Source organism: Salminus brasiliensis, chromosome 17 (genome assembly GCF_030463535.1).
Source record: "Salminus brasiliensis chromosome 17, fSalBra1.hap2, whole genome shotgun sequence".
Classification (NCBI taxonomy): domain Eukaryota; kingdom Metazoa; phylum Chordata; class Actinopteri; order Characiformes; family Bryconidae; genus Salminus; species Salminus brasiliensis.
Genome location: NC_132894.1, coordinates 30899819 through 30970980, shown reverse-complemented (window position 1 = coordinate 30970980; position 71162 = coordinate 30899819). Strand labels below are relative to the sequence as shown.

The 71162-nt window shown below is 43.2% G+C and overlaps 4 protein-coding genes across 6 annotated transcripts in view; 2 read left to right on the top strand and 2 right to left on the bottom strand.

The window, feature by feature from the left end:
* The window catches only part of plaat1 (phospholipase A and acyltransferase 1), a 9752-nt gene extending 3155 nt beyond the window's left edge, over positions 1-6597 (top strand). For both annotated transcript variants that reach the window (XM_072660065.1, XM_072660064.1), the window contains exons 2-5: positions 153-208; positions 2541-2670; positions 5040-5308; positions 5480-6597. In XM_072660065.1, the coding sequence (XP_072516166.1) occupies positions 176-208; positions 2541-2670; positions 5040-5308; positions 5480-5581 (534 nt within the window). In that variant the 5' untranslated portion in view covers positions 153-175 and the 3' untranslated portion in view covers positions 5582-6597. The remainder of the gene's footprint in view (positions 1-152; positions 209-2540; positions 2671-5039; positions 5309-5479) is intronic.
* Positions 6598-9015: 2418 nt separating this feature from the next.
* On the bottom strand, positions 9016-14413 carry rfc4 (replication factor C (activator 1) 4). The gene is made up of 11 exons (XM_072660604.1): positions 14334-14413; positions 13686-13828; positions 12760-12838; positions 12124-12203; positions 11720-11839; positions 11479-11622; positions 11226-11346; positions 10083-10208; positions 9918-9998; positions 9479-9592; positions 9016-9144 (listed from the first exon to the last, which is right to left on the bottom strand). Exons 2-11 carry the CDS (start codon positions 13796-13798, stop codon positions 9049-9051), a joined length of 1074 nt encoding a protein of 357 aa, XP_072516705.1. The 5' UTR covers positions 13799-13828; positions 14334-14413; the 3' UTR covers positions 9016-9048.
* Positions 14414-16029: 1616 nt separating this feature from the next.
* Positions 16030-68917, top strand: sos1 (son of sevenless homolog 1 (Drosophila)). Of its 2 annotated transcripts, XM_072659982.1 has the most exons (24): positions 16030-17224; positions 33113-33238; positions 35044-35175; positions 36643-36807; positions 37736-37945; positions 38512-38655; positions 39339-39449; positions 39674-39772; positions 42237-42364; positions 45882-46173; positions 47295-47661; positions 57224-57305; positions 57854-57976; positions 58235-58338; positions 58814-59036; positions 61500-61619; positions 61752-61914; positions 62089-62206; positions 62835-63007; positions 63363-63479; positions 63841-64114; positions 64932-64976; positions 65562-65683; positions 67316-68917. In XM_072659982.1, exons 1-24 carry the CDS (start codon positions 17138-17140, stop codon positions 67796-67798), a joined length of 4008 nt encoding a protein of 1335 aa, XP_072516083.1. In that variant the 5' UTR covers positions 16030-17137; the 3' UTR covers positions 67799-68917. The 2 variants fall into 2 exon arrangements, with proteins under 2 accessions (XP_072516083.1, XP_072516084.1); XM_072659983.1 differs by lacking the exon at positions 64932-64976.
* A 1877-nt stretch (positions 68918-70794) lies between these two features.
* The window catches only part of gemin6 (gem (nuclear organelle) associated protein 6), a 2563-nt gene continuing 2195 nt past the window's right edge, over positions 70795-71162 (bottom strand). Inside the window, exon 2 of the mRNA XM_072660583.1 lies at positions 70795-71162. This exon is cut by the window's right edge and continues 569 nt beyond it. The gene's annotated coding sequence lies outside the window, so the exon portion shown is untranslated.

Below are 71162 nucleotides of genomic sequence, written 5' to 3'. Positions count from 1 at the left end.
TAATCTAAGCTTTAAGCTATAATCTAATGATTATCTATTAAAAGGTTTATTAAACCCCTGCTCGTGACCAGGTTAGCCAGAAGTAAATGTTTATATGCGTTTTAAACTCATATATGTGATATAAAAAATGTCAATTGTCTATTTTTTTATAGAAAGAGCTCAATCATGCTGTGGGATGACGGATAAACAACCAAGGACAAGCTATACCGTGAGTACTAAGGCTTCATTGAAATGGCATTCTTTCAATATCTTTGAATATTGGCCAGAATTACTCAATAATATAATATTACCTATAATAACTGACTTGTTTTGAATGTATACTTTAATAACTGCACAGATAATCGTTAAACTCCTCATTGGTCAAGAGGTGTTATATGACCAGTTGGCTGTAACTGCTGTTGTTCTTCACCCTATTGCAATATAAGGTGGGAGGGGGTATGTCTGTCACTCTCACATGACCTAAATATCATGCACATAGATTTCCACCTAATTGGACAGGTGTCAACACAAGGTCACAATACACTAAACGGTCAAACCTGTAATACTCCCACATTTCGAATACATGTAGATTCAGACAGTACCAAAAAGGAAAGGCCAGGGCCTCTTATCTTCCTGTTAAAATGTTTCCATTCAAAATGTACTTGTAATGTAATCTGAAGGATTACTATAGTAAAATAATATAGTAAATAATAAAACATCTGATTCCTTTTAGGTCCTTTATGGCATTTAGCTGACACTCTTCTCCAGAGCGACTTACATGTATACTCGTATTACAAAATTGGACCAGTGTAGTGTTAAGAGTTTTGCCCAAGGAATTTTATTGGTGTAGCGCAGCACAGTCACCCAGGCCGGGAATGGAACCCCAGTCTCCCACATGGTGTGGTAGCTCACTGGCCGGTAGTGGTGTTGTCTGTTAATCAAAGACACAAGAAAAACGTACGTATAAAACTGTCCTGTGTGTTTACACCAAATACCAACGTCTTCATCTCCACTTCAAACAATCTCGAGTCCTCATGAAGGAAATCCCCCGTCGACTACATTATACATACCTATAAAGAAAACTCCAGCAAAACTCCAGTATCTCCAAAAATGAAACTTCAGAGAGAAAAGCTAAGATCTTGGTAAAAATGGTAAAAACATAATTTTTTTTTTGGTCCATACGTCATAAAATGTGTAAACATCTGGCTGAAACAAACAGCTTAGACCTAAAATGGTCTAAAATTGTCTGAACCAGCTGGTCTGGTTTGCTGATGTATGCAGGGTTGTTTAGTGAGGCAATGTGAGTTTGAAATGGTTTCATGATGTCATTTAGCTTACACACATTTTTGTGATTAATATTATTAGTACTAAATGACTTATTATTTATTACTCAGAATTGCACCAGCACATCCAGCAGTCAGCTTATCATACAGCAATGCTAACTCGTCTACATGGATTCAGTGGCTAATTTCTTACCTTCAAATGTTTAAATCTTTAAATTGGAGTCTTTTGAAGCTGAGAGACCATTTACTGCTGAAAGGCCTAATTAACATTCTATAGAGATATTCTTTTTTTCTTATTGCATTAAAAATTAAGTTCTTTTAAAATGTCCATTTGTGAACTGTGGCCTTTGGCTGGCTCACTGGGGATCTGAGGTTTTTATATCTATCCAAATAAATTGGATTTGATTTGAATGGACGGGGGAGGCAAGCTGAAGATTCACTTGAGCTCTTATTTAGCTCTGTGTGAGTCTAAAGATTAACAAAGAAAGAAAAAGGCAGGACGAACATCAACAACAGCAGTATCTCACACTCAACACACACTCGCTCACTCCATTAGAATCGAACATGGTAACAGTAGTGATCCTGTTTAGGCTGGAATCCAGCCTGCTTACAAGCACTGTTTTTTTTTAATCTACCTGTAATTTAATGACTTACTTTTTTACTGTAAATTTAACGGATCACAGTTAGCACTAGTGTTTTTTTTTTGTTGTTGTTGTTGTAAAGGTGTTAAACATGGTGGTGGAAGTATCACGCTCTTGGGAAATGTTGCTGCTTTTGCTGGACTAAATAGTCTGTACCAGTAACAAAACAATGCATTGTAACAATCCCATAATGCACTGTAATATATAGCGTACACACAATGTACCCTAAACAGACATGGAATACCCATAATCCACATCTTTTCTTATGAAGTCTGACATTAAGTACTGTTTATGATCTGAATTTTCACATGTAGGGGACAGGGAATAAGGCACAGTGTATGACACAGCTTAAGTCTTTGGATTTGCATAGTATTGTGGGAAGTGTAGTTGTTTAGGAGTATTGCTATGGTTGGTTTTCATCGCTCGATATTCTTTATCTCTCACTTTTCTCATCTTTGGATTTGAAATGACCAAAAATAAACAGGTAATTTACCGAAATTAATTTTTTTTCAGCTCATGATGATCAGTTGAAATGAATTAACGCAAGCTGATGTACCGCACTCATACCGAACTGTGAGATCCACACATGACCATGTTCTAGACTTGTTACTAAAAGTTATATATTTTTTTGTTGCAGATGGCTACTAGCGAACCTGAGCCTTATAATGAACCCCAACCTGGTGACCTCATCGAGATCTTCAGACCAGCTTATCAGCACTGGGCACTGTATCTGGGAGATGGCTACATCATCAACCTTACACCAGTTGGTCAGTGCTTCAGGCCTGTTCACATACAGTATGCAGACCTGCCAGTTTCTTATCAATTAAGCACACCTATCTCATACCTACACTTAATGGCCATTTTATTAGAAACACTTACCATATCAGTACACTTTGTAGGTTTACAGTTATTGACTGTAGGCCATAAGCTGCTGCCTTCTACCCCGCGCACTGATGGAAAAGACCACCTTATGGCCGCCAAAGACCAAATATTGTATGACACGTAGGTGTGTAAAACTGCAGCAACAAGGTCATGCTTTATACAATGGTTCACCAGCCAAATCAGTGGAAGGATCAGTGGTAGTCCTTATGATGAATGGTGTAGAGGGGAGCAGATCAACTGTGCAGTATTAGATGGGCTACAATACCTATTGTATATGGGAGGTGTTTCTGATAAAATGGCAAAAGAGAGACTGAGGATAGCTATGCTCATGGATTCCCGGCCACAGATTGCTCTCCTGACAATAGGGCCAACACTTAGACAGGCAACTTGCACGGGCAGTTGCACCATTTTGATCATTTGGAGTTGACCTTTTACCAAATCTGGTATATATCCAGTCATGGATATGAATAGCTTATGGTATGTATGTTGGTGGTAAATCATTTTAAGGGCCAATCCTAGCTCCTGAATTACTCTAGGCCCTTATCTCAAGCCTAGTGAGGTCCTAGCATTAACTCAGCAAAGTGTAGCTACCCCTACCTTGTACCCCACAGTTAAAGGCTTGAGGCCAGGGGCCCTAGCATTAACCTAGCAAAGCTATGGAGTGTAGATACCCTTACCTTGTACCCCACTGTTAATGCTAGGGCCTCACTAGGCTTGAGACCAGGGGCCCTAGCATTAACCTAGCAAAGCTACAGAGTGTAGATACCCCTACCTTGTACCCCACAGTTAATGCTAGGGCCTCACTAGGCTTGAGACCAGGGGCCCTAGCATTAACCTAGCAAAGCTACAGAGTGTAGATACCCCTACCTTGTACCCCACAGTTAATGCTAGGGCCTCACTAGGCTTGAGACCAGGGGCCCTAGCATTAACCTAGCAAAGCTACGGAGTGTAGATACCCCTACCTTGTACCCCACAGTTAATGCTAGGGCCTCACTAGGCTTGAGACCAGGGGCCCTAGCATTAACCTAGCAAAGCTACGGAGTGTAGATACCCTTACCTTGTACCCCACTGTTAATGCTAGGGCCTCACTAGGCTTGAGACCAGGGGCCCTAGCATTAACTTAGCAAAGCTACGGAGTGTAGATACCCTTACCTTGTACCCCACAGTTAATGCTAGGGCCTCACTAGGCTTGAGACCAGGGGCCCTAGCATTAACCTAGCAAAGCTACATAGTTTAGATAACCTTACCTTGTACTCCCACAGTTAATGCTAGGGCCTCACTAGGCTTGAGACCAGGGGCCCTAGCATTAACCTAGCAAAGCTGCAGAGTGTAGATACCCCTACCTTGTACCCCACAGTTAATGCTAGGGCCTCACTAGGCTTGAGACCAGGGGCCCTAGCATTAACCTAGCAAAGCTACGGAGTGTAGATACCCTTACCTTGTACCCCACAGTTAATGCTAGGGCCTCACTAGGCTTGAGACCAGGGGCCCTAGCATTAACCTAGCAAAGCTACAGAGTGTAGATACCCCTACCTTGTACCCCACAGTTAATGCTAGGGCCTCACTAGGCTTGAGACCAGGGGCCCTAGCATTAACCTAGCAAAGCTACAGAGTGTAGATACCCCTACCTTGTACCCCACAGTTAATGCTAGGGCCTCACTAGGCTTGAGACCAGGGGCCCTAGCATTAACCTAGCAAAGCTACAGAGTGGTACCCCTACCTTGTACCCCACAGTTAATGCTAGGGCCTCACTAGGCTTGAGGCCAGGGGCCCTAGCATTAACCTAGCAAAGCTACAGAGTAGTACCCCTACCTTGTACCCCACAGTTAATGCTAGGGCCTCACTAGGCTTGAGACCAGGGGCCCTAGCATTAACCTAGCAAAGCTACAGAGTGTAGATACCCTTACCTTGTACCCCACAGTTAATGCTAGGGCCTCACTAGGCTTGAGACCAGGGGCCCTAGCATTAACCTAGCAAAGCTACGGAGTGTAGATACCCCTACCTTGTACCCCACAGTTAATGCTAGGGCCTCACTAGGCTTGAGACCAGGGGCCCTAGCATTAACCTAGCAAAGCTACGGAGTGTAGATACCCTTACCTTGTACCCCACAGTTAATGCTAGGGCCTCACTAGGCTTGAGACCACGGGCCCTAGCATTAAAGCTATGGAGTGTGGGTACAAAGTAGGTGTACCTAATCAACTGGCAACTCAGTGTGTGCAACCTTTAGACTCATGTCTACTCTTCCCCCCCTTAGACGAGAGCCAAGCAGCTGCCATGTCCAGTGTGAAGTCGGTGTTCAGTCGAAAGGCAGTGGTCCGGATGCAGCTCCTGAAGGATGTGGTGGGGGGTGATACATTCCGTGTCAACAATAAATATGACGACAATCACACCCCTTTGCCTGTCTCTGAGATCATTCAGCGAGCTCAACTACTGATTGGTCAGGAGGTGTCATATGACCTGCTGGGCAGTAACTGCGAACACTTTGTCACCCTATTGCGATACGGGGAGGGCGTATCTGAGCAGGTCTGTCCGTCTGCCTCTCGTCATTTTGCTAGCTGGATGTCTTGGATATTGTGCAGACTAGCTATAATGTGCACCCTGCTACACAGGCGAACATGTAGTAGTAACATGTGTTTCCAAAAGCAGTTCCACTTTTCATGGTCTTCTGTTGTGTCTGGTCTCTTGTCTCCTCAGGCGACCCGTGCTATTGGGGCCATAAGTTTGGTGACCGCGGCAGCAAGTGCCTTCTCGGTGCTCGGACTAATCAACACTCGCTCCAGGAACAGGCCTTTCTGACCTCACTAAACCTCTACAACTGAACCATATTACAGCCGAAAATATATGCACGGTCAACTCCCCAGTGTGCAGACCCTGCTTGTGTTTTATTTACTGCTGAATACACTCACATTTAGTGTTTCCCCTAATGACTAGAGCCTTAAACTTTAGAGGGCGGTCGATAAGGTAAGTTAAAGGTGTCGTAGAAAGCATTTATTAAGTATTATAAGCTCTTGGTATATAAACAGTAAGTATGTGACTTTGATTGGGGCGGAAAATGCTCAGATGCGGTTTTACGGGCCTTATTACAACCCTGTTATTTTGCCTTAGGGCTTGTGGAAAAAAACTAATGCGCCCCTTTTTGGCTTTTGTTGGCTGGTATTCAGCAGTGTGATGACCCACAGCAGCTAGCATAGTCTAGCCTAGCCTATCATAGCTTTAAGCTGTTACAGGCTTGGAGTTTTGGAATTGGCTCATTTTACAGGGCTGTAAAAACTCTCCTTATTCCACTACGCCAAGGTAAATGCAGTTTTCTGTTTTGGGGCACCTTTAAGCCATGTGTACCATGTGGCTTAGAAATCTGAAATTGTGTTGACTTTGTGACAGTGTATTATTGCTGCATTATTTAATTATAATAATAAACACACTGACCTTCTAAGTAATTAAGTACCTATATAGGTTATAGAGTGATGCTAAACTTAGCTATTCTGGTGTTATGGAAATAACTCAAGACTAATAAATGAACCAAAAACTGAGTGTTTTGCAATGCACAGTAAGATAGTAAAGATATACTTAAGTATATTTCGCTCTACTGATTCATATTTACTGCTATTACTCTGGATAACAACACGCCATCGCTTGCTACGCTTTCAGACTACAATTCCCAGCAAGCTTTGCGGCTAGGTTTCCTGACTTCCGTTCATCGTCGGGGAAACCCCGTATTCACTGGGACCGTTAGTGTAGTTTACTGCAATATCCCTCCGCCTCGTAAAATAGTCCACAGCTTCATATGTTGTTATTTCACATTCCACCAGGACATGTTTCACCATGTCGTGTTCAAACGATGTACAATATTTACAATAAAGTGCTATTAAACTAAAGTTGTGCTTTGTGGAGTTTATTTTCTTGCATTTTGACGAGGGGTAGAGTTCTGGCGGAGGGGACCGCGGCGGCCGCAGCGCTCCTCTTCTGGGAACGAGCGCTGAAGCTCAGGGCGGGTCGAGTCCAGCGGTTCTGCGGACTCCAGCTCGCTGCTACCTAACCAGTATAAACATCTTAATAAAACCAGTCAAAGTGGCTTCAGCATGGACTTGTTTAGTCCTAAAAAGAGATAGACGTGTCCTTCGCAGCAAATGCCACTCAGTTATCCAAACAAACAAATGTCTAAGGAACATAGCTAGTTATAATTATACCAGATTATCTCAAACTTTGGTAGCCAGCTGTCCCCGGCCATTTGTTGAGGTCCATTAAACACTGTTATCATGTCTAGATCCTGGTGTACACCTAACCTGAGTACCTGAGGAAGCATTGCTGTACCTTTTGTGCTTGTTTATCAACCTAGTCCAACATTTTCAGCACCACCAGGATGATGGGAGGCTCCCATAGGGGGCCTCTCCAGTTTGGACACACTAGAGGACCAGTATGGAGCTGCTCATGATGGTAGACCATCCAGTCAAACTCCCAACAAAAACCATGTGGCCCTCATTCAGCTCTCTGCCTCGCCCCATTTCAGATAATATATATATAAAATACCCTGTTATGACTTTTCGTCAATACTGACTATAGCTCTAGTGATGGAGACCATGGAGGTCATGGAGCCTGATGGTGATGTAGCATTGTGTGGACTTTGGCCCGGTGCCTCCAGTTCCTCTCCAGAGCAACTGGAACGAGATTATGGACAATTGTGATGGCATGGACTAAAGGAGACTCTTTGTGGATGGGGGAAAAAACCCCATCATCCATTCAGCAGAGGTTAAAGGTAAAGCCCTGCTCCAGGTCAGTGAAGGCCGGTTGAAGCTGAACTCTTCCACGGTAGTAGATCACCAAGACCAGGACCAGGGCACCACTAGTCTAACTCGTCAGAGAACCTGCTGTATATTGTTCCTTAAAGAAAGTGCTTGGATGACTTGTGAAGATGTGATGCTGTGAACTTCTCAAAGCCTTTGCGGTCTCTGAAACGCTCCGTCATGAGACGTGGAGCTGGCAGCTGCTCGTTTCCCATAGGGCTGATAAAACTTGGCTCACAGAAATGCGTACACAACGCTCAGTGGACACAATCCTGATATCCTGACAGCTTAGCATTCAGTAGATCAGTGGTTGTAGAGTCTAAAAGGGGGACAAACTGGGATAAGTAAGGACTTTTTCTGCCTTCCAGCCATGTTGGTTGATTCCTTCGGACTTAACAACAGTACAGTAAAAGGTAAATACATGTAAATCCAATTATGTACTACACACTATTACTATAAGGTAAATACTATATACTAATCTTGATCTTGAATCTAGTGTGAGTTTGGGGGTGGGGGTTAGTACACAAAACATACTAACAGGAATTGTGACCAGCATACGTCACTGAAAGTTTTCCTGCCACCGTTGTTGCTCCACTTGCATCGTTATCTGGAATTTTTTCCAGAATAATTGTTTAAGGTAATTGTTTTTTCCAAATAATTGTATATAGCTCCTCCCTTTTCAATTGAGGAATAACACTTTCCATTTAACCACACTCGAACACTGTCCGATTCAGAGTATGCATCTTGGATATTTGAGTATTTTCAATAATCAGAAGTATATTTAAAGTTTACTTCATGCTCAAAAACTAGTATTAGTAGTTAGTAGGCAGTTGGGACGCATCAAAGGTCTTCAGGTTGTTTCCGATCCAATGCTGTTGAACACAAATCACATCGTACTCAGAACCTCCAAAGGCATGAGTAGGACCTTCTAAGGAAGGCATCATTAGACTTACATTCATCTGACTGACAATCTTCTTCCCCTTCTTCTGTAAGGTGATGATTTTATTGCTCAGGCCCAGTCAGGCACTTTCCATCCTAGAGCAGAAAGTAACCCAGGCTTTGGTGTTGACTCCTACTAGAGAGCTGGCCCAACAGGTGCGCTCTCCCCAGGACCGTTCAGTAAGCTACTGATGTTGAGCATTTTACTACATTAGAACATCACATGCTGTTTGTAGTGATGTCCGATTTTACACAGATTGGTAACTACATGGCAAGGCTTGCACTGGAGGCACAAATGTTTAAAACGGAGACGCAGAAACTCAAAGCTGACACACATAGAAGTTGGAATACCAGAGCAGGTGTTTGATTTTCCCAAATCAGGGGTGGTCTTCATATTCTGATATGGCCGCGTATATCTAACATTATATTCTCTGAGAAACTGCAAACACCAAGAGTGTGTGAAAGATAAGAAAGTTTAATTACATCATACACATTTTTTTTTACGTACAAAGTCAAAACGATGAGTTGCCGTCCACAGAGTGCTCAGCTGCTCTGGGTGGCCTGCTGCATGATGACTGAGGAGAGGCCCAACAGCTGCAGGTACTCATCAGCTCCATCCGCCAAGCACTTATCGACCACCTAATGACACACATATGACACAAGTTTAATGTCTGCTAGTCCCTGCAAAGCTGAGCTTAGAGCATAGCGCTGAGAAGTCTCCAACGCTTTGCTGACTCAATAACTGCAGAGATCCACACCTACTGCTGTTAGAGCTGCAAAGGGGGACCAACTCTATATTAATGCCTATGGATTTTGAATGGGATGTCTAAAAGGCCCTGCGTCTGTAATGTGTAGGTGTCCCAAAACCTTTGTCCCTTTCGTACATCATAAAAGGAAACTTTCACCATCCCATTTCCACTGAAAAAGCAAGGCAAAATCTATTCAACCATAAATGCAAAAGCAAAACACTTACCGCCATCTTCTCTGTGATGACAGACTTCTGTTTGTCATTCAGGCTCGCCTCTATGATGATGTCATGGAGCTGGTTGAGAATCTGTGTGCCAGCGTAACCTTCATCGATCATATTCTGAAGAAGCGGTCAACACAGAATGATTAAGGACCTTTCAGACAGAGTTTAGCTTGGAAATAGCCTCAACTTAAATTTAACCTGTGAAAAATTAGCAAGCCATTTCAGAAAAGAAGTGGGTACTAATGTTGATCATACAGCTTAATCATAAAAACTGGAGTGGTCTAGTGCCTTAGACAACACGTGCCTTTAAAATTACACGACTGTCTCAATCTTACCCATTCCAGTCATCATAAGAATTTTAACTGTCAGAAACAGATAGCATTCAACACACCTAATCCAAATAATCTGATCAGTTAACAGTAAAAAATACTCCAGTTCGTACCTTCACAGCAGCCTCAAGTTTTTCAAAGGTGCCTCTGTAACAGACTTGCATCAGATTTTCAATCACTGTTGGTGGAACCACCTAAAAACAGAAGACATTTAGGTTTTCAAAACACGACTGAATAACCAGCATAACAAGCAGTTATACAATTACATAAAGACTCACCCCTGCGATCTCTATGACGATACTTTCAGTGATGTCTTTCTCTGTACTGAGTCTAGCTGTGCTCTGGAGAAGTGTTATGGCTTTCCGCAGATCACCCTCTGAAACTTTCACCAGTGCTTCAATCCCCTGTAACAGAACGTACAGCAAAGCTATGTAACTATTACCCACTGGTGTTGTATATTTGACAGATGTGTAATCAGTAAATTAACCTGTTTTAAACAACAGCTTTGTCTAATGAAGTCATTTTGACATTAGAAGCGAGTTTTGTGCGTTTAGTTGTTGAATACAACATTAGGAGCAGTGTGTGTTTCTTAAAAATGGTGATGCTTGATAACCCCAACCAATTTAATATTTAGATTTTAATTTCTTACACCAATAGTTGTAGTATTTCAGAGATTCGGTGCTGACTGATATGATTATCAGTTCTCCATTATTATGTTTAGTAGAGATGGACTGATCAGTGTTTTGGGAGCGGATAACAATCACCGATCATCCTTCTGCTTGATCAATCAATTGTTCCGACATTGTCGCTCAAGATTAAATGCATTTGCTTTTTGGAATCAACCACATTCAAAATGCTGCTGAACTCCAAACACCACCTGGGAGAGCCTGGGATTCCTGTGCAGAACTGAGAACTGAAGCTCAGAGTGCCATTAGTGGTCTCTGCAAGCTCTGCTGTGCTCTGATACTCCCTGTACTTGCCTGAGTGATGTACTTTCAGCAAGTTAAGTTAGGGGTGTTTACACAAGTCTTTTCACTGCTTTCCCCCCCAAATTTCAGCACACCCCCGGCCACCCACCGGACACCACACTCACACTGGGTTAAATGAATTTCTCAAGCCGTGAGTGAGGTCAGTGTATAGTGGTCAAAAGAGTGGCATCTAGTGGTTGAACGAGGAACTGCAGTGTCTTGTGATCTCACGCAACACTCCAGCAACAGGCAAAATATGGATCATATGATCTGACCAGCTTGTGTGTTTACTAGTTTGCGATCATATGGTTATGCAAGTGATAACTCCAAATGGGCTCCCCAAACGGTGCAACCTTCTAAATTTTATTTCTGAGGATTTTGAGTTCAAACTCTAAAACAGTTGGTAATGTCGGTATTTTTTTTTTTACCAATCATTAGGTTGTCAATGTTTACCTCTTTGCTGTACTTTAGATTCTCCTTCTCACAAATTTCTACAAGACGTTCCTGTTGAATGCCATTGGCGAGAGGTTTGAAGCGGAACTTGGAGCACCGGGACGTCAAAGGCTCAATGATCCTATACACGAAAAACCCACATTAATCAACTATCATTTAACACATTCAGCACTGACTGCACTGTGATTTCTCCTGTCTGAATAAACTAAAGCTAGGAATGAAGCTCGAATTAAATGTTAACAGCTCTCCTGACCTGCTGACGTAGTTGCAGATGAGACAGAAGCGTGTGGTGCGTGACTCTTTCTCCATGGTGCGCCTGAGAGCAGCCTGGGCAGCATTGGTCATGGAGTCTGCCTCGTCCAGTATTATAATTTTAAACGGAGGGCAAGTCTTCCCACTGGAATAACAACAGCAGAGCATTACACCAAAAGACGCAGTGCAAATACATTAATATTATTATTATTATTATTATTATCAGTTCGGTTCAAACTTACTCTGGTCGTCTACCAGCCACAGTCAGCTGAGCAAAGTTCTTGACCTTTTCCCGGACTACCTGAATCCCTCTCTCATCAGAGGCGTTCAGCTCTAGCACTCTCTGCCGATACAACTCCGGGCTGCAGACAAAGTGGTGCATGGTCAGTGCTAATGTTATCAGGCCAATATAAACCAAAATGAACACCATGGGCTGGTTTCCCAGACAGAGATAAAGCCTATTCCTTTTTACTTTTTACTTGGAAATTCACCATTCAGAATGCTCTATAGTCCAAGACTAAGCTGATTACCTGTCTGGGAAATCGGCCTCATATGGAGCTTAATCACTATAGGCTGTAAAAGTATAAAGCAGGTTTTGTAGCTTGTAGCATAAATCATAAATCATTTTTGTGGGAGTTTTTTTTACCCATAAAGTTCTCTTGCTGCAGCAAGAATAGTGGAGGTCTTTCCTGTTCCAGGTGGTCCATAAAACAGCAGATTAGGAAGCTATATGCAAACAAAAAAGGCAACATATTTAAAAACAATGGCAACAAAGTGAAGCTGCATAACACGTATCTAACGGGCCATGATAAACACTTGCAAATATGAGCAACTCATGGAATAATTGGAATTCTGCACTGAATAAGTGAAATTTGCCTGAAGAAATACAACAGATGCTTTTTGTCTGCATAGACCCAGACATGGCAGAGCAAGGGAAAGTGCTTATGCCCTCAGCTTCACTCGTATTCAATTACACAAGTGGCACAGAACACAAGGCTCAGAAACTACAGCAGAGAACAAGCCTTTACTATTTATAGCCCAATAGAAATCCAATAGGGATCGTAAAGAGAGGTGAACTCAACCCACAAAAGGTGCTGATGTGGATGTTATACATCTGTTCTCCTCCCCAAATATCGACCCACAACATACAAGCAATGTCACTTTCAAATGAAGGTTCCTTTAGCAGGACAACTTATTTAGCTTGGAACTTAATTAAAAAAATATTATAAGTAAATCAACTTGTTACAATGTTAAAAAACACAAAACAAAACCCAGCACTCACATCAGCACCCTCTAGTGATTTCTTCAATACTGCAACGACCTCCTCTTGAAAAGCAACTTCATCCACACACTTGGGCCTGCTGTTTACAGAAGAAAGAGGGAAAAAAAATAAGGAATGAATGAATTTATGAATGAATAAATAAATAAAATAAACAGGTATGTTCAATTATATAAGGCTCAAATTACTGGTAATACTGCTCACGAAACGCCATATTGCAAGAGTACTTAAAAAGAGTTACTGTTTACAGTCACTAAAGGGTTTATGTTCGATTTTGGAGCATTGCTGTGAAGATATGATTGCAATCAGTGACAAATATGCACATGCAGATCTACATACTTCAACATAAATATAACATTATGTAAATTGGGGGAAATGTTTAGCAAAAAAAACAAATCTTAAAAAATAGCTATAGCTGGGGCGCCCAGGGAGCAGAGAGGGTGAAGGGCCTCGCTCAAGGGTCAAACACTGGCAGCTTGCAGAGCCCGGGTATCGAACCCACAACCTTACCACCAACTGCCCAGAATTTTAACCTCTGACATAACTTTCACTTTTTGCCAAAATTAAAAAATAAATAGAAGTTCAAGATGAATGGACCAACAGAATTTGGAGTATAATCTCTTGCACTGACTTCCATGAAAAGTTATACTGTTTTTTTTTTTTTGTCCTTCTCCTGTAAAGTTGTCACATTGACGATATGACTGACAATGCACAGATTTGATTTTGGCACCGTTCTGATATCTAGAACAGTTTTAAATGGATACACAGCGTTTTGAAAGGAGCCACCTCACACATCACTATCCATCAAGCAGCTCACCAACTCAATCACAAGTGGGTTCTTCAATCCAGGGCTCTGGATCTGAGTAACTTGAAGGACTGTTGGCAATAACACATGTCTATCCACACATCACATACACATGCACACTTACTATTTCTCCACCCATGGCACTGGTTTCTGTCGCTTCTCTCCACTGCTCCCAGCTGTGGCTTTATCCCTCTGTGGTTTGACACCCTGTGCGGATCCTTTCAGGAAAGCCTGCATGTTTCCTTCCCAAAAGAACTAGCTAGCAACCTACACACACACACACACACACACACACACACACACACACACACACACACAGTTATATGCTTATTGTCTAATCACAAATATGTGCTGTAAGGCTACAGTAGCTGTAATGGAGATATTCAGGTATATAGAGCAGCAGCAGGAGCAGCAGGAGCAGCAGGAGCAGCAGGAGCAGCAGGAGCAGCAGGAGGAGCAGGAGCAGCAGGAGCAGCAGGAGGAGCAGGAGCAGGAGGAGCAGCAGGAGCAGCAGCAGCAGGAGGAGCAGGAGGAGCAGCAGGAGCAGCAGGAGCAGCAGGAGGAGCAGGAGCAGCAGCAGCAGCAGCAGCAGCAGCAGCAGCAGCAGCAGCTCCAGCTCCAACACAGCCCTGGCCTGGCTGAGTCTCTCACTCCTCAACTTCTAACTGAGTTTACCAGCTAAAAAGGACTCCGCAGAAGCTCTATGGTAATCTAAAAGCCAGTTAGAGTGCACACATTCAGAAGCTAATACACACGAATCCGTATTTATTACCTGTTTAGGAAAGTTTACAGTGTTTACGCTCCCCAAAGGAGACAAGCAGCGCCAGTTTCCCGCCAGGCGCGCAGATGATGACAACAGCGCAACGTCACTTTGGCGGCGACGTGTTTACTTTTTTTTAATCTTTCATTTTTGTAAATTATTATTATTTTAGATTTTATTTTAAGGTGTTTTTTTAGAAGAAACCAGACATATTGAGTAGATATTACAATAATACTACAGAAAATAAATAAGAGAAAACATAGAAAACACGAAAGGCACAATATGTCGGTTGCCTATGGTTACAGAGCTGCATGGTCGAGGTGTGTGTAGAGATTCAGTGTGTGTGTGTGTGTGTGTGTGTGTGTGTGTGTGTGAGAGAGAGAGAGAGAGTGAGAGAGAGAGGTGTGATAGACATTAGGTAGCAAGATGATCGACATTTCACTGATTTCTCACATTTTCAGCATAAATCAGTGGTCTTTCAGAGTCTTTCAGATTTATTAATTATTATCGTTATTATTTTATTTTTATGTATTTGTTTGTTTATTCTTTCTTTTGTGTTTTGTAGAAAACAAGAAAACAGTCATTTTACTTTCTACAGTCATTGTGAGGACTCAATATTTGCCCCAGCATGCATAACACTGTACTTGTCAAAAAGTTTAATATATATATATATATATATATATATATATATATATATATATATATATATATATATATATATATATTTAAATATATCTTTGTGTGCACAATGATCTTCTTTGCTTCAGCTGGTAAGCCAAGCAATATACAGTCTTATGCAACATGTTTGCACCCCTTGATAAATTATAAGTGTTTTTGATTTTGTGAAAAAAAAGTTCTCAGGCTTTTTACTAAGATTCACTATAAATGCAGCTACTCCAACTTTAATTTTATCTAAACTTTAGTTAATAAAATCATCTTATGATGAGAAAAACAAACTTGCTCTGCTTGGTCTAAATGATGGCAAGCAGTCCCATTTGCTTTTTGCAAGTGTATTATTATTTTTTCATATTTTGCGTGAGTCCCCTGTGAGTCCCTCACAGTCCCCCGACCCAAATATCATCCAAGATCTGTGGCGAGAACACAAGAAGTAAAACACTTGTAATACTTGCCACAGGGCGTGTTACTGACCGTGCAGGGTGCCCAAACATTTGCTTCCAGACTTTTTCCCCCTTATATTTTATTTGAAACATTTAATGAGTGGAAATAGAGATGTAATTTTGCTGAAATGTTTAAGAATTATTTTAAGAATCTTTTATTCGGTTCCAACCCTTTGCATAATATTAATACACTTTTGCATTCGCATGTATGGCAATGAATGGAAAATACACTAAATAATAGTAATACATAGCTAAATATGTGTATTTTTATTTTATTAATATGTTACTTTTTGTATTGCACCTGTAAATGTCAGTTGAACTGTAGCACTAAATATATGTTGTATTGATTCTGATTTTTAAACTAATAAAAATATTAGAAATGTATTTAAACTCATTAGTGTATGTGAATCCTAAAAAGAAAGAAATATACGGTATATTTTTGTTAGAAAAAGCTGTTTATGTTAGTTTTTCACAAACAAACAAACAAACAAACAAACAAACAACTCCCGTCCTACTGACAGCTGATGCGCTCTGTTTCTCGGCAATCGCCCTCGATTGTCTCGTCCCTTCCCTTCTCGACTATCAATTGGTTGCGCCTGCGACCTCTTCGGCGTAGTGATCGCTTTGGGTTTATTAGCTGGAGAATGGCGAGAGGGAACCAATCTCACTATTTTTTGGGAGCGTTTCTGAAATCCTACTGATTTTCGGTACTTTATCAACCGGTACGAGCGACAAGCAGCGCGCTAAAAAGCTCCTGAAGCTCCGTTTTCATCCCTCCAGCCCAGCGGAGTGAGTGAGTGTCGGGCAGCGCTGCCTCCGTTCCCCACTGCGCATGATCCACAGCTGCAGCCGAGTCACAACAACCGCCCAAAATAAAGCAAGCTGCTCGTTTTTAACCCGTAAAAGCTCCAGTTTAGTACCTGAACCCTGCCTTCGGGATTTAGACCCACTCTCCAGCGTGTGCCTGCGCTGTCAGGAGGGCAACATGCCGTCTCTGAGCTAGCGCACAGCGGCGAAATTGATGGTTAGCCACCCTCCCGAAGATCCGGCTAAAATGGACGAATGTGCGCCGAGCTGGAACCTCTTTTGTCCTAAACTGTAGAGGAGAAGCGTCACTTTCGGGAAGGGTTTCACTCTGGTGCCACATTTCAGTTTTGACACCGTGTTATTCGGAGGCAGGTCGCTGTTTAGCTTAGCGCAGCGCAGCTTAGCACAGCGAGCCGTTTATTATTATTATTGTTAGCTTAGCCAAGCTAGCATCTCCGCGCTCCTACAGCCTACGTCTGGAAGTGGGATCAATACAGAAGCAGCTCCAGCTGTTTGGCTGGTTGTTTGTTTGTTTTGTGCTGGGAAGAATTAAGAAAAAAGCCTCAAGCAACGTTTTGGGGCAATTTCTGGACCTTTTAAAGCCACTCCGGCGCATTTCTGGCTCGGTTTTTGGTGACTCCAGACGCGTGTGACTCCCCGTTGGACCTCAGCTCTTCGCCAACGATGCGATGGTCGCATTAGGTCGCTGCTATTTCCACTCGGTCCGCTCGACCAGGCTCCTTCCCGGCCCCGGGCCTGTGTATGGCCCTGCTGTTGCCTTTTTGGTGTGACACACGGCTCACCGGCGAGGGCTTCAGCTGGACGGACCCGGACCCGGACCCGGACCCTGACCCGGACCCTGACCGGCGGCCCTGAGGCTCCACCGAAGTCATGCAAGGGACCCAGTTCCAGTACGATTTCTTCAGCGACGAGAACGCGCCTAAATGGAGGGGGCTGCTGGTACCGTCGCTGAACAAGGTGAGCTTATGGACTGCTTGACAACTGTGGAGCACTGCGGGACGAAGGGGACGTTGAGCAGTTCCCCTTTCTGGACTTGTAGAGCAGCTGTCAACACACACAGCTTTCTAGGTTCTGTCTTTTCCCCCTGCCCTGCACATATTAGTGTCTACCCTGCTTCCAGTACACCTGCTCCAGCTGATCAGCCTGTTAACAAACCCTTCCTGAGATGAAGATGGTGCTAAGGCGGGACGCCAGTAAGATAAGATGCAGGGTAAGGGGGTTTGGGCATCACTCAGGTTCTAGATAGTTCAAAGTAAAGCTAGTGACCGTCTTCGAGCACCAGGTGGCCACTGAACATGGGGGTAAGTGTAGTGGGACATGTGAGCAGGAGGCACAGGAGATATGCCTGGACCTTTGAGGCATGTCGGCAACTGAGAGTGTCGGTATCGGTGACGGACACTTGATCAACATGATAAGAGAGCAGATTACGCTGATTTATGGCCTCTTTTGAAACATGGCTTTAGCTGGACGCTTGTTGTCTTCCCCCCCCCCCTCCCTCGTAGTCGCACTGAAATGGCAGCGGGAGCTGTACTGTGGGACGCTGGGGTGTTATCTAGTGTGTAATTGCAGCTTCTGGCCCTCCTTTGTGGAGGAGGACGCGGTCACACTCTCTGAATGTTTCTTGGCCGAACTCGGGCTCTTTCTGCTTCATCTTCTGTCACTTCGAATCCATAGCAACAGTGGCGGGGCCGGCCGCTTCACAACGGCCAGCAACATAAAGTGTTCGTAAAGTCCTTTTAAGGCCTACTCCCTCTGTTTTGGGTAGACCTCTATTATGGATGGGCTTAATATTTGCCAGCTTAATATGGGCATATAGCCAACTCTGCAGCTCAGTAATGATACTCTGATAATCCTGTACGATTGGCATCTTTTAAAGGGTGCATGTCATGGAAACCTGTGTGTTTCTTGCTTTTTGAAACATGGATGTCGTATGTGGACACTGTTAGGGGCCACTGAGGCGCTGTCTCCTTTACAGAAGATGGACAAACCTTCTTAACTTTCTGTGGAAGTCGCTGTAAAAGATTGTAATCCAGGTCATTTCTATTGGTCCCATTTCATCCTGGAATTTGGACACACAAGTAACAGGATGTGAATATTCAGATTATGTCAAAAGGCTTGCTTTGGATTAGGGCTGGGCGATATGGCAAAAGTTTGTCATGGTACGGATGGGACGGTCAGGTTATCTTGCTAGTAGTGGGTGGTGGTGGCTCAGCGGTTAGAGCTCCGGGCTGTCTAACAGGTTGTGGGTTCAATACCCGGGCTCGGCAAGCTGCCACTGTTGGGCCCTTGAGCAAGGCCCTTTACTCTCTCTGCTCCTCGGGTGCTGGAGTTGGCTGCCCACAGCTCTGGGTGTGTGTGTGTACTCACTGCCCCTAGTTCACTAGTGTATGTGTGTGTGTGTGTTCACTACCACAGATGGGTTAAATGCGGAGGACCCATTTCGCTGTACACTGTACAGACTGGCCTAATTACATGATTTGAAATGGACGTGTGTAGTCGTAGTCGTGAGAACGGACGATGTCCACACATTTTTATATGTGTATCCCGATAACAAATCCTCATATACTGCTGACCTCTACTTTGATAGAGGTATGTCCAATCTATAGCGGGTTTTACATCCATCAAGTGGGAAAAAAACAGAAATCTAAAAGCAATACCCAGAAGTTTTTTATTGCTAGAGTGAGGTAAGAGTTAGAATATTACTAAAGCCAAAACATGAAAGCGTGATGGAAGCATGGAGGGTTTTCCTAATAAATGATGATGTGTCGAGCCGTAAGTCACATGATTCTCTTATCAGTTGACTGGAAACGCGTGCCAGTGCGGATGATCCGATCAGGACATGCAGCTTTTCAAGAGTGGCTGTTAAGATTCTGACCTACCAAATCCAAACTGTCTGGGGCGTTTGCACCACCAGATGTATGGTGAATGTTGTTGGGGTGGCACAGAGACTTCAGCCCTCATTAGGTGGGCCACTGCTCGTCCTGCCAGGCAATGGCAGTTGATTCTGTGATTCTCATAAAAGCGAAGGCCGAGTTGAATCTCGATGAGGAAACCCGGCCTATGTGCGTGGTGGTGTTGGGACGCACAGCGTGCTTTGCAAATAGTCCTAGTACTCTCCTTTCCATTTCATGATGAGCTTGATGCTACACTGCTTTTTCCTGCCGTAGCTCCGAGTCTGGCAGGGTCACTTCCTAAAGAAATCTGCCCAGCGGCGTGGTCTTTGGTCTCCGTGCTCCAGCCGTAGTGGTGATTTACTCTGCGGTTCCTTCTGAACTTGGTGTACATTTCAGGTGTGACAAGCAACGAAACTGTAACGTCATGAATTTGTGATTAATCCCAGACCTGAATGATAGTCAAACAAGTTTGGCCTTCTGTAAACAATCTGGCTCAATGGTTCAGCTGCTGAAATGGGAATTGGCAGCAACCAAAAACTCAAGTGTGGTGTTTTGGTGCCAGCTTGTACTAATGTTGAAGCCAGGAGTCTATAGGAGGTCGGTCAGTAATTATAACGTTAGTTCTAATTATCAGTGGCCTCTTCTGGACACGTCAGTTTGTTGGTTTAGTTACAACACACAACGTCCACCATCATTTATCATGTCACCAAGCTACCAGACAGCTGACTACACTCGTGTGTTTAGTGACCAGGTAGTTTAATGAAGTAACAAAGTGCTAAACAGCGCTGAAACAGTGTAACTACTGATGGCATCTATGGTGGTCCGAACCAGGGGTTGTGTTTTTTTTGTCCCACCCGAGTCAATGCTATTAAAGCAGTTTCACACTTACAAGCAGATGTTGAAAGGTTCCTCAGACCATGATCCAGACCAAAACACTTAAACACTTGTTAAAAACCAAAATAGCGGGCTTAGTTTGTTTGGGTGGCTTTTTTTTGGGTGGTTCAGACTTTCGGACCAGCTACAGGAAGTGAAGAGTTAGGAACAGTTAACTGAGGAGTTTAGAGTTTACCACAACTGGCTTGACAGTCTTTTACCTGTGTTTTTTTTTTTTTGTTTTTTTGTTTTTTTTAGCTAACCTTTTATGTCCCAAGTTAGCATTGTTGCATTGTCCCAGGTTAGCATTGTTAGCGGTTGATTACAGTATTTTGGGCATCCAACAGATAGAAGTTGGACGGTATTGTGTGTATGGCTGTTTTAATGAGACACAGATCAATAGAAGGGCCAATAAACCACTATGGCCTAAGGAAATTCGCAAATTCGAACCCTGGGTCGTGCTGCGTCGCCATCAGCAGCCAGAGCCCAAGATCTCCCCTTAGAATTGGCATTGAAATGATGGCCGGTACGGACGTTTGTTGGCTGATGTATCAGAGCTGGGGGCGCATTTGCTGCCTAGTGATGCTGCATTGTTCAAGTAGAGGTGCTGGTTGATTTCAGGTCTATTGGAGTAGGCTTTGTCCTGTGTTTGTCTTCACCCTCTTAGTGTCAGGAGTGTTGTAAGGGATAGGCGGAGTCCTTAATGAGTGGGTGGGTTCATAGGCTCAGCTAAATTGGGGAGAAATTTGGACTTTCCGAGTAAGAAGTCCGACTTGTGGGGGCGCTCCAGTTGAACTTGGAACTCGAAAAGTCTGACACCCCATTTCAAATGGAATGTGGCTGGAGTCTCCCTATATAACCTGATGTCGGCGTGTTGTGAAGGTGGTGGGTCGCCTTTCCCGAAAAAATTAACGATGGTTTGGTTGGTTCCACTACACTGCGAATATTATGGTGTTCCTGCCAACAGCACCAGCTTCAAGTTCAGAACTCCAGACTGGTTCCGATTCACCCAAAGGTCGCCTTGCAGCACCTTGTTGTTTTTCTTCTTCTGTTGCTTTAATGGGTGACAATAGCCCGCCTCAACGTCCTGTAATTGGTCTGAAAGTCCGAACCATCCAGAACAGTGTTTTTACGCTGCACACAAACCCAGACACCTATTTTGGTTGGGATAAATTTAGGTTTTTTGGTCTGGACCATGGTCCGAGGAGCCTTTTAACATCTGCTATTTTGGTTCGAACCAAATTGAAAAGTCCGAAGGTCGCTGAAGGGAAATGTTAGAGCACCATAACATAGCCTTTTAATTCAGTTTAGCCGACGATTAGCTAAAGGGAGAACAGTACAGAAGCCCCTAGAAGGGATAGCCTCAATCATTCCGGGTCCTCTGGTCGAAAGTGGAAACAATGCCCGTTTGAGTGGTCACAGCTTTGAAGCCGTGCTGTGCCGTGTTCCTTTAGTATAGAAAACAAGTCAACAACTGCCTGCTCTGCTAGCCTGTCTGCAGTTACAGCCCCGGCACGCTCCGTTCTGTGGTCAGCTCCAGCTCCTAGAGTCTTTAGAACTAGAACATTAAAACTGCAGCAGTCTGGCAGTGGTTGTTGCTGAGCTGGGCGTTGCTTCGTCCTGTCTGTCTGGAGGGCCCTCTCTGCCCTGTTGTTCTGCAGCCTCAGAGGCTGTTTGTGGTTTACGCCACTAGCTGTGAGAGACCATAATGCTGGCATGTGGTGTAGGCTGGGCTCTCTCTGTCAGGCAAGATGCTGCACAGCAAGGCTTTGCTCGGAAGCCGTGGCCTTTTTCACAGATGTGAGCGGTCTATGCTGCAGTAACAGCTGAGGGCAGGGTGTGATGCTGAGAAAGCTCATTATCACGCTTTCAGCCACGAAGCGCTGGTTAAGAAGCTCCGCCTTCATGAGCTTGTATGCCTGGTTGAGCAGCAGGCTGACACTTGTCCATCATCTGCACTTTTCCGTATGTTTGGTGATCCAGCAAACCTAAATTGAAGGCCTGTCACAATGGATGGGTCATGGGGTCCAAGCCATCGTCAAGCTATATATAAATGCTAAATGGGCAAAAGTATTGGGACACCTGCTCATGCGTTGTTTCTTTCTAGTTGTTCTGCTTTTGTTGAAGTAACTGTCTCTGCTGTCCAGGGGAAAAGGCTTTCTGCTAGATTTTGGAGCATTGCTGTGAGGATTCAATTGTGAGGTCTGGATGTTGGATGATGATGATGGTCACCTCATCCACAACTCATGCTAAAAGAAGTGGATGGAGCCCCATCATTTTAGAGCTCATTTTAGAGATCATTTTAAAGCTCTTCCACAGCTCAGTGCTAAGAGGCTTCATACCTCTCCGGCACATGCCTGGCATTAGGCAGCACGGTTATGCCATGCTTGTGCCATATTTGTCTCCTCCAGGGAGTTCTACACTCTTGGCAATACTTCTCTACAGTGACTAGACTCACTGTGTGTTGTCTATCAGCATATCTGTCTATCTGTATCAGCAATGGGTGCAACTTCATTAATTATCAGGTAGCATTTCTGCTGGATGATGGGCAGCAGCAATAAATGCATTATTGTCACCACTGTCAACAATTCTAAAAAAAATCAGCCAGTTGGTTAACATTTTAGGTTTTAGACTTTTAGCCTTGCTTTCAAGCTGCTGTGGTGTAGCGCGTGTAAGAGGTACGGCACGGCATGACCCACTGTGAATTTCCCGGAAAATGACCTGCTCTGTTCACTCATGGGCTCACTCGGACATCGGTAATGTCTGGTACAACTGATTGGGTTGTTTGCATCCACACATACAGCTCATCTGGGTAACGTCCAGAAAAGTAGGGTAATGTCTGGGTAACCCTGCATGTCTGAAAGGGGCTTCCATGTCTTTGTTTATTGATACCTGTACTGATGAGTAACTGCTTTTAGAGACCGAAACCTTGAGTAATGGATTCCTAACTCATATTTTCATTTGAGATGATCAGCTAAAAGGCTCAACTCCCCCACAGAAAGAAAAAGCCCAGCTCCCATCACATCTCAGAGTGGGAGTTTGTGGCGGTGTTAGTCTGGATTTCATACAAAATGAGATTTTCTGCCATCCCTAAAACTCCTAGACTTTGTAAGTGGAACTGCAGCAAATAAAACCCTGTCATTTGACGATCTTCATCAGTTGCTTGCAACAGAATACAGGAGAAGGGGGAAAATGGTATAACGGTAATATCGTATACCACAGTATTTGAAAACGCTGGCAGTATATCTAAATGACGACGTGTCTGATGTGTCCGATTTCTGTTATGTGTATGTCCGAGTTCACCACCATGTGCTTCTAAAAGAGCCACAGGGTGGGGGTGCTGTGGGAGCTCACTGATGGTGATGCTGGAAGTTCGTTTGGAAAGGAGAATCGAGCAAACCTGGATTCCATTCGTGTTTGATTTGAGCCTTAGTCAGCTGGAACACGGTCTGTGCTGTGGTGTTTAGCCTGCTGGTGAACTTATCTAAATACAGCTAGCAGCTACATAGTGATGGCTGACTATGTAGCTGCACAAGCCCAAACACAGCAGAACCGCTCTTAATTTGCCTGTCCGTTACTCTGCATCCACTGTCTGATACTTGGTGGAGCTGTAGCTGAGCTAGCTCAGCAAAGGCTAGAGCTAGCTGTCCTGCTAACAAAGCTAATGCTAACCAGCTACTTTAAAAAAAAAAAACGCTTGCATGACCCAACTGTAGCTTTGAATGGAGCCGACCGGACCGAAGGGGTTTTCAGCGCTAAAGTCATCGCTGGTGGTTTTTGCAGCGGCTAATCACGGCAGCCCTTGACCGAGGGGCATATCGGTGATGGTTCATGCTGTTGATTTTTCAACACTGTATTAATATCATTCCTGTTTAGAAGCGTCTCTTTCTTCTTATTAGACAGGCCTCAGAAATCCTGCTTTGTGCAGTCCCCCCCACCCCGTGCTCATGTCTGAGGGGAAACTTCAGACGAGCTCCCTGCGAGAGGTGCCGGCTCCCAGACGAGCAGAACGCGGCGGACACGCCCTCACTTCGGCCTGTCGATTTTGGCATTGACTTGCAGGCTTCAAACACGGCTCCGCTGGCTGGGAATGTGCTGGCATGTTGAGCTGGAGAAAGCCCACATGCTTTGTGAAGCACCGTGCTGTCAGGGTTGCAACACTCGCCTGGCAGGCCTCCCTTCACTCCTGCTATGCGCCACAAACCACAGCCTTGTTTGCTTTATACATCCGTTCAAATGCTTGGGATTTTTGGCGGCGGTGTGATCGCTGCCAACACACTGTTGATCACACTGTTAGTTTCGTATGATCGTGTGATCGGTTCTTTTAGCAGCCTTTTTTTAGCTGTAATAATAAGCTGGACAGTGTGATGATGATGATTATTATTATTATTATTCAATACTACAGTAGCTGGGGTGGTGGTGGGGTCATGTGGTGTGCGGAAGGCTTGTATAGAAACATTACAGTGGGTAGTTCCTTGATTTTACTTGGCTGGAGACTATCCTAGTTGGAGATCATGTATCTGTATTGCTGGGTGTTTGTATCGGACTGAGATCAGCAGAACCGCTGGATTTGGGGCGGGCGGGCGGTCGGACTGGCGGGTGGGGGTGGTGAACTTGATCCAGTCCCGAAATTGCATGCACTCTCTCGCTGTGCTCTTAGCGGTGTTTTTTGTTCTGCAGGGTAGGAGAGTGTTTAAATAGCTTGAGCCCGCTTTCAGATGCTCCTCTTAAAGGGGAATTCCACCAATATTTTCAGCATTTCTGCATAATTCAGTGGTTGAGATGAGTCATTCGGAGTGGATCGGTGTGAAATGGTGTAGAGAAGTGTTGCACAGGGGAAGGCTGGTTTAAACTCGCACCAAAACTTCTTGTAGCCAAAATAAAGAGGTTGCTGGACAGGCAGGGATACAACATCTAAACTACAGCTGCTATTAATATCATGACCCATTGGGTCACTGAATTCTGGTGAAATCTGGTAAAAATGTCTTATCACAAAATATCACCATTTATATTGCTGAAAATACTGCAGTGTCAGAGGCTAGTCTAAACCAGGTAATGTGTTAACCATTTGAACCCTAAAGGCCTCTATATAAGGGCCCATACTTTTAACTCTTCGCCCTCAAATGGCATAAGATTCTTGTTAGTTTTATTCACAAAATAACCCATAATGGATTTTGAAAAATTCATAGTGGATACTGTATAATTTAGAGTAATTAGAAAATCCATAATGAATACTGAATAATTGACTGCAAAAACTGAGTACCTTATAGTGGAAGCTAAATAATTTACTGTAAAAACTAAAATAATTATAGTGGATGTGGAATAATTCAGAGTAGATAGTAAAACCATAGTGGATGCAGAATAATTTACTGTAAAAACTGAATAATTCATATTGGATGCAGAATAGGTCACTGTAAAAGCTGAATAATTCATAGTGGATGCAGAATAAGTCACTGTAAAAGCTGAATAATTCATAGTGGATGCAGAATAAGTCTCTGTAAAAGCTGAATAATTCATAATGGATGCAGAATAAGTCACTGTAAAAGCTGAATAATTCATAGTGGTTGCAGAATAATTTATTGTAAAAGCTAAATAATTTATAGTGGTTGCAGAATAAGTCACTGTAGAAGCTGAATAATTCATAATGGTTGCAGAATAAGTCACTGTAAAAGCTGAATAATTCATAGTGGATGCAGAATAAGTCACTGTAAAGCTGAATAATTCATAGTGGATGCAGAATAATTTACTGTAAAAACTGAATAATTCATAGTGGATGCAGAATAAGTCACTGTAAAAGCTGAATAATTCATAGTGGATGCAGAATAAGTCACTGTAAAAGCTGAATAATTCATAATGGATGCAGAATAAGTCACTGTAAAAGCTGAATAATTCATAGTGGATGCAGAATAATTTACTGTAAAAGCTGAATAATTCATAGTGGATGCAGAATAAGTCACTGTAAAAGCTGAATAATTCATAGTGGATGCAGAATAAGTCACTGTAAAAGCTGAATAATTCATAGTGGATGCAGAATAAGTCACTGTAAAAGCTGAATAATTCATAGTGGATGCAGAATAAGTCTCTGTAAAAGCTGAATAATTCATAATGGATGTAGAATAAGTCTCTGTAAAAGCTGAATAATTCATAATGGATGCAGAATAAGTCACTGTAGAAGCTGAATAATTCATAGTGGATGCAGAATAAGTCACTGTAGAAGCTGAATAATTCATAGTGGATGCAGAATAAGTCACTGTAGAAGCTGAATAATTCATAGTGGTTGCAGAATAAGTCACTGTAGAAGCTGAATAATTCATAATGGTTGCAGAATAAGTCACTGTAAAAGCTGAATAATTCATAATGGATGCAGAATAAGTCACTGTAAAAGCTGAATAATTCATAGTGGATGCAGAATAAGTCACTGTAAAAGCTGAATAATTCATAATGGATGCAGAATAAGTCTCTGTAAAAGCTGAATAATTCATAGTGGATGCAGAATAAGTCACTATAGAAGCTGAATAATTCATAATGGATGCAGAATAATTTACTGTAAAAGCTGAATAATTCATAGTGGAAAAGAAATAATTTGTAGTAGATACTAAATAGTACACAGTAGATTGAGAGTGTAATAAAATATAACTATCAGAGTATTGTGATATTATGCAATACTGTATAAATTCTGAAATATATATATATATATATATGTTTTGTTATTAATTTACATGTAAAGATTGCAGAGATTGCGACTGTTGCAGACAGTGGTTCATTTTGTGTTGTGTTTAAACCCTGGCTGCTGATACACAGCTCTGTGATGGATACTTAAATAAGTCTAGGGTTCAAAAGGCTGGATGTGCAGAGAAATTTCTCTTTGAATGAAGAACAAGCCATTTTTAAAGGCCAGTATCTGTGTCAGGATTTCACAATCAGGAAAAGGGGAAAAAGTGGAGTCATGCCTGTATCTGTAATCCTAGATCAGTGTTTCTCCTCTGTAATCCGTTTGCCATTCCAGTCACACCCACTGCATGCCTGCCGTTTTCATGCCGGGATGGCACTTGTCCTACTAACCTACACTGCTTCTCTCTCACCTCAGCAGCGATGACTTCAGGAGGTGCAGCCTGCATTAGAGCATAGTCATGCTAAGCTAGCTGCCTCATGCTGCCCTCAGAGCCGTGCTGTGCTCAACTCCAGTGCTGGCTGCGGTTCCTGAGAATGGAATTCCTCACATAGTTTTGGGTTAGCCTAGCATGCAGGAACCCAGAGCCTCGCTACCACGCCCACTTACAGCGGTTTGGAAGGCTGACACCTCTGCCTCGAGATACAGGCCTCATTTAGCACACCCAGACTGGATCGAATGTTTGTGTGTAGCGTGACATTAGAGGAGCCTAATTGTCTTTATATGAGGATCTGAAATTGGGTTTGTCGTGGTAGAACTGGTTCGGCTGTTCTTGTCTGTTAACCACATTGCTGTGAAGCATCGTTGCTTGTGAGGGTTTGATTGCATGTATCCTTTATTCTATTGCATATTCTCATTATTAGTGAGGGAAGGCACTCCCTCCAAACCTCCCAAGGTATTGAAAGAAGCTCCATCACGCTAATAAAAAACACTTCCACTACTCCACAGCCCAATGTTGGTGCAAGATGGGTGGTGGCTAGGCTCCATACCCTCCCAGTACCCTTGGTACAACTGCTGGAAATGTACAGGTAGGGCCAGATAGGGCCTCATAGCCAATTCTTTGCTAATCATTTGCCATAATTATCCTAAACACCTTAAAATGACACTAACAAAGAATAGCACAGTTGATTGTGTTGGTTATTAAGTGTTTAAGGCTTTGGCTTGTTTCATTTCTTCTAGCTGACGAGTTGCATGTTCTGAATATTGCGCAAACATCGAAAACGTTGACTCAAAATGCTCTGAAAGCCACACACTATTTTAAACCATGTTTAGGAGCCGTTGCTATTTGTCAAACCTCAGAAACCTAGTTGTTTGGTCCCCCCCACCCACCCTCATAGCTGTACTATAGATACTGTAGATTGACACATCGCTGGTTTTCACTCATTTGCATGTGGTTTAAGCCTGTATTCCATCTTTTTGTAATGTTCTGCTGCTTCTTAGGCCTCCATGCTCAAATTAGACATGTGAGGTCATGCCAGACGTTTCATATAAGCAGTTTTGCGTTGTTGTTTTTTTTATTTTTTTTAAGCTGTTACTATGACAACTTGGGATGTTTTTTGTCCCCTATCCAACCTCTTTTAAAGAAATAGTCTGTTGAAAAATCGAGTTTACAATAGGAGATTGGAGAATAGGCTAACTCTGGTAACTAACACTGGAACTGGACTGTCACAAAATCCATGGTAAAAATCTTAATTTATTTGTTTTGATAGTTTAGCAAAATGTACAGCGACGTAAACAAGTTTTACGAACACTGATTCAGTGAAACAGCATAGTGGGATCGTATTATACCTTTTTAAGCTGAAATTGGAATGGTTACTTACTTAATGCAACAGACTTCCCTCTGATTAACAGGCAGTAACACAGCAGCACAGCAGTAAAAATAAAGGATCACAACTGGATCAGGCTTAGAAATGACCAGTACCCTACTAATAACTAGAGTATATTAGTATAGATGAGGGTCAGTATCTGGCCTTCCTGTTGGGTAATAGTATTATTGATATATTTATTGATTTATTCGAATTTATTTAAATCAATTTTCTCTTTTTCTTTTCTCCAATTTGGTACTGCCAATAGACCCACCAGTTGTAGCTCCTTCTAGCATTAGCAATGCTCTCGACACTAGTAAAGTAAGACCTTAACGCATCTCCGATACATGCAAAGCCAGCTTCCACCACTTTTTGAACATTGCCGGGCAGTCGACACGCTCGAGGAAAGGGCCGGATGCCCAGCTCTACTACACCAGCCAGCAGACGCCTGTGCCGGCCAGCATCGCTTAAGAGTGATGATGGAAGAGGGCGCCATCTACCCACCCGGATGGCGAAGCGGCATGGCTCAGGATTCGACCTCGTGGCAGCTCATTAGACCGCTGCGCTCATCTTAAAGCAGATTTTCTGTGGTAATTCGTGTTTCTTGCACCTGGGCACCCTCTACAGTGTAATCTAAGTGCTGATCCTGGAGTAGCAACGATAGAAATGCTGTAAAGCGCTTCAATTAAAAACATACTGGTCAAGATTTATAGCTGTTCATTTAACCTTCGAGTTGATGTTGAAGTACGATGTTCATAGGAGCCAAAAGAAAAGCATGTTTGGGTGTTTGTAGAAGAGGGAGCCTACAGTCTGTTCCTGCTGGTGCCCTGTTGGTTAGTAGTAGCACTGCTGGAGAGCCCTTGGTTTTAATGCAACATGCTCGCTGCTGCGTGGACTGCTGCTTTTTTGCTGTTAGCTAATTGCAGAAGTCTGAATCACCATGCCAGTATGCTGTTAACTGTAGCAGCCCCCCTTCACACTTTTTTGTTCCATGGCTTAATGTGCTTCAGAGACCATGTGCCACCTCTCTGGTGAAATAAAAACATTTGATTTCATTTCATTTGGTTTAACTGCATTGTCAGATGATCCTCGAGGAGGAGGAGGAGGAGGAGGAGGGAGGGGGGGACTTCCCCAAGCAGCAGCAGTTACCCAGCAGCCAGCTAAGCGGGAATTGTTACTTAGAGTGACTGACAGACATGCTGGTAAACACAGACAGTGGCTGACGGTAACACTGCCTGCTGGAAAGTGTGTGCCCAGAGCTGGGTTTGAACTTTAAGAGCATGTGACGTGCCTCGGTGGGGGGGGACCTCAGACAGCCTGTGTTTATATATTAGCAGCTGATTATGTTAGCAGGCTAATTGAGTATATTTTGGGGATTCATTGAGTAATACAGAAGGCATAGGCTATGTGAGAGATTTCACGGTACCTTGTGGTGCGCTTATACACGTGGCATAACATTATGGATCTGAGCGATCTAGATGTCTGGGACTGAACATCTCCAAAACATCAGACAGGTCCTGTGGTGCTCCAAGAAAGGACAACCAGTGAATAACCAGGCTCACTGATGTTCATAGAGGCCCCAAATCATATATATATATATATATATATGTGTGTGTGTGTGTGTGTGTGTGTGTTGACCTTATCCTACTCTATACCGGTTAGTAGTGTTGGCTCAGTAGCTCTTCCATAATGGCAGCCTCCATTACTCAGGACTCTGCACTGAGGGTCGGGTTTGAAGTACAGGACCATGTGACGCATCTCAGCAGGATGGTGTCCTTCAGCAGCTTGAGCTAAAAGAGATGTTGTCTCCTTATGCATCTCCACCCCTGTATGAAGTAGGCTGTGATTATTAAAAATATCTGTTTTTGTTGCCTCGTTAAATAGAGGTGGACTAATGTTCGTCCCCCAACATCTGCACACCTCCACTGCTTTCACTCCAGCAGCCTCTCATACGCACCAACTCCACCTCGCTCTGCTGCAGCAGTGCTTGAATCCACAAGGGAGGATGAATAGAAGAAGTGGGCTGATGATGGTGATGGGTGACCTTCTCTGGAAAACGGAGACACAAAACGGCTTGTTGAGCGCGTTCCAACGTGAGAAACTCCCACGGTAGTGGCCTTGCAGTCGCACTGTGACTGGCTGCGTCAACGCTTGGGTAGAGGTGCTGTGACGCTGTGGTTTTGTGGCCTCGTTTCAAAGAACCCTTTCTAGCATGTAATGCAGTTGATCAGCCAAGACGTTTTGGTTTCTGAGGTTTGCTTCTTTAGTTTAAAGTGGGGCTTCATGGACAAAAGTATTGGGACATCTGGTCTTTGGTTGTTTCTTCTGAAATCAAGGGTATTAATAAAAAGGGCTAATTCTGCTTTTGTTGGAGTAACCATCTCTTATGTCTAGTTTTTGGAGCATTGCTGTGAGGATTTGATTGCATTTAATGACGAGTGTTTGTGAGGTCAGGATGTTGGATGATCACCACCCCACCTCACCTCCCCCCAACTCCAACTCATTCCAATTTTATATCGGATGGGGCACCGTCCATCTTTCCAGAGATGACCGTTCCGCTTTACGCCCCTCTAGCCTATCCTTGGAATTAGGCATGGTGCCAACAGGTTCATGTTTATCAGCTCCAGAAAGCAGCAGTGGGTGCAACGTACACTACAAGGGGTGTCCACAAACATTTGGGCATATAGTGTTGCTTCATTGTCTATTCAAACTGTATGAACTGCTTGCCTACATCTTTAGACACTTGCCTCAAATGCTGTCAGATTGTTGCGGAATCTCAAATAGGCTTGCTTGTGTGGTTTCCCATAATGTATGGCTTTCTTTTTCACTATGTAGCTCTTTACTCTGAACTTCTGACACCACATGTTTAGAAGAGCTCATGCTGGCTGTGCTGACGTGCATGTGATCTAGAACTGATCAATAAACTGGTCATTTAGTTTTATACTCCTCTACTAAACACTTTGGTCTGCTCCAGATCCTGGGCTCAGTCCTTAGTCTGTGTTTAAGATGCCCACAAATGCATTTACACAGAATTTTAAGCCGATGTACCACCCTGTTATTTTTTTTACCTCTGATAATAAAAACTCTTATTGTAACAGAAATACTGTAATGTGAGTCTTCATCAGATGCTGTCCTCCCGTTGTATCTGCCCAGGGCGATGTGCTGCACTGTTAAAAGGACAAGGTCCTTGAGGAACGTTTTGGAAGTTCTTTTGGAGGAACCTCAGAGAAACCACCACAGCTTCAAAAGGAAGAAAGTTCCTCAAGGACCTTGTCCTTTTAACAGCGTGTTAGCAAGCTTAAGAGATTGTAGCTAGTTAGCCGGTCAGCTGGAAGCAGAAGCTGGGGTCCTTGGATCACCGTGTATACGATTGGCCCAAGGTCCCCAGCTTCTGCTCCCTGATTTATTTCTTTTTTGTTTGTTTGTTTCTACTGGCATTTCATTCCTTTTCTTTACAGTGTGGTGCTGATCATGGACGAAATGCAAGGAAGATACGCTAATGAATTATGGTTGTAGGCCTCATAGGTTGCTTGTCGTTCTGCTAGTGTAAATGCAGGGGGACGCAGGAAAAGCTGCTCTCCAGGATCAACCCCAATATGTTCTCCTGAAGTCACTGTCGAGTTTGAGGATCATTTCTCCAGATTTGAGTAGTGTTCACTAGTTGGCGAGGTTTCTGTACATTTTGGGCTGTAATTATTAAGCGTTTTGGAAAAGTTCTGCTGGATGTTGACATATTTGGACCCCTTTAATGAGATTGTTTCATCGTTCTGCTTGTTGCTACTTCCCCCTCGAACTGTCTGAAGAACTTCTCTCTTAGTCTCTTCCTTTTTCTCGGCCTGCAGAGTCTGCAGCCAAGGTGAGCAGAGAAAGAGCGCTATGCTGAAAGAGAGAAGGAGGATAAAGAGAGACAGTGGTAGCTTGCTTAGTCATGCTGTGACAGGAGGCCTTGGCCAGGCGAGGGAGAGAAGGAGGTGGGGGGGTGGGGTGGGGTTGTGATGAAACGCTGCACACGAAGCTTTACTTTAAGCGAGCTCAGGGCAGCACATCAGCAGTAGCAGCGGGGTGGAGACGAGTTCAGCACTGCCAGCAAACACAATAGCCTTAAAGCAGGCAGGCAGAGGCGCTTCGCTAGGCCTGTCTTCTTCCTGTACCCTGAGAAAGGACGGTTAAAGATGTGAAACTGAAATTTCATCATGCCGTAAGAAACAAATGGACAGGGGTGTCATGTGACTCGCTGCACGCTGTGTTGCATCACTCAGGTTCCGACTTTTGCAGAGCTCTCAGTAATCCCGTAAGACAGTCATCAGAAAACCTTGTGCATTTCTTTTCGGATAACACTGCCAAGGCCTGCCTACGTTTGCAGGGAACTGCCAGTTGCCTGAGGTGAAAGACCGGTCAACCACTGATTCAGTGCCGTAGTGTGAATGGGGTTGGTCTTCAAAATGGGGCTACAGCAAAAACACACCTGCTAGAAACAAATTGGGTCGTTGTAGACCTACTAGAGATACTAACGGGTAGCTTTTAAACATGGTGGTGGTAGGTACATGAAGAGATTCTGCATAATATTAACTGTCTGTGTGTGTGCTTGTGTCTGTCTTTGCAGGTGCTAAACCAGGTACACCCTAAGCTGTCGTCTCAGGAGGAGGCTCTGCAGTACATTGAGGAGCTGATTCTGCTGCTACTGAGCATGCTCTGTCAGGCCCAACCCCGCACCGTGCAGGATGTGGCGGTAAGCACCGGTGCTCCAATGGCCGGACTGTCTTTTCGACAGCCATACAGTTAGAGACACACACACACACAGTCTGTGATGACCAACTAAACTGTTTCCATAACATTTTCACAGCAGCACTCGTCCCCATAATGCCAGCCATGAAACCATGCGTGCACCCAAGCATTCATCACAAAAAAGAATCAATTCCCAAATAAATAACATCATTTATATATATTATAATAATAGAGCTGAAAAGGATTCCATATGTCGATTAATTTTTTGCAATCTTCACTTGAGATGTTTTTCTAAACTTATGGCCTGTTTTACTTTACGGAAAACAGCTCTTTTCTCCCGTCACACTGGTGTGTAGTACGCATCAGGTGAAGGTTGTCCACTGATGTACCAAATGTCCGTGTTGAGGCTTTTCTGCTAATATTAGAATGGCGAAGTAAACAGCATCATGTCAGTGTCCATGAGTTAATATTATTATATATATTATTATATATTATATTATATTAATATTATGGTTTAATTGTCTATAGGCTGAGTACATCATTTTCGGTCACTAATGGGCCAGGCACCCGCTAGGTCCCTTCAGGGTTCTTGCAATGATGATGTTTGAGATTTCCACAGAAAATGGAAATTCCAGAGATGATGGGGATATTGAATTGGCAAGAACTTGGTGAAACGATACATGATGTGATACTGGGGGGTACGATTCTATATATTGTAATATATTCAATACTGTAAGCAAGACTTAATATTGGTATATATGTATAATGTGTTTTTTATTTTTATTATTATAGGAAAACTGTTAAAGTATTAAAAACCCACCACTATCATGCATAAAATCTTAGTAAAAGAAAAGTTGACTCTTTATGCAGTTAGACAGGGAGGGGTCTAAAGACAGAGTACAACACTGCTACCTGTCTCTGAGTGTCTAAACTGTTTATTTAAACGTGATACTGAGTTTTTGAGAATTGGCACCTCTAATATTACATCAGAGACTCTGAAATACTGTGTCATGTTAAGACATAACTGGGCAAGCATGGCGTTCTAGCTGGCCAAACACTAAAAGCCATCTATTGCCGTCTCTTATATTTAAGGATCTGCTCAGTTGTAATCCGTATCTTGCTTCATATGATCAAGTTCTGTAAATTTTCATTGTTTCATACATTAAAAGCAGACAACTGTCTGCTCACTGCGTTGGTTTGCTTCTGAGCCTGTTTCTCACTAACCCATTTTCAACTCTTTGCTTTTTTTTCTTTTCTTTTTTCTTTATATGTTTTCTGATTCATTTTTGGGCACACAGACGGCTCGTGTGAGATTGAAAGGTGCTTTATTTGTGGTGATGTCACATGGTAACACTGCCACAAACTCCTCCTTAAACTGTGTTTTGGTTTTAGATCTCATTCACTCACTCATATTCCCCGTGAACAACCTGTATCCCGTATCCTCCTACAACCCAACACCCCTGGTTATACTCTCTTTCCCCTTCTCTCTCTCTCTCTCTCTCTCTCTCTCTTTCTCTTTCATCTGTCTCTCTTCTCAGTCTCTCTCATAGTGTGAATTTCATTCATCTGTTTTTGTGCACATCAGTTGGAATGCATATGACTATGCCTCTTTGTGTAGACGGGATGCCCAGCTCCAGCCTGAGAACCCAGAGACAGGGTTTTATGGCTCTTAATTGAGAGTGCAGCTCTGTAGCATGACTGTTAAACCAGTGATCTATTTCCAAATGTGCCAAAATGAATACATTCCCTTTCCCTTCCTCCTTCTTTTCCTCCCTCCCTCTCTCACTTCCTTCTCTTTGGTCTTCCCAGGAGCGCGTACAGAAGAGTTTTCCTCACCCCATCGATAAGTGGGCCATTGCGGACGCCCAGGCGGCCCTCGAGAAGAGGAAGCGGCGGAACCCTTTAGCTTTGCCTGTGGATAAGATTCACCCACTTCTTAAGGTGCTGCCACAGACACCCTTCTTTCTGCTCTCGCTCAAGACATTGAACCTCTGCTTGGCAGTTAGCACTATACTGGTTGCGGTCAGCTTTCAGCCACAAATAAGCTCAGATAACACTGACGACTTGTGTGTGTGTGTGTGTGTGTGTGTGTATATATATATATATATATATATATATATATATATATATATATATATATATATAAAAGCTTGGTTCCAGGTTTCTCCTGGACACCCCCAGCCAGCACAATCCTAATACTTTTGGGATGAGTTGAGATGGATGAATGATTGGATGGATGAATGGATGGATGAATGGGGTGGGGTGGTGATCATCCAACATCCTGACTTCACTAACGCTGTAGTCACTGAATGCTTTCAAAACCTCACAGCAACGCTACTCCAAAATCTAGTAGAAAGCCTTCTTCCCTGGACAGTAGAGACAGTTACTCCTCTAACTCTAAAAGCAGGATACAACCTTTTTAATGGCCTTGATTTAGCAAGAAAGCAGGTGTCCCAATACTTTTTACCCACTACTCTTCTTAATAATTTAATTCAGGTCCTTTATAAAATATATTAATATGACTTATCAAACATGTAGTGACATAACTGATTATTATTATTATTATTATTATTATTATTATCTGGCCATACATCACTGCTCCTACTGTGACATTTTTGTAAATACTCCTCTTTATGTGGTGTCCAAAAACTCTGGGAAGGATCTGGGAGTTTTTTGAATAGATCTGAACAATAAAACACATTACTGGCCTGGCAGTTTCACCATATGCAAATGAGATCTCGAGACAGTACCAGTTGACCATAGAAAGCATCTGACCTAACTTCAGACATTCCTTGATGAGTCTATTTATGGGAGTTTTGATGATTAATGACAAATGTACATCATTTTAAAGACCCATATTTAATTTTGTCGTACAGTCAAAAACCAATTGTGTACCTCCAATTTTGGATGATGCAGGATTGTTGAGCCAGACCTGTTTTAACTTTAAGCATTGAAATGGAGTCTTCACACTGTAATCATTTCCCACTGATTCCTTTATCAGCTAAACGAGAGGCCGCTCTGCAATCTTCATATTTGATCTTTGGACGAAACTGACCTTTAAATAACTGTTAGTCTGGGACTTTCCCAGCACTACCTAAATGAACCACTAGAGGGGGCCATGGCTGAAGTGTTGCGTCCTCTAGTGACTAAGCATAAATCCTGTAAGCTGGTATTTTGAAGCCCTTTTCACCGCTTGCTGCCAAGTCCACGTCAGGGAAAGAATGTGGCTGCTCCGGCCTAAACTGATCTGTTCGGGATCATGTTGTTTTCAAGCAAATATGACTTATGAAATCCAGTGTGAGAAGTTGCACATGTAATCACACCACCTCATGCTCTGATTAGATAAAGAGCCTGCTCCCTCGCTGACCTTCTCTGTGTGCCGTGTTGTGTTGTGTTGTGTTCTGGCAGGAGGTACTAGGCTACAAGATAGACCATCAGGTGTCCGTGTACATCGTGGCGGTGTTGGAATACATCTCAGCGGACATCTTAAAGTTGGCTGGAAACTATGTACGAAACATACGGCACTATGAAATCTCGCAGCAGGACATCAGTGTGGCCATGTGTGCAGATAAGGTAACACACACCTTCCAAAAAACATCTGTTCAGAATCTCTTAGGCTGTGTTTACATGATTAGCCTCGGTTTTCAGTTTGGGTTTGGAGGTGATCTACATCAGTGTCATTAGTGTGACCAGACCAGACCGCTGCTCACCTGCTGCCAACAATGGATGAGGACCTCAGCGTTTTACAACGCTGCATAGCCAAATATCCATATGTGATGTATATCACAAAACACAATTTTGATCTGACTGGTCTGTTCACATAATGGATATACTGTATGCCACTGTACTGTAAACCCCACCACCAAAGTGAATATTTAGGTTTTGCCTCACTTGGACGTGGAACATGTCCATTTCTATGAACTCTATAACCCCTATGCGGCCTAAGCATTCATCTATTTACATTGCAAGTGGCAATCTTTGGGGTCCAGGCACACCATGCGTTCATGAAGCCTGTAGGGCACAAACGATTGGCAGTGTTTTAGAATGGCCTATGAAAATGACAGTAGATCAAACAGAGCTTTTGGGATATGCATTCATTTTTGCAGTTATTCAACTCCAATAATTTGTCGGCATGGGCATATGCTGGAGAAGGCATGTGTTGGTCCTCACCCTTCCAGTGTCATGAGAATTACATGTTATTGGAGGAGATCTAACAAGTGGGTTGGGTAATTCACTAAATCTAAAATTGGTGAAATATAAAAAATATATATATATTTGGAAAGATTGCTCTGATCACAATCTGTTCACACAGCACTTGAAACCGCTGCGTTTTGGTAAAAGCTTGGTTAAGACTCTGCTGCCTACAACCCTGCACTGTCTGTCTTAACTTTTAAGTGCTGTAGGTCTCGTCAGCTGAGTTCCACACAGTGAATACCATGTTGGCGCTCTCTCAGTCTCCGTCTCTTTCTCTCGCCCCTGCCGCTTGTTCCTGTGGTTGCAGGTCTTGATGGACATGTTCCATCAGGATGAGGAGGACATTAGTGGTTTTCCCTTAATGGACGAGGAGCCCTCGGCGTCCGAGGAGCAGACCTACTACGATTTGGTGAAGACTTTCATGGCGGAGGTGCGGCAGTACCTGAGAGACCTCAACCTCATCATTAAAGTTTTCCGCGAGCCCTTTGCCACCAACACCATGCTCTTCTCTCACCACGTGAGTCTGCTGTTCCTCGCTTCATCGTACTTGGCTTCTACGCACGGTTACATGCAATACATACCATATTGCACGCAAATTAAGGAGACTACACGCAGCAGAATAAATGCAGCTGCATTTACCTAGTTTAGCTAGGTGGGTAATACGTTTCTTCTTAGGTGCTTGAGCTATTACCCATGTGCATGCACATGAAAGTGTGCTGTTTGGGTCATGTGCCTTTTGCTTTTAGAGATTTTGCGCACTTGAGCAATAATTGACCCCACAAACAACTGGATGGGGGTCACTTCCATCAGAAACGCTGCCCCAAATGGTCCAAGACCTGTTTACAATCGGCACTGATGAACTTGTACTGCTCTAGAGCCGGTTAAACATGCCACATCAGTTCCCATAGTGATGTATCTTGGTAAAAAAAAGTGATGCCCTTTTGTGAGGCACAAAACCTGAAGTTGGATCAGACTAAGCTTGAAGTGTTTGTGTTCCATTTAAACATGTATAGCCTCTTTAATAGCTAAACACACACTGTTAAAATACTAATCTCGCTCTCTCTGTCTTGCTGCCTCCCGCAGGACGTAGAGAACATCTTTAGTCGTATCGTAGACATCCATGAGGTTACCCTCAAGCTGCTGGGACTGATCGAGGACACAGTAGAGATGACCGATGAAGGAAGCCCTCACCCGCTGGTGGGCAGCTGCTTTGAGGATTTGGCTGAGGTATGAGAGTCGTTCCATTTAAATATGCCCACGTTTCGTGCCATTATTTGTTCTAGGCAGAATAGTATGTCGCACACATGGGGCAGTCAGAACTGTGGTAACGATTGAAGGGCATATTTTAGTGCTTGTGGTTTGCACACTACATGACTGATCAGCGACACACAGTCATGAATTGCATGATCTTCCTGTGGTGTTCCTTTCCCTCATTGTTTGTAGCTAGTCGTTGCCCTGACTTCCAGTCACACCACTTTTCACACTACCATTATAGAGTTGCCAGAGGTCCGAATATTAAACCTGCTATTTGTTTGGGGGCTTGAGAGGCATCAGCAATCACTTGGTGAGCTCTCCGATCGCATCCTTCAGAAGCTTTCACATAGCGACCAAGTCAGCGCAGAGGGAGTGCCGGTTTGCCTCCCACCTGACTAGTTACATTGCAAGTGGCAATCATCGGGGCCCAAGCACATTACTCTATTATGAAGATTTATATATATGGGGTCTTAAGGGGAGGGTACATTTGACGTTGCCAGGCCCGTTACAGGAGACTGCTGCTCATGAGTTTTCATGTCCAAGCTAGGGCCATGTATGAGAGTATATTCTATCTAAAGATCCCACTGAAATGGTTGTACTTGGACAAAGGAATCAAAGTTGTTCCACCTTAACTCTCAAGTTGGGTCTGTTTTCAGGAGCTGGCCTTTGACCCTTACGAGACGTACGCTCAGGACATTCTGCGGCCTGGCTTCCACGACCACTTCCTCAGCCAGCTCTCCAAGCCTGGTGCAGCCTTCTACCTCCAGGTTAGAGGTCTTAAGTGCACAGGTGTTTTGCTTGGGTACAAAGCACTGACCTGTGTTAGTGCTGTATTACAGTAGAGACACTGTACTGTACTTCTGTTTAGTAGGAAATTAAACTGATTCCATTAAAATGCTGAGATTAGAGGGCTAAATAAACTACGACCATCTATTGGTTGTGTGAGCTTACAGCAGGATGTGTTCTGACAGACAGCGTCTCTCTTTTGTAGTCCATATGTGAAGGCTTCAAGGAGGCTGTGCAGTATGTGTTGCCACGGCTACTCCTAACCCCAGTTTACCACTGCCTCCATCACTTTGAGATCTTAAAGGTGAGTGTTTTCTCTGAGTACCCCCCCCCCCTGCATTCACTGAGAAGTTGGAAAGCGCTGATATGGAATTTCTTCCAAGTCTTTTATTAAGCGTAATATAGCACATACTGACAATGCTTCATTTGCCTCAAAATGAGAACCAGCGGCATCAACTATCAAGTAGAAATGTGCAAACAGTCAGGGCCGGCTACCCAAAGTCACACACTTGCTGCTTTATCTATGCTGGCTAAACATGCTAGCCTGCTAGCCACTCTGCACTGTCGCTACCCGATCTGCGGCCCTTGGCCAATTTGCCCTGCACATATGTGCAGATGCTCGGCTTAAATCGGGCAGGGGATGTGAATCTGGTAGCGCCAACAGCTTTTACAACTTGTTTTACTCCTCAGACGGGGTAAATGTGTACTGCTGAAAGTACTAGCACCCCATACCCCACTCTGGCTGTACCCCACGTGTATTTCCCACCACAGAAAATCTGAACTATCAACTGTGAAAATACCGCAAACCTGTATGTCTGATTTTCGTCTGTATTGGTGACACTGTTGCCTGGATGGATGCTCAAACACCCAACGTGTGGACCTATAGTGTTCTCCACGTTTGTGAAGAGAATAGATTACAGCCCTCAGCTGTATTTCCAGTATCAGACTCCTATTAATAATATGACCTAACTTTTAACAAATAATATATTAACTATATCCTGAACCTCTCAGGATGTTTGTAGAATGCTTTTTACAGACGCACTTGTGTTCCAAATGTGTTGAACAGTTGTTGTGGCTGCTGTAAGATTGACTATTTATGCATTTAGCTTTCTGATTGGCTGGAAGACTCTAATTAGCATATACTGGAGCTCCTTGACTTCTCCATTTATTAGGTGTGATACTTATAGATTCATTCAGGCTAGCTCTTCCATAGATATAGTAAAAGGCCTTTAGCTTATTTGCTTTAAAACCACTGCTGATTGCAAGCACAGCACAGTCCAGTCGACTAGTGTTGTGGCCATCAGAGAAATGGGATCAGTAGGTAGAAGGTCCCTGTAAGGTAAATCTATGTTTATGTGAGGGACCTGGAGCTCAGCTTAACCCTGCCTGCCCCGTGTTCTGAACCATACAGATGAAATGTAGAGGAACGCTGCAGTAGTTGTTCCTTGGAGTCACAAGGGCTGCACCACGTGCCTTGAGGAGCATTGTTTTGGCGGAGCGCTTCTAGCAGTTGACCGGGCCCTGCGGCAGTAAGCCTCTTTTCAGGATTCTTTTGCAGGAGGGGATGGAGGAATGTAAATCTCTCTGAAATGCCTCTGCTGCCTTGCGAAGAAACGGCTCTTTCTCTGCTGATCTTCAACCGGTTTTCCCGGCCCGAACCCAAATCCAAGCCATTGTGCTCAAAACGACAGAACAGGCCTTAGAATAGGGCTCATGGAAGGCTTCTACCAGGATGCTCTGTACCCAGCTCACGCTGCAGAACGGAGAAGGGTTTTGGTGGGCGTAAGAGGGAGGGGTTGTTGGATTTGGCTTGGTTTAAGTGTTGAATGTCCACCTTCAGAGGGGCTGTATCTTGTTTCTTCTGTAGACTCAGAATGAGAGTGAGTGTGGCTTAATTAAGGCCAGTGTGATGCTGCCCTGCTTGACCTGGGTGTTCTTTGCTTGAATGGTAGTGAGGGAGAATGAGAGAGCGAGGGAGAGCAAGAGCAAGCTTGTTGAAGTCTGACCTAATCTGGCTCATGAGGAAGGCCTTACAGCATCTTTATCCTGTAGTGCCCTCCTCCTCTCCAGCACCCAGCTCTGCTCTCTCTTTCTCTCTCTCTCTGTTTTCTGTTTTCCCCCTTCATGCCCCCCCCTTTACTTTTTTTTCTTCACTTTTCCTTTTCCTATTTTACCCCCGACCTGATCTGAGTCTCTTAATGCTCAATATCAGCTGATCTAATCCTCTCTGATCTTTGTGTTTGTATAAAATATCCAGCCACACAGTTTTAGATCAGATGAGCTGCTGATTAATTGGTTCAGAAAAATCTCTTTATTTTTAGTATCAGTTTCTATAATCAGACATTCTGGACTGATTGATTTAGTTTAGTCGAGACGTTTCTTAAAATGACTGTTTTATAGTGTTTAATATCTTAGAATTCAGGCTGACTCTCCTCCCTGACCAATCAGCTCCTTTACAACACTGCAGTCAGGTCTCTCTCTCTCTTATAGGTGGAGTTATTAAATATACTATGACTTATTCACTACGTTCTGTTAAACTAATATGCAAGTTATGGTATTTGTTAGTACTGCAGTTTAGGTTTGTGGTTTATTGCAGTTATTGAATTTTTGTTTTCTTTTTTTTTGGGGGGGGGGGGGGTTAGCAGTTTTATTCAAAATAACTGTCAATACATAATACCTTACATAAATATACCTAAAGCTAATGCTGTAAATATTGGGCAATATTTCTTTCTCGCTTCCCCTGACAACTTCTGTTCTGTGATTGACAGCAACTGGAGGAGAAGAGTGAGGATGAGGAGGATAAGGAGTGTCTGAAGCAGGCCATCACAGCACTCCTCAACTTGCAGAGCAGCATGGAGAGGATCTGCTCCAAAAGCCTGGCCAAGAGGAGGCTCAGGTACATACACACACATTCATTTGGGAATGATTCTTCAGTTTGCTGAACAAATGGGTCAAATCTAGTGTTTCCCATCGTCATCATTTTGACCAAAACAAGCCTTTGCTTAAACATTGCTGCTCCTACTTCAGAAAGGCCTATAAAATGGGCCAATAGTCTTGACTCAGTATATTTACACTAGAGAAAGCCGGCGTCAGAGCTGGCGAAACAATAAAACACAACTACGCCTTCAGGAGAATATGACCGCGTTGATACTGGAGATCTCCTCCAGACTCTGCTAGTAATGGGAATACAGCTACAGGACCCAGGCCTTGTGACAATTGGCCTTGCTCTCTCAGGAGCGGGTTGATGGCACTTCCTCCCCACATCACTCCACGCTGTGATGTTGGTCAGCACTGGTAAGATCATCAGAGCCACGCTTTCCTCCGAGCACATTGGCTGCTTCGCCGGCAGTTCAAAAAGAGGCAGGGACTGGCTTCACATGTGTCGGAGGAAACATGTGTGATGTCCAAACATACTGGGCTACCACAGCTGAACCAAACACACTGGGAAAGCTCTGGCTTATCATTTTTATTTATGTATGGTATCTTATTTTTATTTTTTCCCCCCAGTAAGACTTCCAAAATCCAAGGAAGGAAGTGGTTGCTAGGCTAAAAGCTAAACTGGTCACAATCTCTACAGCCAAGAAAACATGACACAAGGACAGTAGCGCTGTCTGAGCCAGATACGCTGATTGGCTGAAGAGAAAAAAAAGGAATTGGGTGTTTCTCCCATTTGAATTTGGCAAATGCAACTTTAAAATCTCCAAATAAGATACGCCGATTGGCTGTGGCCGTCAAACTGAAGCTGATCAAATCCAGAATACAGACTATACATCACATGACCTGTAGGAAATCAATTTATACACAAAAGAACGAGTGGAACACAGAGAGCCACTGCACATTTCCTAGACCTCTACATTTTAGTTCGGGAAGCAAGTGAACTATTCAAACATACAGACTAGAGCTGTTATGTTGGTGCTGCTTCTCTAGTCTCAGGAGGGATGGACGGTTTCTCTCTCGCTCATTCTGCTGAGGAGCAGCGAGGTTTGAAAAAGGACTTGTTTTTTGGCGGGTTCTGTATAGGGTTATATGGGAGCACAGACACTCATGCTTTTTTGTCTCTGCTCTGGTCAGACATATTATCATCACACACCTTTCAGCCTGTAAAGCATTTAGAGAACCCAAAAAGCATTTTTACACACACACACACACACACACACACACACACACACACACACACAAACACACACACAAAATACACTCTCCCAAACGCTCGCGCGCACAACTCTTTTCCTGTACCCCTCCCATCCTCTACACTCCACCCAGCCTCAGTCCTGAGTTTCCCCCTTGCCCCTAAAATAGCCCTCAGTGGGGAGGAGGTGTGTGTTTGGGGGGGGGTGGTTGTGGGTTGCTGGGGTCAGCCTGCACTGTGTTGTCTCAGGGATGTTGCGTCAGGGTTTGGGCTGTCCAGCCCGGCTGTTATTGTTCTCAGGTTAGGGGGGGTGTGTGTGTGTGTGTGTGTGTGTGTGTGTGTGTGTGTGTGTGTGTGTGTGTGAGAGTGTGAGTGAGTGAGCAAGAGAGAGAGCGTATGTGAGAGGGCGAGAATTCCAACCACCTTTGTGAAGCAGAATTCAGCATCTCTTTTCTGGAGGCTTTCTGGAGACGTTTTTGTTGGGCTCAACTTTGTTGTTTTCTGGCTCTGTCTACGCGGGTCGTCCGCTGGTGGTCCCTGCTGTGGATGGCAACATCAATGATGGGGATTTAACATTGAAAGTAATTCTTTTTTTTTTTTTGTGCCTTTTTTCTGTTTGTTTGGTGACTTAAATTTTTGCTTGGTTCTAGTCTTTTTTTATGGGGAAAGGATGGCTTACCTTACGGTATGTGCTTTTTTTTTTTTTTTTTTTTTTTTTTTTTTTTTTTTTTTTTCCCTCAATATATAATATGTTTTTTTCAGAGGGGGTTTTGTCCCCTTTGGCTTCTTTGTGTGCAATTAGAACAAAGAACCAACCTGCGACACCAACCCACACTTGCTGTAGACGCATTGTTCGGTTATTAATAGGCGGAGTAATTAAATACATATTCTTCAGTAATTTAAATGAAACTAATTTGGGTATAATTTAGGGTAGTTATAGCTATTGCAGTTTACGTTTGTGGGTTTATTGTGCAGTTACGTTCCTAATTTCTGCTGTTCGTAGCTGTCCATAAATCGTAATTCAAATATACATAAGGCTATAGCTTTATGCTGTCAATTACTGAGCTGTAGTTGTTCCCCATGTTTGTTACTGTTCTGCATGATTTGCTGTAAAATAGTGGGAGCTCATAGTGTTAGTTATGCCCTGCCCGCAGCGCCGCTGTGTTCAGACGGCAGCCCGAGTAAGGCTGGCGCTCTGCTTTGAGGTGCTGGTATGAGGAGAGAGGCAGCCGTCTGCGTTTGAGCTTCACAGAATACAACAGTAAGCTTCCTAACAGTAAGCTTTATGGTTAGTCTCGTGCAGACGGCCATTCCACCTCCTTTAAATCCCCTCTTGATCCCACCCTGCCCTTTCTCCTCTGATTGATTTTTATAAAACCAGGAAATTTGTAACAGAAAAGAGAATCTTGACAATCAAAACCATGAAGCAGAACCACGCAGGTCAGCTCAAAATAGGTGATTCCCTCAATCTATTAATGGAATACTCCAACCTAATCTTTTGGTCTATTACCACTAACACAAGGAAACACATTGACTCGGAACGTGCTTGTAATTCGCTCTTAAAGGCAAAGGTGCTACAGAAGGTTCTTTGGGCAACGCCATAGAAGAACCACTTTTGTTTCCATAAAAAGAAGTATGTTTGTAATAGAGATGTGTGACGAACCTTCACACTGAGAGAACCATCAGATCGCTTTCAAAGGTTCTACACACTCTCTAATGCTATAAATGTGGTTCCTTTAGGAACCAAACATGGTTCTTCAATGGCATCGCTCAATGAACCTTCGGTAGCACCTTTGTATTTAGAGTGTATATATAGAGTTCAGAGGCCAGAAATCAGGTATTGGACTCCACATCAGGTGTGTTTTGGGTCAGCGGGTTTTGTGGAGTAGTGCTTAAACTTCATGATCAACCTGTTAGTTGAACTGATCAATTGCCAGGGTGTCTTTTTTTCATGTCTTGGAGGGACTGCAGTAGATGTTTGTTTTGGCCCAGATCAAGCTAGGCAGACTCAACACAGACTTAAGTTGTTGAGAAACCTCCAGGACTTGGCTTAAGTCACCATGACTGTAGACAAAGCCAGTCTTCCTCTCAATCTCAGAAGGCTTCTATTTTCAGGGCTCTGAAACAATGTTAGTGTATAGAGGTATTGTGTGAGCGGCAGCCCTATGCTTTTTGCTCTGCCCCTCCCTTTCTCTTTCACCCGCCCTCCCTTTTAGTTTTTCCACCACTAATTTAATTCATTAATTAATTTATTTTCCTTCTCCCCTCTCTCACCCCCCCACAGCGAGTCGGCCTGCCGCTTCTACAGTCAGCAGATGAAGGGCAAGCACCTGGCCATCAAGAAGATGAACGAGATCCAGCGGAACATCGATGGCTGGGAGGGCAAAGACATCGGCCAGTGCTGCAACGAGTTCATCATGGAGGGCACGCTAACGCGGGTGGGGGCCAAGCACGAGCGGCACATCTTCCTCTTCGATGGCCTGATGATCTGCTGCAAGTCCAACCATGGGCAGCCTCGCCTGCCTGGGGCCAGCGCAGCGGAATACAGGCTGAAAGAGAAGTTCTTCATGCGCAAGGTGCCTAGTAAATAGACGGGTGGTGTTTTTGTTGGAGGGAAGAGGTGGATGAACAGTGTAGGCCACGGGTGTATAAAATCAAGCCCCTAGCTATGCAGTCTGCCTTTACTCTTATTAGTAAAAGAATTTATTGTTTAGGAACCCCAGCAGCTCAGCCGTAAAGTGTAAGACCATGTAAAGTTACAGAGCGGGTAGGGCTTAGTGCTGAGCTCAGAGCATAGTGCAGAAAAGTCTCAGACACTCTGCTGACTCAATAACTGCAGAGCTCCAAACCTCCTCTGGAATTAACATTAGCACAGAAAGTCTATGAGCCTCATTTGCATGGGTTTCCATGGCCGAGCAGCTACGTTCAAGCCTCATGTCACCAAGTACAATGCCAAGTGTCAATGAAGTAGTATGAAGCTCACTACCACTGGACTGGAAACTTGTTCTGTGGAGTGACGAATCCCGCTTCTCTATCTGACAGTCTGATGGAAGAGTCTGGTTTTGGTGAATACCAGGAAAGCGTTCCCTGCCTGACTGCATTGTTCCAACTGTAAAGTTTGGTGGAGGAGGGATAATGCTGTGGGGTTGTTTTTCAGGGGTTGGTCTGTAGGCGCCTTAGTTCCACTGAAGGGAAATCCTTTTTGGACATTTTGGACGACTGTACGCTTGGGGGAGGCCCTTGTCTGTTCCATAAAGGCATGGTTGGGCAAGTTTGGTGTGGGCTACCTTGACTGGCCCACATATAGCCCCACCAGAAGTTAACTAGGCATTAACTAGAATGGCGACCATGAGCCAGGCCTGTCTGTCCATCATTATCATCATCATCTGACTTCACAAAAGCTCTTTTGGATGAATGGGCTAAAAATTCCCACACAGGTCAACTCCTTATTAATGCCTATGGATTTAGAATTGGATGTCCTAAAAGATTCTGTACATGTCCCAAAACTTCCCAAAAAGTCTATCATGCACTATGTATAATTAAGACCCTGGATTCAGTTGTACTTCGATGTTGTATAATTCATCCATGTTTGGCCTCTTAAAGTGGGATTAATTGGAAGTTTATTTTTTTGCATATGAGCCGGAAAAAAAAAACAAAAACGTCTTGTGTACTGAACAGTCTTCTCCTCTTCCACCAGGTCCAAATCAACGACAAGGACGACAAGGAGGGTGAGTACCGGCACGCTTTCGAGATCATCCTGAAGGACGGCAACAGTGTAGTGTTCGCCGCCAAGTCAGCGGAGGAGAAGAACGGCTGGATGGCGGCTCTGATCTCGCTGCAGTACCGCTCCACGCTGGAGCGCATGCTGGACACGGCCATGCTGCAGGAGGAGAAGGAGGAGCAGATGAGGCTGCCGGGGGCTGAGATCTACCGCTTCGCTGAGCCTGATTCGGAGGAGAATGTGGTGTTCGAGGAGAATGTACAGTCCAAGTCGGGGATCCCCATAATCAAAGCTGGCACGGTGCTTAAACTCATCGAGAGACTCACCTTCCACATGTATGCAGGTCAGAGCGCGCTTCGTGTCCCTCTCTCTTTGGGTTGCTTATGTGCTGAAAATGTAAGCTGAAAGTCTGCACTCATTGAGGTCATATTCATTATTTAATTTCATCCCTTCTGTGATGTGGTAGACCGCTGAACATGCAGACAGTTTAACCACCATTGCCTGAGGAAACTGAGGACACTGAGGAACCTCAGGACCGTTGGGAGTTAGTTGATGGACTGGGAAGGAGTTTCCCTATTTCAGTTCGCACAAGCTGTCTTGCTGTTTCCCAGCAGTGGCTCTGAAAGAAATGCACAAAAAAACATTGCCTGTAACGGCCAGATGGTCAGAGCAGTGCTGATGCCAGACTGAAACCAGAATGGCTGGTCCAGACTGGAGAAAATGTGCAGGGCCTGGCTGCATCTGTTGATTTAATTAGATGTCTAATCAAACATTTTAGGCTGGACAGTTGCTCTTTCCTTGCTGCTGCTGTTATCAGGATCTAGTGGTCACCCACTATTTTGTTTATAATGCACCTAAGCAATAGTAGCCATTGAGCTTGGGCTGTATATATAGCGGTAAGACCATTTTCCACTGCATTTAAAACTGTTAAGGACGGCATTTCAAAATTGACATGTCGTATGTGTCTGTTCTCGTAAATGCCCAGATAAGCTCATTCCCCGTGTACATTTAAGAGAGCCACAGGTTGTGGGTGTTCACTGCTTGGTGATGTCATGCTCTGAAAACAGTTGGGGGCGGGGGGTTGACAAGCCCACAATAGTTGAAAGTTTAGTGACGCATACTAAATAATCCTGAAAACAGTGGAAACCCCTCCTAAGACCATTCACTGGTCTCTGTGCTCTCAGATATGAGGCCTTATCCTCTAAAGGGGTGTGATTTGAGCCTCAGTTAGCTAGAACACGCCCTGTGCAGTAATGTTTAGCCTGTTACCTAACTTGCCTAAGCCTAGATAGCCGGCTACAAGTCCAATCACGGCAGACCTGGTCTCTCGTCTCACTTTTCTGTGAGTTTATAGCATCAACAGTTTGAGTCATTCTCCTCTAAACCGTGCTAACTAGCTTCTTTCTCCTGATTCAGAGCAGGCTAAAATTTTGTATGGGCAGTTTGATGGTTTAACATTTATTGAATAATTGATTTCAGAGCTGCGCAGTAGTCACGGTCACCCTGACGAGCAAATCAGATTTGGTGATTTTTGGTTTTTAAAATAATGCATCATGCAATCATCTAAAAATTCTCTGAATTAAGAGTTTAGCAGAACCTTCACATAATGGAAGGGTTCTAGGATCTTTGCGTAGAGTAACATCATTATGGAAATGTTGTAAAATCCTAAACTGGAAGAGAAACATGTGTGAAGGTTCAGAATTTCAGAACTACATCCTACTTTACAAAAAGCCAGTTTGTTGAAATGACCATCCATTGAAAACTAAGGAAGAAACCAAAGGCCAAAATAGTCTAGATGCACTGACCCATATTCCTGATGTTGTTGGCTTTGCTGTAATGGCACCACTCAGATTTCCAGTCTCACTTAGTGCCACATGGCCAGCATGCATCAAAACGTGAAATGCATTTTCCCTTCTGCTCACCACACACTCGTCACTCCATGGTTTATTCAGCGTCTATGGGCTTTGTTTTTTTTGTTTTTTACGAGCCATTGTGTGCCACTTACCCAACATCATTGTCTGTTTGCCTTGTGGCACTAAAGCGCATTACCTCCTCATTGCACAACCGCCCAGGCCTGACGACACAGGCTCAAAATGTGAAAAACGAGAAGCTCAAAGGTCTCCTTGTTCGGTTCCACCGTTCGTCATCTCGTTCCTATTCCGGGCTGTTTTCTCACGCTCACTAAATATTTGGACACTTTGTACGTCATAGAACGCAGTGTGACGACCTGCTTTGTGTTAGTGTCATTGTGGCGCTGATAGCGTTTAAAAAAGCTGATAAGAGACCAGAGGGGAAAATAGAAACGGACACTGATGACTATTTGTCAGCACAAGTTCAAACCTGCTGACTGTCAGGGCTATTAGGCTTTTCCTTTACTTAATTAGCTCTCCGAAGCGGTAACGTATGTGTGGGGTTTTTTTGTGTGTGTGAGTGTCTCCTGACTTGAGCAAATCCTTTCGAACAGGGGTCCAAATAACACGACCCAAATCCTCTCAGCCCTATGGGCGGCTTTTACCTAATCAAACACAAGCCTGCGACAGGCCCATTAAGCCCCCAATAAATCATTATACATCTATTTATAGGTCTAAGAAGAAGAGTAAAGTACAGAACTTTGGTTTGTTCTTAGAATTTGTAAATAGAAACAACACATGGTGCAACGCGTGGTCTCCCTTGAATGTGTGGACGTAGCGTTTTCATCTTCAGCGTTTGTTAATGAATGCTTTTACAGTTATGAAATTCTGGGTAATACGCTGATGTACTGCAATCATTTGACTGTTGGGATCGATTTTACTTGACATTTATAATATATGCAGTTCTTTTGGCCAATCATAAGAGTCAACATAAATGTGAAACCCATCGCTGGTTCGAAGCCCGGTCATGCTGCTTGCCATCGGCAGCCGAGGCCCCGAGACAACACGATTGGGTGAGTAGCTAGTGCTCTTCCCCATATCGCTTGGCTGTTGCTGGCGTCTGCAGGCTGGTGCGTCGAAGCCGGGTATGCGGCGCTTCCCTCCAGGCGCGTTGGTTGCCTGGTGATGTTGCATCGGCGACAGTTAAAAAAAAAAAAAAAAAGAGAGAGAGGCATGACTACGCGCTAGTGTCGGAGGGGGCGTGTGTTGGTCCGCCCTCAGTAGTGTCGGGGCATCACGTACGAATGGGAGGTGGTCGGGAGGATGGGGTTACATACATGTTGGTTAATTGGCCGTCCAAATTGGGGAGAAAATGGGTGAAAAATAGGATACAATTCATTTAAAAAAGAAATAAAATAAATTTAACTGAGTTTATTTTTTTTTTAGCTGGCGATTATTTTGAGTGAGTGAAGAAATTCAGAGACTGCAGTAAGATCGTACAAAGGATTAAACCTACCTGGTTTAGGGCATTGTGTAGAGCAACTGCCGCTTTCCTATAAAACTGTATATGAAACCGTGGTTGGAGAAGATTTTGGAGGGAGTTGTGTGTGTCTCTCAGCTGAGGAGCTCACTTGGGGATTACCATTTTGGCTAACTTACTCAGCCTACACAAAACTGACTTGCTGAATGTGATCTTGCACCCCGTTTACACCTAGTTATTTTATGTGACCAGTATCTGGGTTGTGTCGTGATAAGATTTAAGCCACAAGCATCAAACTGTCCAACTGAAATCTGGTTGCTGTGTGTGATGAAATCTGCAAATTAGCTTGTTGCTTGGCAATTAATACTGGCGTTTTGGTTGTGCTAAGAGGGGTTTTGGTTGACGAATGTCTTTAAAGGAGTATTGGGTGTGTTCACACTTGCAGTTTATGTGTCTTGGCCTTATCCAGATGTAATCAAGACGCAGGAAGTGATTAGGTGTAAATGGGGTCTTTGATTATTTTATTAAAAGTCGATGGGGCAGAAGTGGCTGTGTTTACATTCGGCTTATGTTCCAATTCTCTCTGGGTTTCTCTGGGTTTTTAGAGCAAACAGAAGTCAGTGTGACTGTGGCTTTTTGACCTGATGTCAAAAAATGAAACGTGTACTTGAATTATGTAATTTTAATGATGCCATTATTTGCTCCTGCTGAGGTTAAGCTTGTCCTTGTATTGTTTTCTTCAGCATATGTAAAAGAAACAGCTCAGTGGGATTCAGATCAGGTGTCAAGAATTGCAGTTATTTGCTTTACAAAAATATTCTGTGTTGCTTTGGAAGTACAGCCCATTATCTTGCTGCAGAATGAAGCGCTGCCCCATAAAGGTGGGCCGGTGTTTTTGGGCCGTGGCTTTGGACCTGGTGTTCTTAATATGAAGCTCCACTTCTATTTGTGCAGCTTAGTATTTAGATAGAAATGATTTGGAAAATTGGACCAAACCAAAAATGTGTTATTTCATGATTCAGTGAATCAATTCCTGAAGAATCAGGACCTGAAGAATCACTCACATTGGTTTTGCAAGTAAAGCAGAGTTTTAGTGAGTGAAAATGAAGCAGGATGGTGTTTTTGAGAATGATTCAGAGCCGTTGGTCTTTCATGCTGAGGACATTGTGTCCTGTTTACCAGTATTCTCATGGCAGGTATGAATAAGTGCATCCCAGAAAAAAATTAATAGTTTAAGGGCTGAATGTTAGAATTGCATAAAGCCCATTTTAATTCCACCATTAAAATGAACCCAAGTTATAAATAAATATGAAAAATGCTTAGCAGTCATTTACACTCCTACCAGTGTCCCACACAGGGGTCCCACTGTCTGTGTTGTGTTCAGGTCAATTCCAGGCACTACACTCTCACAACAGACAGGGGTTAACTCATCTGACTATTGTCTGTGGACCACTATGGCTCAGTGTGACCTGCAGTGGGTGAGAGAGGATTCCTACAATGGGTGGTCCAGGTTGTTCACACCCCTAAGTAAACTTCCTGTCTGAGAGTGTGTGGGGTAAGTATAGGTCCCAATTTTCCTCTAGAGGTTCCAACACTCTGTGCCTCTCTGATGTCTAATAAGCTAGGGGAAACGAGCCTTTTGAGGAAAAGTGTGTATCTGTGTATGTGTGTGTTGTGAAAGCATGCTTGTATCTTTTGGCATTAGTTAGGGGGGGAAAAAGGTGCGTCCTGTCCAATTCACCTAATGACTGCACCCCACTACTCCACACAGTTGGGTGGATGATTGATCGATGCTAAACTATTCATAAACGAGTTACTCCTGGTCCCCAGACGCACTCCATTAGCACGCTTGTTCCAAAATCAGGGCTGCTGATTGGCTGTTTTACATGTCATAGGCCAGATATTAAGTGTCTGTTAAACTGTATCCCAAAAGTTATTAAGTGTCTGTTATTGTTTATGTAGGGACATGCTGATATGGGGATGGTGGTGGACTGATGGACATCTGAAATTTCTAAATATACATATCTGCCAAAAGACTTTCCGTTTGTCCTGGCGTTAAAAAAAAACAATAACATAATGTAACATTTAATTTTGCAGTGGTTTTAAGCAACGTGATTATGCAAATGAGCTCTTAGACGAGACTAAACAGTAGCAAACAAATTTACATACACACACCCCACCTACTGGAGAGGGGTGTGAATGAAATAAATACATTTTAAATCACCCTCAGTGTTCTAGTTTGTCAAAATGACGGACGGCCTTCCGTAATTACTAAAAATAAAAATCAGCTTTCACATTTGACGATAAACATTGGTTACCATGGCCACTGTCTATCTTTTTTTTTTTTATAAGGCAATTATTGGTCAATATCAGTATGATAATTTTATCATGCAGGGCTTCTGTAATGTGAGCCTTGAATACACACTGAGACTCACTGTACTGAGCTGAGTGATGTACTCAAAAGTGCGGTCAGCTTAGTGGTGTTAAAAGCCTGTACTCTGCTTCTCCCATGAGGCTTGTTTTTTTATATGATGTGGTAAAAATGTTAAAATAACAATATTTAAAGGCATTTGTACTCTCCACAGTATTTATCATGATTCATATGATCAGACAAAATGCACAAATGCAAAATCTGTAGCGACAGATTCTTAAAAACTACCTGAAATACTATGCTATTGAATAGCTACGCTCTTCCATACTTCATATACACACTTCCACACAGCAGATTGCATACTACACACTAATACCAAGTTCCATACTAATCTTATCTTATTAGTGCAGAGTTTGGCGGGTTTGTACACAAAACATTAACATACTAACCCGTTTTCTACTAACAGGAAGTGATGAAGCTTTGCTATGCCAACATGCGCTCCTGCCGCTGTTGCCGCTACACTTTTATTTTTATCTGACATTTTCTCTACTAATTATTCCAGACACCAGTAGCTACTTTGATTTCGTTTTGCATTGCAGTGTGGGATAATTCTGTTCATTGTAACCACACTCAAAAACCAACCGAGGCTTGGGGTGAGTGGGGTTCATTTTGGCATCTAGCGATTGAACGAGAAACCTCAGTGGACTACTGTGACCTTACACAGAGCTGCAACAATTCACAAAATATGAATCATACATTATGATTGGACCTGCTTTCGGCTAAATTGCTTGATAACGTTACATAGCCGATCAATAATCTCTTAGCTTTATGTATATATATGTGTGTGTGTGTGTGTGTATATGTATATATATGTATGTATATAAACACCTGTTAGTACATACAACTTTAATGCTAATAATATTTTCTGTTAATACTACTCCTACGAATACTACCACTACCACCACCATGTTTAACAGCTTTTTTTGTTTTATACCCTCAGTCATATTTTTACATATACTATATATGTATATATGTATATTTCTACAAAACACCACGTGTGTGTGTGTGATGTGTGTCTGAATTTCGCTTTGTTTCGGTTCGATCAGTCTGTGAGCAAGACTGTTTGATTGTGCCGGGTCTGCATCTATTTTAAGCGTGTGTATGTGTGCAGATGTTTGCTAGTGTGTACGTTTCTTACTCTCCCTCTCTCTCTCTGTGTGTGTGTGTGTGTGTGTGTGTGTGTGTGTGTGTGTGTGTGTGTGTGTGTGTGTGTGTGTGTGTGTGTGTGTGTGTGTCGTAGGGCAGCCTTGTGCGTCAGAACCACGTCTGTTTCCTGGCCAGAATAATTCCAGGCCGATTGTTTGTAAACGCACTCTGAGGCTGCTATTGTTCCACACTGGCCTCGCTGAGTAGCCCAGAAACTCAGCAGATCCATCTTATGAACAAACAGCAACACACACACTATACAATAGAGATGTTAAAAACTCCCAAGATGAATGTAAGACCAATGTAAACTCCCGAGTGCACCATGTTTAACTGCAGCAATTTGAATCATGTGAAACCTCTGGGACTGAAGCACTTTAGCTCAGTAATGATGAAGTGGTTAAAGCGCCTGCTGTCGGGGAGCTGGGAGGCACTGCCATTAGCCTGTAATCAAGTAGCAGTCTTGTTCTTTTGTTTAACAATGGGAAGTTTGGGCTTGGCTTCACAGAGAAGGCTGTTTACTAGTGACAGAAATATATTTAGTGGTTCTGATTTATCTTCTAGAATCACTTTCCTCAATGTTGGGAAAATCTGAATGAAAACTAGATACCGTGATTTTTTTATAATTATTATTTTTCACCATTACCTTTTTATAGTGCAGAATTCCTAATCACTTGTTCAGCTTCTGAAAAAGCTAGTACACTATTTTGAGTCAAATGAATTTCTCTAATGAAGACTATAATTGGGGGGGCAGCTGTGGCCTAAAGCTTTGAGAAGTAGACTTGGGACTGGAAAGTTGTAATTTCGATTGGGGGCAGCAGTGGTAAAAGGAAGAGCACTAGTTAGTCTTAGTAATTAGTTTACAGTTGGGATGCACTGAGCGGATTTCTATACTGGCTTTAATGGGGCTCTGCAGCTGAGAGTAAGGTCCATATTTGCCAAAATCTCACCCCCAGTGAGCAAGCCAAATGTGATGGGGGCAAGAGAAAGAAACCTTGGGAGGAACCAAGACTCACAAGGGAGACCCATCCTCCTCTGGTCAAATGTAACTGTGTGTTTGTGTGTGGTTACTAGGGTTGGGTGCTATCCCCACATTTAAAAAAATAAAATAAAATAAAAAAATGAAATATCATCTCAAATATTGCAGCTGCACTAAGGTGTCAAAAGTCTTCACATTCATTCCTCAGGTAGAAGTGGAGATACTAGGGTTTAAAAAGACCTCTAAAGAAGCTAAAGAAACTAAAGTATCAGCTTAAGTTTTTTACTCCAGGAAAAGTGTAAAAGTACTGGTTTCAAAACTACTTAAAGTAGAAACTATAAAAGTAATGGAAGGAAAACAAAGACTAAAAGCTTAGGCCTCACCACAGGGGTCTATAGTTTACTACCCCCCCCCCTTCTCTAAAAGCCATAATGAGGAGAATGTTCTATATTAATATTAATATATGATATTATAATGTTCTATTAAAATGTTGATGTTGAAAAATGTTGGGCTGCACTAGGCTCCTGTTTCAGCTGCAGATCTGCCCATTGAAAATGAAGCATTTTAGTAATATCAGATCTATTAAAGGAGCGTCTCTGTGCACTACTGAGCATTAACGTGCATCATTGAGCATTGAGCATTGAGCATTATTTTTTTATTTATTTTTACATTTATTATTATTATTTATTTATTTTTTTTAATGATGGCAAGCCAGAATGAAATGGTGAGGATATTATTAAAATGTAAGCAGTAGAAAGTACAGATAATGTTTTTTAACTTACTGCAGTGAAGTAAATGACCCCTCTGTCGCTGCAAGCTGCAGTTGTAGAGTAATTTGTGCGTTCGTGGCTGCTAGTGGACTAAAGCTCATGAGAATGATGGAAAGAGGAGACTTCGTTTTGTTTTTAAATCCTTGTGACTCGCTGGGAGGATAAATCGCATCTTATTTAATAGGACTTTAATGGCAAATGTGAATGCGTGCATCCTTATCCTTATAATGCCCAACCGTTATTTCTAAAGGGATGAGCCATGTTCAGAGGCAGTCCATGCAAAATGCATGTGTTGACCCTTTAATTGTGGGATTGATGCCACAGATCTCTTTGGTCCCAGATACCAATAATGGCCCTCCCACTCCCTCCCACATGCTAGCCAGCACAAGCATCTCTTTGCTTAAATAACAGAATACCAGTAAGCGTCCTCTTCCGAGCACTGTCTGTGTAGCATTACACAGCGCGTTACCTGGCTCAGCAGAAGAACGTGCTTGGTAGGGTCATGATTGGGGAATACCTAAACTGGTCTGGAAATCTGGCTTATGTGTGTGAAATTTGAATTTGGAACCTAAATCTCCTGAAGGATATTGAAATGACCTAATCTACTAAATGGAATAAAATAATAATTTATTACTATTTATTTATTTATTTATTTTATTTAATTTTTAAGCTCAAACCTTCCTAGATATATACTGCACTCACAGCAGTTTCTGCAGCAGGAGTTCTGCAGCCAGGATCTAAAGATTCTCCCTGAGTTTGCCTGGACCTGAAGTTTCTCAGGGTTCTTAGTAGGGTTCTTTGGCTACGCTTTGAGCTTTGCCCCACCGTTTCATTCTGTTCTGCTGTTTTGTTTGGTGCGGCCAACTATTGCATCCTCAGTGTGCTGGCTTAGGCACCTTCTTAACTGCGGTTTTGCAAATAGAAAAAATAAGCAACCATGAATACGTAATCATCTTGGCGGTCTGCGCATTATTAATGATCCATTACATAATCGTTTAACGGCCGAAGAATTTGACAGTAGTTTAAAAGTAGCTGTTTTGTTTTTCTGATTGTTGAGTTTATTACTACAAGCAGGTGCAGCTCAAGGCCACTGCAAGGGGCCCGCCACTGACCACAACACTAAGAGGCCAAACGGGACGAAACAAAAGAGTTCAGCCTCAACATTCAAACGAGAACAATGGCAGAATTAAAAAAAAGGAATGAACGTTAACTGCTAACTTTTTCTTTCTTTCTTTTTTTTTCCTTCTTGCAGATCCCAATTTTGTGCGAACGTTCCTCACCACCTACAGGTCATTCTGTAAACCACAAGAGCTGCTGGACCTGCTCATGGAGAGGTGAGAGGATTGGTCAAATCTGTAATTCTACTGCGGTAAAAGTACATAGTGTTGAAAATCAGGTAAGCATAAATAGATTAACGTAACGTAATAGAGTAACAGGAATTTCTCATTCTGAATAAAGAAGGTGAGATCTTTTAGCTAGTCTGAAGAACAGAGCTTGGGTCCTGGTTTCTCCTGGACGCCCCCCAGTCCAGCCAGCACAGCGTGGATGTGTTTAATTCCAGCAGCAGCAGCAGCAGCAGCAGCTCACCTGATTTACCATCATTAAGCACTGATTTACCACCAAACCAGGTGTTGATCTGAGGATAAATAACACTAGACTCCATGGGGAGAACTTTGGAGATGTTTTAATGAACACAGTGATTAATATTAATGTTTTACTGAGCATATAAACACGAACTGCCCAGATTAGCTGTATTTTGGTACCTAAACCTATGCACAGTGTTGTGTGTAATCTACATATTTTAAGCAATGTAAAATGGTACTTGAAGCAGCTTTGGAAAGGCAACATTTACATTTCTGTATCTACATGTCATCTCCTCCAGGTTTGACATTCCAGAGCCCAAACCCACAGAGGCAGATCAGATGGCCATGGAGAATGGAGACCAGCCGCTCAGCGCGGAGCTCAAGCGCTTTCGTAAAGAGTTTGTCCAGCCAGTGCAACTCAGGTACAGAACACTCACAAGTGATACAACTACTAAACTCCTAAGTGGATTCCTCCAGTACAGAGGTCTATGCGCTTAAGAAATATGGGGTAAGGGTCGGGCTAATTAAACGTCTTGTACCTTTTATAACCTTATATATATGTACCTTATATAATTATATAAGTGTCCCTGGATGGGAAATTATCAATTTGGGAAAGGATGCAAAATCACCTTTTATTGAATTGGTGGAAAAGGTGTGAAGTGATGGTTCTGTTCCTACAGGGTGCTGAATGTGTGCCGGCACTGGGTAGAGCACCACTTCTATGACTTTGAGCGGGACGCCCAGCTCCTCCGTCGGCTAGAAGAATTTATCGGCATGGTCCGAGGTACTCTCTCACTCTCTCTCTCTCTCTCTGTCTCTCTCTCTCTGTCTCTGTCTCTCTCTCTGTCTCTGTCTCTCTTCCAATGCCTCCTTTGTTTCTGGAGATCAGTTTTAAATAAGCTCTTCACTTTTTCTGATCCCTGACAGACATTGTTTTATTCCGCTAATATTACACAAAGCATCTAATGATGAGGACTGTGAGGACCTCCTTTCTTTTAACCTCTAGTATTTGACCGTCTCCCAGCTTGCCTGCCCTTCCTATGTTTTAGGGAGGTAAAGGTTGTGTGTTAGGGCAGGAGACCACAAAAATTAAATGGGTTCTTTTATTTATTCATTAATGAATTAATTAATTTATTTACCCAACACAAATATGAAACAAATCTGCTATAAATATGTGATCAGGGTTAACGGATCGTTTAGAAGAGGCTTAGCAGAGCAGGTGCTGAATCTGTGTGGTTTCGTTCTGCTCCTCTCCACAGGTAAAGCCATGAGGAAATGGGTGGAGTCCATCACCAAGATCATCCAGAGGAAGAAGCAAGCGCAGGCTAACGGCCCGAGCCACAACATCACCTTTGAGAGTTCACCGCCGCCCATTGAGTGGCACATCAGCAAACCCGGCCAGATCGAGCAGTTCGAGCTTTTGACCCTTCACCCCATAGAAATTGCCCGCCAGCTCACTCTTCTGGAGTCTGACTTCTACAGGTAAACACACCCACCACTTCTTTCGGAAGGGTTCTTTTGCCATGTTTATTTGAGCTTTTCTATAATGATCTGATTTATGGGTAAGGTTTTAATCGCTGTATTGAACACGAGGGAAAGGCATGGCTGCTTCCTGTTTGTTTTTTTGTTTTCTGATCACCTGCCAAGTGTCAACAAAGAAAATGGGGCACTTTAATACAATGGAGGACTTGGGAGTACAACTTATTGTATCCACAGTGTGTGTGTCCACACACACACACACACACACACACACACACACACACACACACACACAAAGTGAATATGGGGACACACTTCCCTTTACCTCTGTTGGCCTGTGGGAACATTCTATCACCACCTTACCCAAGGTACTCCTTTTCCCTAGAGGCTGAAACCCCTCTCCCTAGCCGTGTCTCGTATTATCCTCCCAGGCTTTGAACAGGTGCAGAAACAATTGCCCAGTTGTGTAGGATCTCCAGAGGCTTGTTGGATCAATGCTGGGTTGTAGTTGTAGGAAAGACAACTACAAAAAAATGTATTGAAAAGTAGTGATGATGGTGTCTCATGCTTCAATTGTACCTAAACATGTCTCCCATATTTACTATGATATGGACAAAGGTCTGTAACAATGTTGGTCAGTGGAAAGTCGTTTGGAGCATTTCTATTGGCCCATCCATCATGTAATGTGGACACGATGTAGAGAACTGCCAGTTTTACATTGTCAAAAAGTGAACAACGGCAAAAATGGAGAATATGGTCACATAATATATTATGCTAATTATAATGCACTGTGTGAACAAAAGTATTGGGACACCTGCTCATTCATCGTTTCTCCCAAAATCGAGGGTATTAAAAAGGAGTTTATCCTTTTGTTGGAGTAACTTTCTCTACTGTCCAGATTTTGGAGCACTGCTGAGAGGATTTGATCGCATTCCTCAAGTATTATTGAGGTCAGGATGTTTGATGATCACCACCCCATCTCATCCCCAAACTCGAGCACCAATCTATCATTCCAGAGAACACAGTTCCACTGCTCCAAAGCTCAACGCCCGTCTAGTCCATCTGGTCCAGAGGGTCTATTGGCTTCTCTACAGGGACTAGGCGATGTGTGTGCGTGCATTTGCCCATCTGTAGCTGAATGTGTTCAGTAGACGGGATGTCCACAAATATTTGGACACAGTGTATATTGCTATTGATATAAGTAACACATGATTAGTGAGAGTGCTAAGTAAACAATTAGTGGCATCACTGGCCAGTTGTAGCCCTATTATTGGGAGGTCACAAGTTTAATCCCTGGTGATACGACCGCTATCCATGGTCAGACGTATCTGAGCTGCTCTCTCCCATCACTGTGCACTGTTAGCTGGAGTAACAAATCTAGAATTTAGCAGCAGTTCGAAGATTCATTCCAGCCTCGCAGGTTTCATAAAACGCATGTCCTAGCCATCAGCCTCCTTGCAAGTAGGTGGGAACTAGAAAGGAGGGAGAAAATGGAATGGAGGAGTCGGGGTTAGCATTCAGTGATTAGGTATGAGTACGCTGTTTAAGTGTAATGCTGGACTGCTGCTTTAGGAACTCGTTATCACACTGGCTCTGAAGCACACTGCGCTGCACGTCACTGCTCTGCCCTCAGTGACCTCAAATCACTCATGTTATTGTCCTGTCCCGGTGTAGTGTAGTGCTTAGGTCAATTTACTTCCCAATATGGAAAAGAATAGTGCGGCGTCCAGCTCCGATCCTGCAGCAGGGAAGTCATAAGGGTTATAAAAATGCATGGGTGCATTGATTTGGCATCAGTTCTGACTTTCACAGTCATAGAAGGTCTCAAACATCAAATTGATTTAAAAACAAAAAACTACGTAAATACACTGTACGTCCAAATGTTTGTGGACACTTCTTCCAACATTAGAGCAGAGAAACATGAACCTATTGGCACCATGTTGCCTAATGCCAGATGTGGGCTAGCGAGGTATAAAGCCCCCCCGCATTGAGCTGTGGAGCTGTATTCCCAACCCATTCCAAAAGTATTAGATGGAGTGGGAGATGGAAATGAAGTGGGGTGGTGATCATCCAACATCCTGATCTCACATTTACTCTTGTCGCTGAATGCAATCAAATCCTTACAGCAATGCTCCTCCAAAATCTAGTAGAAAGTCTTCTTCCCTGGACAGTAGAGACAGTTACACAAACGAAACCTCTTTTGGTAATACTCATGATTTCAGAAGAATCAATAAATGAACAGGTGTGCCAATACTTTATGGACTTGTGTCCATGTAGTGCATTTCCTTCAATTCCAGTCATTGAATCAGTAAAAACCATCAGTAAGGTGGACGTTTCATCACACATTGGATCTTTTTCTAAATCTCTAATGAACGAACTCTGCTGGACAACCGCCCTTTAGAGCCTCACACTCTTCACCTAGAGAACTTTAACATGAGCATTTTTCTGTTTACCTCTTTCCTTTAGGGCGGTTCAGCCGTCAGAGCTGGTGGGCAGTGTGTGGACGAAAGAGGACAAAGAGCTGAACTCCCCCAACCTGCTGCGCATGATCCGCCACACAACCAACCTCACACTGTGGTTCGAGAAGTAAGACTCTGCAACACTGATCATGTTTTAAACAGGCTGATGGTCATTTCTAAAGAGCTTCAGATAAAGGGCTTGAAAGAGATACTTAGAGAGAGATATCTGTATCTGACCGCATGGCTGTGTGCTCATCAGGTGCATTGTGGAGACACAGAACTTGGAGGAGCGGGTAGCTGTAGTGTCGCGAATCATCGAAATCCTGCAGGTCTTTCAGGAACTCAATAACTTTAATGGCGTGCTCGAGGTGGTCAGCGCTATGAACTCCTCACCCGTCTACCGGCTTGACCACACATTCGAGGTAAACGCTGGATAGATGGCAAATGTCTGTCATATCTGTCCTAACTCCTCTGTCTCTTTTCGGTGTCTTTTTTTATTTTTATTTTATTTTTTTTAGTGCATTCTGCTTTAAATCATATTTATGTGAGATACCGGCGTGAGTTCACTTTTTTTTCTTTGTCTGATTGTATTCCAGCAAATACCAAGCAGACAGAGGAAGATCCTAGAAGAGGCCCATGAACTCAGTGAGGACCATTATAAGAAGTATCTAGCCAAACTCAGGTCCATTAACCCACCATGTGTTCCCTTCTTTGGTAAGTTCTGTATTTTGCTTGGAGTATTTATTTATTTATTTATTTTATTTTTTTGTAGAGATACACTGATTGCAATTTTCTTGGCCAATTATATTTATTTATTAATTTTTTTAAACATGTGACTGTCCTGTTTATAAATAATAATAACCTGTTGGTTTATTTCTTTTTTCTAAGAATTATTAATGACAACGTACAGAAACATTTTTTGTTTTTAGTAATGTTATTAAATATAAGTTAAGCATTTATAAGTGTGTTTTTTTTTTTTTTTTTTTTTTTTTTTATTTTTTTTTTTTTATAGCTATTCTAGACTAAGCACAGACATTCGAAGGACACCTATATATTTTATCTTAATCATGTGAAAAACATTCATACGGCAGTGTGAATAGTATTAAACAGCTTCTGGTTGACGTGCTTCGGCCAAGACAAACTAGCCTTTCTTTAATGTTAATGACTTCCAGACACGCTAACTGCCCTCCTATTGCGATCACCGGCCAATTGCTTGGCCGAACTGTAATTATGTAAACTTTTTATATGGAAAGTTTTATTTGGAGAGATTAATTAAAGTTGTTTTGCTTGTTGAATTGACTGGATTTTATTATTTGAAGTTTTATGATTTGTTTGTGTTTAGGAATATATTTAACAAATATTCTAAAAACGGAGGAAGGCAACCCAGACTTCCTGAAAAGGCACGGGAAAGAGCTGATCAACTTCAGTAAGCGGCGGAAAGTAGCGGAGATCACTGGAGAGATCCAGCAGTACCAGAACCAGCCGTACTGCTTACGGGTGGAGAATGACATACGGGTCAGTAGCATTTAATGGAAAATGTTCAATGTAGAAATGAACATTTTAAATTTACAAAATTATATTATTAATAGATTAAATTATAAATTATATTACTATGCATAGTTTGCCGTTACTTTTCCATTCAAATGTATAACTTATCTTAAAATGATGAATTAATATTTAAATAATAAAGAAAACAAATCTAAATAAAATCTTTATTAAATGAATAGAAATTGAATGAATACTGTACACCTATGTAATGTTGATATTGTAAAGAAAGTAAACTGTTGAAATGGGAATTATGGCCATTATCAGCTTGTTTCTTTTCTCTGCCCTGCTCTATTTCTTCTTCACCGTGCTTGTAATGATGCAGAAGTTCTTTGAGAACCTGAACCCGATGGAGGAAAAGACGGAAAAGGAGTTTGCTGACCATCTCTTCAACAAGTCTCTGGAGATTGAACCTCGCAATGCCCGGTCACTTCCTCGATTCGTAAGTGTTGTGGCCACAAATGCAACCCTTCTAGCCATCCATAGGGATGAGCTCTCAGCTGCTGAGCAGTCAGGAACGACTAAACACAAAGCTCAACATACTTATACATCAATAAAGGTTTTTTGACTGGCCAATTCGTCTGGGATCTGTGGAATTTCTTAAATTACCCCAGATAGCTAGGATCGTAACATCAAAGCCCGGCCCTCTATGTAATGAAACCTTAAGAAAGTCTAAATAATCAGGATGTTACATGTAGAGAACCGTTAAGTAAAATGATTGTGCTCAACAAGATTGCCATCTCCAAATTTCTTGAGGATTATTAAGTTACTGACTGTTTTACCCACATCCCCCCTACCTGCAGATTAAGAGGTTCAGCTACCCACTGAAGTCTCCAGGTGTCCGTCCGTCCTCCAGTCGCCCGGGCACGATGCGACACCCAACGCCGCTCCAGAACGAACCACGGAAGATCAGCTACAGCCGAATTCCGGACAGCGAGACGGAGAGCAGCGCAGCATCGGCACCAAACTCACCCCGTACACCCCTCACACCCCCACCCGCTTCTGCAGCCTCCAGCTCCACTGATATCTGCAGTGTGTTCGACTCTCCACAAGGCCCCTCAAGCCCCTTCCACTCTAGTATGTATTTACACAGCACATATATATATAACAACATTAGTTTCTGCCTAGCAACAGTGTTTTTTAGAAATTAATGGGGTGCGACCGCTTGGCAACACAATAGCAAACACTTGAAACAACATAGCAACCCCCTAGCAACCACATGGGGCATGGTAGCAACCACTTGGCAACAAGCTAGCAACCACCTGAGATACCTTACCAACCACTTAGCCACTCGGGTTGCCGAGTTGTCATTGCAGCCACCGTGTTATCCCACAGCATACATCTGAGATACCATAGCAATTGTCTGGCAACAACCTAGCAACACTATCAACCACTTGACCCTATAGACCACATTGACAACTAGCTAGTAACAACCTGGGATAACATTGAAATCACTTCTAACATTCAGGGCATATGTCAACACACACACATGCTCCCACACACAGTCCTTATCATCTGCTGAACTGAAGATCAGCATCAGCATCTTTGCTCTGTGCAGCTCTAAAAGATAAGCCCTCCATGATGCAGCATGGGTTGTGTTCATTACAGTAATGTCAGCTAACCCTTTCTACTAACCCATCTTCTCCAGCATTTAACCAGCATATTACTACTGAGCTTCTGATTGGTGGAATGATGGTTTTCTAATGAAGCTTTGTGGAGAGTGTTTGTAAATATGCAGGCATGTGTTTTTTGAGTTGCTCTTCCTATTTGATTGAGGTTTGACTGGATCTCAGGTTTGCTTTGCTTGAGCCGGATGCTCCTGTCTGTGTCTGAGGCTTTGTTTCCGCTGGCCCGCTCTCAGGGTGTCTCTCTTTTCTTCTCTTTTTGCTGCCAGACAGCGACACCATTTTTGCCCCGGTATCACTGCCTCACGGCCCACGTTAGTATAAGCCCTCTTCCTCCTCCTTTTTGTCCTCCACCATCCATCTCTCACTCTCTCCCATCTGCTCACTCTCTCAGACTTCCATCACAATCGTTTCCCATCCCTCACATCCTCACCAGAGCCAGACGTTTTTTAGATATGAACACTGTCAGCAACCACATGATCAAGTCAAGTATAGCACTCCTTATTTATTTGCTAGCTGCCAAACGCCGAGGAGGGCTCAGGCTTCCACCCATAATGCATGCTCAAGCCACAGTGTCCGGTCTGCACGCCGGTGTTTGTGTCTCCGAACCCTTCTCCCACTCACCCTCTTCTCCTGTCTCCACTGTCCCTCTTACGCAGGGCCTCAGTGATGGCAGCTTTTTGGGCTCCACTGAATGAATTTCACTGTGTAAATGAATGGCAGGGTGGGGGTCAGAGTGGGAATGGTCATGTGTTAGGCCGTGTGTCCGTTTGTGTCTCACTCTTTTGTCCATGTCCTGGTGTCTGGTCAGCTGTCAAAAAAGTCTGAGTCAGGTTTTGTAGTGTAACGTTTCTTCTTCTTCTTTTCGCTTGCCTTTCGTTTTTTTCCTTCACGCTTAGGGTCGTCGTCAGTGTCCTCCATGGTGAGTTTTCACCGGAGTGCAGAAGACGCCCCCATCCCTCCACCCGTCCCGCCCCGCCGTCGTCCTGAATCCGCCCCAGCAGAGTCTTCACCCTCAAAGGTAAATCCTGCTGCTGTAACCTGCCATGGAGATACTTAATAATAATAATAATAATTTTTCAGTACCCATCCCTCCTTATTCCCCATGACATATATACATACATAGCTTTGCACCTACCTCCACCCCATTTCCTCCCTTCACCATATGGGGTTTACCACAATCTATAGGGGGCTCTGCTTCACACTCCAACCACAAAGCGGTCTCAAATTCCAACCCAAATGTCTCCTGTGTTTGCCTCCCTGTTCAGCCTTCCAGGGCATGGTCCTTACTAGCAAAGTGTACATAAATAAACAAATCATCTGCAGGAACACCTTAGCAACTACTTAGCAACCACATGGGGCACCACAGCAGCCACTTGACAACAAGCTTGCAACCACCTGGGATACCTTAAATATTCCAGAGCACAGCTTCTGTTTTTCTTAATTGAACATAAATTATACGTGTAATGCCATCATTTATGCACACTCCACATTTAATGCAGAAATGTTAATGTATCCAAATAAACAGTAATTATAAGTTTCTCATGAGAACTTATATAAGTGTAATTTGACCAGGGGTGCCCAAACCTTTGCCTAGGTTTAAACAGAGGACTGGTTTTCATGGGTAACATTTAACAAAGGCCACATAAAGCAAGCTGACCACCCCCACAATTATTAAATGACCCTGAGAACCAAGCGGAGAACCAGATAATTGCTTTTGTGTAGATTTTTACAAATAGTTTGAGTCCTGTGACCAGATCTTTTTGATTTTTAACGGGTATAATTAGGGGTGTAACTGTAAAACACACAGAGGTCACACTGCATTTTGGAGCGTACAGTTGTGCAAGGTACAGTTCCTGTTCCTAGTGTCCTGGAATAAACCTAGTGTTGTGTATTTGACTCCCCCAGCCCCCCTCCCTTTCCCATTATATGTTGGATGTGTTTCATTGTACACACCCTACAACTGTCCACCCACACCATCGCGCCATCCTCATCAGATCCAGCACTTGCTCTCTGTTAACGTTGTAGTTCACTGGATCGCTAGTTTAAAAGAAGCAGGCAGATCTTCTAACTCTTGTTCGTCATTTGCGCTCATGGTAGTTAAATGCCAGTCCGCTTGAGCCAAGGTTGGCATGGCATGTTTTTAGTCAGGAAAGCTACGATTAAAAGCAAAAACCAAGTGAATCATTAATTGAATCGATTTGATGTTGACTCATTTAGTATAAACTTTGTAGAACAATCAACACCTGCTTATAGCACTGACTACTGAACTGTTCTAAACTGCTCAACTGTTCATTGACTATTCAACTCTTTTGGTCCACCATGGAGCTCAGGCTGTAGGAGACTGACTATTGCACTGTTAACCTTATTTCATTGTTTTTTCCCCATTAGATTACCTAGGAGTGTAACCTTGACCTTGCAGTGGTGTGATTTTTGATTCTTTTAGGGAAAAATAATTCATTGTGGAATTTCAGCATTCCCCACAATTCAGTTTGATTCTGAATTACTGATTAAAATGCACTGTATACACAACGGTACTAGATGAACTATTTACGCAGTATTCTTGCATTTGAAATTCCAAGAGATGTGTTCAGTCTGGTTGTGACTTTTAGATTCTCTCTGAAGCCCCTTCTTTCATCTCTCTTCCTTTCAGATGATGTCAAAGCACTTGGACAGTCCTCCAGCCATCCCCCCCAGGCAGCCCACAGGCAAGGTCTACTCTCCGCGCTACTCTCTCACCGACCGCACTTCAGTATCGGAGCCACCAGACAGTCCGCCCACGTTGCCCCCGCGGGAGCCCGTCCGGACGCCTGACGTTTTCTCCAGTTCCCCTCTGATGCTGCAGCCTCCGCCACAGGGCCGGCGCAGCGAGCAGAGCCACTTCTTCCCCACCTCGACCTTCCCCCTGCCCCTGCCTCAGACGCCCTCCCCGCTGGGGCCACGCAAGCACTTGCCCTCGCCGCCCCTGGACTGCGAGCCGCTTCAGGGGGCGGCGGGCCCTCCTCTGCCGCCCCGCCAGAGCACCTCGCAGACCGCCATCCCCAAGCTGCCCCCCAAAACCTACAAAAGGGAGCCGGCACACCCTTCCATGCACCGGGACGGCCCGCCGCTTCTGGAGAACGCGAACCCTTCCTAAAGGGCAGAGCAGAAGGGCTGGGAGAGGCAACACTAAAGACTGTGGCGGAGAACTTTGAGACGATTACGGATAACGGAAGACTGTTGTGGGGGAATTGTGGCAGTGTTGGACGGACCTTTAGGACGAAAACAAGGAAAAACAAAGACTAAACAAAAAAAATGTGCCCTTAAACCATTCAGAGATGATTGTGTTTTCATGAAGTGCAAACTATGTTGAGATTACGTCGCCCTCTTGAGGGTCGTCTCTGTATGTTTTTTTTTTTTTTTTTTTTTTTTTTTTTTTTGTGTTTTTGTTTGTTGTTTGTTTTTTGTCTTTCATGTAGCTGTTGGTGTGCTTTGTCATTGTCTGACGTCTGTTTGTTTGTTTTTCATTTTGCTTTGTTTGTTTGTTTTTAAATGTCGCTCTTTTCAGCAGTACTTGTCCCTGAGTAGTACTTGGCCTTCCCCCCCTGCACAGTTTAAGCCAGGACCAGATTCAATGAAAAAACACCCAAATCATATAACAACAAAAAAACAAAAACAAAAAAGAAACATGCTGGATAACAAAAAAGACTGTAGACGGGTTTCAACCAGCTCCGCAACAACTTTGTGAAAAAAGAAAAAAAAATGATCAATACAGCGGGACAGTATAAAGACACCTGTACACCTGTGCCTGCCAATGGGAGTGGACTCCTGCAGGCCAACACAGTGCTGGACAACCAGTAGAACTCCTCCTCCTTTCCTTCTCCTCCTCCATATCCTCCATCAGCCTTCTGAGTTTACCACACCTCATTTATGTTTTAAAGTAAGAAAGAAAAAAAAAAAAAAAAAGGGACTGAGATCGATGCAGACGTGAGCTGTGTTCTGGGCTTTGTTTTTAGCTTTGTGCTAAACTGAAGGGGAGCGGTTTGTGTGCCAGTAGTCTCAAGAGTACCACGAGTCAAAGGTACCCTCCCACACCAAAGAGGTACTTTCAAGCATTCAAGAAACACACAGAAAAAAAGTGATTGTCCTTTATGTGTTAGAACGTTTATTTTCAGAATCATTTCTGTTTTGCCAATAAGTATGTAAAGAAGAAGAAGAATAAGAAAAAACGATTGCCTTCTTAAAACAAGGGAATAAAAGTGTTTATACCACTGTATACCACCGTGCACAGTCATCAGATTGCTTCAGGACCCGTGCAGTTATAGGGCAGTTCCACCGATTGGTGTAAAATATATAGACTTAAAGCAACGCTAGGGAAACATGTTTTTCTGGACAAGCTGAGGGATACCAAACAGTCACTGAAAGTGGTAAACAAAGTATGTGGACTGAGGTTGTAGAGTAATATTTCAGGAGTTTACACAAATACGACTCTGGTTAACTGCAGTTAGACCCTGGAGTAGCTCAGCACAGACGGTGATAGTCTTCCTTTTACAAGTCAGTGGAGCATCTTCATGATTTTGAGGTTGTATTTTAAGGTCAAATGCTGAATAATATTCAAAGAATTGAGAAAGAATTGTTGAGGGTGGTGGATTCTGGAATGGACCGAGACGTCTGAAGTGTTTGATGCCTCAGAGTTATGACATGAACTGGTTATGAATGTGCTGCCTCGATGCCTGCCGTTTTATGATTTTTCGACCAAAACATACTATTCATCCATCTATTCATGGTGGAGGGATACAGGCAGGGTGTTTTAAGCTAAAATAAACCCCTTCCCCCCTCAACATCATGACATAAATCCCAGGAGATACCTGTAGGTTCACTGATGGTTTTGGATAGTAAGTGGTTCCTGTGTTCATTCCTGGTTCCTCAAAAATGGTAAAACTGGTGGTTGGTGGGTAAGTCATTTCTCATCAATTTACGGACGTTTTGAGAAATCTGTGGACTTCACCTTTCAAATGTAGCTCAGTTGTTGGAGCACATGGATCATGTGCTGCTGGAGTTGACCGTTAAACAGTCTGTATGTTGTAGTCCTTTCTGATAAACTTAGAGGGGCAGTTTGTAGGTCTGCAGGTTTCAACTCCGAACCAACTTCAATGAACCCCATTCAGCCAATCAGGGACTGCTGAAGGTAGTGATTAGTTGCACCCAAAGTCTGCTGGAAGGCAGTTTCCAGGAGCAGGGTCGAGGAGCTGATTTTTTAAATATATATTTATATATATATGTGCTTCAGCTCCCAATTATGTCTTTATTATTCTTCTACAATATCTTCATACTTACCACCTCTAGGAGAACCAAAATCATCGGACAATGCAGAGCCCACCCTCACACACCTGTACAGTTGTCTGGGGCTTGCAGGCCCTCAAAGAATGGCTGAAGTTTAAGATGACTGCGGAGTGGCTCCTATAGATAGAATTAAAGGGTCAGTTGGCTGTTGTGGATGTGGCCTGTTGAGTCTTTGCAGAGAGATCTCTTACCCAGATCTGTAGACCACAAAAACACAAAACTTCAGCTTGGCTGTAGAGCTAGAGGCTAATCCATGGCTAAAGATGGTCCTTGACAAAAGGTGAGTTCTGAACAACCGTAGCTGATTCAGCTGGATCAGGATTCTTGAGCGGAACCTCCAAGAATGCCACGGCTCTTGCAAAACATGATTTTTATCTGACAACCATAGATTTGTTAAGATGTGATGGAGCTTCATGTGAGGAAGAAGAGGCTAGCCCAAAGCCTTTCACAGCCTGGTTGGTGAGATCATTTATGAGCAGTTGGAAAATGGCTAATAAATAGCCAATAAAGCTATCAGCTAGCTCAGAGGCAGGGAACTGAGGGAGGTAAAATAAGTGTGCTTGAACAGGAAAATGGCCTAACTGGACAGGAATCCAACCTTCCAGGACTGGAGTTCCTCACCCCAGAGCTAGCCCCTAGACAATCTCTTGAGTTGACTTATTAACATATTTTGGGGTACAGGGAAATTGTGAAATTGGTTCTGATCGCCTAAATGATTCCTTTAAAAGTCTAATTCTTTGATCTGATCATTTTAGCAAATGCAAACTAGACACCCGTTTACGGTCTCACACACAAAACCAACACACAATATTTCTCATGCTCCACATATTTAATATAAAATTGTGAGAAGTGTTTTTGAATCTTTGTAAACTTACCAAATTATGAACTAAAGCAACACAAAGTATAAACGGGTAGTAACCAACCCAAAAGGACATGCTGAGAAAATACACATTTCTGTCCACTTTCGGAAAAAATCTAAATCTGGCAGTTGTTCTTCCTGTTGTGTCCAGATTTCTTTATTTATTTATTGTCTTTAACCTCCTCCTGCAAAGTAAAAAAACATGAGGTTTTTGCATGACAGCAACGCTATAATAGTGATCAGGTAATAGCAGTGGGCATTATGATGAATGTTTAGCATTATTGTAATCAATTACGCCACAATACCATGAATCTGTCAG

Excerpts from the sequence above, each read along its gene's own strand:
- sos1 (XM_072659982.1), top strand. The coding sequence starts at position 17,138 with ATGCAAGGGACCCAGTTCCAGTACGATTTCTTCAGCGACGAGAACGCG. Across the intron at positions 61,620-61,751 it reads CTCACACTGTGGTTCGAGAA|GTGCATTGTGGAGACACAGA; the intron begins GTAAGACTCTGC and ends TGTGCTCATCAG. Across the intron at positions 63,008-63,362 it reads GGGTGGAGAATGACATACGG|AAGTTCTTTGAGAACCTGAA; the intron begins GTCAGTAGCATT and ends GTAATGATGCAG.
- rfc4 (XM_072660604.1), bottom strand. The coding sequence starts at position 13,798 with ATGCAGGCTTTCCTGAAAGGATCCGCACAGGGTGTCAAACCACAGAGG. Across the intron at positions 11,347-11,478 it reads ATCTGCAACTACGTCAGCAG|GATCATTGAGCCTTTGACGT; the intron begins GTCAGGAGAGCT and ends TTTCGTGTATAG. Across the intron at positions 9,593-9,917 it reads AACTTGAGGCTGCTGTGAAG|AATATGATCGATGAAGGTTA; the intron begins GTACGAACTGGA and ends CCGCTTCTTCAG.